Source organism: Leptodactylus fuscus, chromosome 4 (genome assembly GCF_031893055.1).
Source record: "Leptodactylus fuscus isolate aLepFus1 chromosome 4, aLepFus1.hap2, whole genome shotgun sequence".
NCBI classification, from domain to species: domain Eukaryota; kingdom Metazoa; phylum Chordata; class Amphibia; order Anura; family Leptodactylidae; genus Leptodactylus; species Leptodactylus fuscus.
Window position 1 is genome coordinate 20,007,470 of NC_134268.1, and position 72,089 is coordinate 20,079,558.

Genomic DNA, 72,089 nt, shown 5'->3' on the forward strand with positions numbered 1-72,089 from the left:
CTATTCATGACCCTAAGGGCCCGTTCACACGGGAACAGAGGGGGCGGATTATGGCGCATAATCCACCCCCTCACAATGGTGGTCTATGGAGACCGCCAGGCCGCTCAGGGAAAAAAAGAAGCGGGCTGCCCTTTCTTCAGGCAGATTCCCCGCGGCGTCCGCCTGGCAGCAGCAACCTTTGGTGTCGGCCCATTCATTTGAGCCGACTCCGGGGGAAAAAGCCGCAACCGTGACAGTTGTGGCAAATGGGTTTTGACCCGAGAGTGACGCGGCTCCCCGACCGGATTTTGATAAAAAAAATGCCTCCTACAGCTAGCTGCGACTAGATGCCGGTGCAGTGCGGCGGCATTCATTTGCGGCATTCCACTCTGGATTAGGCCCAAATGAGGGGCCAAGTTGGGAGGGAGTCTCGCACTGCAGACACCATGGCGGATTACATGTCAAGATAAGACAGCTCGCTTATTTTTTCCACGATCGGCAAAAAAAAACGCTAATGGAAAAAAAAGAAGTGAATGGCTCCCATTGAAGTCAATGGGAGGCGTTTTTCGGAGCCAGATTCTGAGGCAGATTCCACATCAAAATCCGATCTACAAAACTCTGTGTGAACTCAGCCATACTCTCCAGAAGCACGGCTCAATGTGGATGAGGCCTAGTATGAATTCCCCCCAACACCAGGGTACATAGACCTCCTCCTCCATGGGACGGTTACTGGTTCCAGAGATGGAAGATTTCAAGCCGGTTTTGATGTTTAACATCGACAACAGTCAAATCAGACACAAAAGTATTTTTGATCCAAGCAATAAAAATGCTTTATTTAAATTTTTTCTTTTATATAAAAAAAAATTTTTTTTTTAATCAAACTTCCTAAGATATTTGTGCAGTGCGGTGAAATGAGATTATCTCCATTATTATGTCTTCAAAACACAACTATTCTTTTCTCATCATATACAATATGAAGCAGAAAGAAAAAAAAAAAAAAAAAAATCTCAAAAACTTTTTCTTTCAAAAAGTGCACACACTGGGTAGGCTCAACTACACCTAAAAACTGACAAATAGTCTTTAGTTGTGCTCGCGCGGCTTTCGGATAACTTTATACATATATTTAAAAAAAAAAAACTAAAAAAAAAACAATAAAATTCAGATCTGAATATTTTTGAAAAAAAAAAAAAAAAAATCTATTTCTCGCACACACGCATACATATATATCATTAGCGATCCTCTCCATTTTCAGTATAGTAAAACGCTTGCGTAAACCTAAACACACCAGGAAGCCCTTAAAGTTTGATATCCACCAGGACAATGTCCAATTTTTTTGGAGACCGAACCTCGAAACGCCAAGAAACATCCATTTTGGCAAGATAGTCCGTTCCGGTGGAAATCGTCAGTCATGTCTCGTGTTCTCTTGATGTTGAATTTGATCTGGAATTTGTTTCCTTTCCCTCTCGCTCCGACCCCCCAACCCCCCCATCCTCTCCCTCCACCACTCTCGTTATGACCAGTGGTCCCATCATAAAATGGCGCTACCACTAGGAAGTAACAAATATAGAATTTTTTATAGACACAACAAAAAGAGAACAAAAAAAAATTAGACAACTTAGTGGTTACTAATTCTAAGCAATGCAAAAATTTCTTAAAAAAAAAATAAAAAAAATAAAAAAAAATAAAAGCGAACAATTTTTTTGTTTTTGCCCCCCCCCCCCCCCCCCCAAAAAAAAAAAAAAAAAAAAAAGTAACCAACATGTCCGTCACTCAAAAAGTTTCCAGTAGAGAAGTAATGGGCGGGAAATGTACAAAGTCTTTTAGAATTTTCGTTCTTTGGCAAGGAAAGAACTTTTCTTTTCAGTTTTACAATCCACTACGAGGCTATAGACAGAGAGAGTCCTGGCTGAGCAGAATCCAGCACCGATCCAGTAGGAAAATATATCTGTTATCTCCAATGTGATAGGAGGCCGCGCCCCGACAACACCAACCAATCTAAGAAAGAAAAAGAAGATTGTAAGGGTTTTTTGGGTACTGAAGCGAGTAGTCTGAACAGTTACAAACTTATAGCCGGGCTAACTTGTCTTCACAAGAAAATGCACAAACTGATGCAAATGTGTGGTTCTGACAAGGCCCTACTGATCTACTAACCCTGAAAGCCAGAATATAGAAGAGAAGAGGAGCGGGCAACAGTCTGAGCAATACTATAATAGCTGCCGTATATACTCGAGTATAAGCCGCAATATTAATGTATAGAATCTCCCATAAAATAGTGGGGGGGGGGGGAGAAGCTTTAAAATAAATAAAAGTTCTGAATCCCTCCTTTCCCTAGAATACATACAAAGGAAAATTACTATGAAACTCATACACATTAGGTCTCCCTGTATCTGACAGTGCCCGGTCTACTGAATATAGGGGATCTGCAGTGCTCCTGTTCCATCAGGAAGGAGTTAATAGGAGCACTGCAGATCCCCTATAGTCAGCCAGGCTGAAGTCCAAGTGGGGGAAGAAAAAACAGTGCTCAAGCTCAGGGAAGGGGCAGACAGACAACCAAAACACCCCCTCCCCTTCCCCAGCACCTACTGCACCCAAAACCTCCGACCATTTTAATTTTTGAAATTTTCCAGTAGCTGCTGCATTTCCCCCCCCCTCGGCTTATACTTGAGTCAATAAATTTTCCCAGTTTTTTGTGGTAAAATTAGCGGCCTCGGCTTATATTCAGGTGGGCTTATACTCGAGTATATACGGTATATTCTTGTACATAGGAGTAGTATTATAGTAGTTATATTCTTGTACATAGGAGTAGTATTATAGTAGTTATATTCTTGTACATAGGATGTAGTATTATAGTAGTTATATTCTTGTACATAGGAGCAGTATTATAGTAGTTATATTCTAGTACATAGGAGCAGTATTATAGTAGTTATATTCTTGTACATAGTAGTATTATAGTAGTTATATTCTTGTACATAGGATGTAGTATTATAGTAGTTATATTCTTGTACATAGGATGTAGTATTATAGTAGTTATATTCTTGTACATAGGAGCAGTATTATAGTAGTTATATTCTTGTACATAGGAGTAGTATTATAGTAGTTATATTCTTGTACATAGGATGTAGTATTATAGTAGTTATATTCTTGTACATAGGAGCAGTATTATAGTAGTTATATTCTTGTACATAGTAGTATTATAGTAGTTATATTCTTGTACATAGGAGGTAGTATTATAGTAGTTATATTCTTGTACATAGGAGCAGTATTATAGTAGTTATATTATTGTACATAGGAGCAGTATTATAGTAGTTATATTCTAGTACATAGGAGGTAGTATTATAGTAGTTATATTCTTGTACATAGGAGTTGTATTATAGTAGTTATATTCTTGTACATAGGAGGTAGTATTATAGTAGTTATATTCTTGTACATAGGAGCAGTATTATAGTAGTTATATTCTTGCACATAGGAGCAGTATTATAGTAGTTATATTCTTGTACATAGGAGTAGTATTATAGTAGTTATAGTCTTGTACATAGGAGCAGTATTATAGTAGTTATATCCCTGTACATAGGAGCAGTATTATAGTAGTTATATTCTTGTACATAGGAGTAGTATTATAGTAGTTATATTCTTGTACATAGGAGGTAGTATTATAGTAGTTATATTCTTGTACATAGGAGCAGTATTATAGTAGTTATATTCTTGTACATAGGAGCAGTATTATAGTAGTTATATTCTTGTACATAGGAGTAGTATTATAGTAGTTATATTCTTGTACATAGGAGTAGTATTATAGTAGTTATATTCTTGTATATAGGAGGTAGTATTATAGTAGTTATATTCTTGTACATAGGAGCAGTATTATAGTAGTTATATTCTTGTACATAGGAGGTAGTATTATAGTAGTTATATTCTTGTACATAGGAGTTGTATTATAGTAGTTATATTCTTGTACATAGGAGCAGTATTATAGTAGTTATATTCTTGTACATAGGAGTAGTAGTATAGTAGTTATATTCTTGTACATAGGATTAGTATTATAGTAGTTATATTCTTGTACATAGGAGCAGTATTATAGTAGTTACAGTATATTCTTGTACATAGTAGTAGTATTATAGTAGTTATATTCTTGTACATAGGAGCAGTATTATAGTAGTTATATTCTTGTACATAGGAGCAGTATTATATTAGTTATATTCTTGTACATAGGAGCAGTATTATAGTAGTTATATTCTTGTACATAGGAGTTGTATTATAGTAGTTATATTCTTGTACATAGGAGGTAGTATTATAGTAGTTATATTCTTGTACATAGGAGCAGTATTATAGTAGTTATATTCTTGTACATAAGAGCAGTATTATAGTAGTTATATTCTTGTACATAGGAGCAGTATTATAGTAGTTATATTCTTGTACATAGTGGCAGTATTATAGTAGTTATATTCTTGTACATAGGAGCAGTATTATAGTAGTTATATTCTTGTACATAGGAGTAGTATTATAGTAGTTATATTCTTGTACATAGGAGGTAGTATTATATTAGTTATATTCTTGTACATAGTAGTATTATAGTAGTTATATTCTTGTACATAGGAGCAGTATTATAGTAGTTATATTCTTGTACATAGGAGGTAGTATTATAGTAGTTATATTCTTGTACATAGGAGTAGTATTATAGTAGTTATATTCTTGTACATAGGGGCAGTATTATAGTAGTTATATTCTTGTACATAGGGGCAGTATTATAGTAGTTCTATTCTTGTACATAGGAGTAGTATTATAGTAGTTATATTCTTGTACATAGGAGCAGTATTATAGTAGTTATATTCTTGTACATAGGAGCAGTATTATAGTAGTTATATTCTTGTACATAGGAGCAGTATTATAGTAGTTATATTCTTGTACATAGGAGCAGTATTACGCAGTACATAGGGGCAGTATTTGATTTGGTACTGTTGGTAAACTATATTTAGTTCATCAGGTCATCAAGTCCAAACTTGAAGATAGTAACCATTTTTACAGATCAGAAGTGCTCAGTATGACTCTCTTCACCCCTTTAATTTAAGAGTGCAACGCTTTAGGGAACCTAGAGAAGCTCATTTAATGGCCAGTACTTCTGAGAAAGGACAATTCACATCAGATTAATAATGTAAAAATAAAAACCTAAAACCATGCGTGCCGCCATTCTCACCTGGTTAGACACGAGTCTCTTCTTTAGGCGTACTTTCATATTCATAATCAACCAAGTCATCTTGGGTGTCCTGTCCAGTCTGACTCCAGCTATCTCCACCATCTGATATAACCTCCTCTTCTCCGTGAGATTTCACCTCACTCTCCAAGTCAAGTTTATCATCATCTTGTTCATTGTTTAGCCGATCTAAAGTCGCTTGTTCCTGCATTTCTAAGAAATACGCTCTTAGTTCGTCAACATCCACTTTAGCCTTGAGCATCAGAAGATCGACATCTTCCTCGTGTAACTGGCCGTATTCCTGGAAATACCTGGTGAGAATGTCTTTGCCCGTGTTAGTGGCTGAAACGATCTTAATATACTTTTTCCGCTCTTCCAGAGAGCGTTCGTATATTTTTCGGTATTGCTCCATCCACCTTAAAGTCCCATTCCGGAGGACACATCGGTTATCCTTAAACCATTTTACAATTTCTGTCCTGACCAGTCCAGTTTGGGCCGCCAGCTGATCGTACTCGTGCGGAGTCGGCCACTGAGTTCTTGCGAAGGTACTTTTTAGGAGATGGAGCTGCTCCTGTTTAGATTTGTACTGTGCAGAAGAGTTTGACCAAGAGCTCGATAAGTTACCAGATTGCACCGTTGACCCGTTCATGACTCCATCATTGCTGTCCGAACCCATAGAGTCCAAAACGGCTTGTTCCATGCAATCTCTCACTTTCCTCCTGTCCGAAAACCAGTAATGTATTTGCCGCCTGGACAGTCTCGTCTCAGCCCGTAAACAGTCCAATTCGGCCTGTGTCGGGAAGGAGTTCTTCTGAAAGCTGTTTTCTAGACACTGGACTTGCTCTTCGGAGAGCTTGGCAAGCTTTGTGGGCGTTATGTCTCTGTAATGGTAGGGCCGTCGAGTCCGGGGGGACAATCGATCCCTCAGTAGAGACTCACTGGTGATGTTACAAATACCCCTCTGGCTCCTGTACCGATAGTCACTGAACCATTTCTTAATTTCGCTCCTAGAAAGCCCGGTGATATCGATTAATCTGTAAATTTCCACATCATCTGGAAACTGGCTGTTTACAAAGCTGGCCTTCAAAATGGCAATCTGCTCGTTGGTTTTTTTCCGCTCGTGTCGAGAGGAGGACACCATGTTTAATCGGGGATTAGGAGATGAAGCGTTTCCTTGATTCTGACGCTTCGGCTGGGGAGATTCTTGGGGGTTCTGTAAGGAACGTTTCTGGCTTGGACTCGGTGTTCCAGATGAGTTGCCGGAATACGTAGATACGGTTACGGTAGGGGTGTTTGTCACTTGCGTTAAGACTAGACCTGTCTGCCCAAGAATTTGACAAGGAACTGCCGTCTGGATAATGGGTTGGCCAATCTTAGCAGTAGTTGTTAACGGAGTCGGCACAACGGTAAAGGTCTGCGGAACAGACTGGATAGTCCCATTGAACATTTTCTTTCGTGCCTCTTCCACCTCTTCTGGAGACCAACTTATGCCATGCTTCAGCCTCTGCGTGGCAAACCAAATTCTTATCTGTTCCTCTGGATGTTTCGAGGCCGCCGTTAGCCACGACAGTTCTGCCTGCGTGGGGTACGGAAATTTATTAAAAGAATTGATTAAGGTTGCGTTAGTGTCAAGAGCGGAATTGTATTTGTTGCTATTTAGAGGTACGGGGATTTTCGGAAGAAGGTTGATGTTGGGTGGAAGTTGAACAGACGGCATCACGTGAGTTAAACCATCTCCCGAAAGTCCATTCGTTTCCGAGAGTCCGTACTGGGCATCGTACAACGACTCTTCGGCCTTTCGCTGTTTTTTCATTTCAGCGCGACTTTTTCCGAGCTTGCTGATGGGCAGCTTATTTATGGATACGCCGCCCATGGATAGGTCATCATTGTCCATGCTTTCTTGAGTGCTGGAAACATCAGCACCACCTTCGATGGACTGTTCTAGAATAGTCTGGTTATTGCGTTTCATTAACTTTAACTTGAAATTGCTTTCTCCCGGGTGATGTTTGGAATTGTGGTCAGATAAAGAGTCGTATTTTTTGGTGGTGAAGTTACATTCGGCGCAGACATAGAGGGGGTTAAGAATGACGTTGGGGTGTTGCATGTCCACGTGTTCCGTGAACTCATTGAGATTCTGGGTTACGTAAGGACAATATTTACACTCGTAACCACCTTGCAACTTTTTGGATTGAGTCTCCGCCGGTGGCTTCTCCTCCACCGCGTTGTGTTCCTCAGTTTCCTTCTTCACCGGCCAGTCGTTTTTAGTCTCTGAAGAGGACGCATTGTTCAAAACATCAATGTCGTGGTCTTCCTGGTCTACGAGCTCGGTTGCCCGTACCATGCACGGCGTGGTAGACTTTCTTTTACTGGCCATGTTGATAGCAGGTTGTTATTACAATATGCAAATGAGTTCAAGTAGGTTACACCAAAAATGTAAGGGGTGTAGACGTGTTATACTCCACACACTATCCAGGGTGAGCTTTGGTGGTTCCCTTGAATCTGCATAGGGTTCGGATTCGTGTGACACACCTGAAAGACACAAATAATGGCGGTCGTGAGCATCAGATCAATAACTGGTACCAAGATATTAGTTACAACATGGCTTTAGGCATTTTTTTTCCGGCTGGTTTCAAGAAGCAAAATTTTTTGGGGTGGGGGGTGTTTTTGATTGCCAATGTGCTAGCCCATTATATTCCATGGCCCCATACACAGGTCTGCGTATGGGGCTGAGAGCCCGGGGTAAAACACCTGTCCGTATTGTGGCCCGGGCTCACTAAAGTTAATCAATGGGTATGTACAGGGCATGATTGGCACATGGGCTGCCCAACCACGGTTGTCTAGAACAGGGTGGCTTAAATCAGGTGTGTCGTGGATCCAGTAGGTGGCGCTGCCTTGGCTGCCTTTCACAGCTAACAAACCCGGAGCCTTGGCACTTTTAGAGCAGAGACTGTGAGTCTCCTAAATGTAACCCTAATCCACCTGGTTTGACGTGGATACGGCAGGTGATGCCCCATACTAAGTCACAGAAGGCAGCGCCACCTACTGGATCCACGGCCTACCAGACAGCACCTGATTTTACCTGCTCCATTTACTGCTCAACCTCAGATGAGGCAAATATAAGGGTGCAATATTCTCATACCGGTGGTATTGATACCCCCACCACTTGGGGTGGAGGGGGGTTTGGTTCCGATTTCTACATGTCTGACCTGAATTGGACCCATTCACATTTATCTACAGATCAGACCCCTAGTGGTGGAACGGGGCTACCAAGATTTTTGCAAACGTGTATGTGACCAGAGCGGCCCGACGACGGCAGCTTTAGTCCTAGGTCGTAAATACAGCCGCGTTACAGGATTATATTCTGCAGAGTACGAGGCAGCCGGTACGTGTCATAGCGCAAGATTTAGCGAGCATTTAGCTACCCCCCAAATACTGCAGGTAACCAAGTATGCGTCACCGGGAAAGGCACACTCAAAAAAAAATCAATGAAACCGCAAGGCTTTAATATGGATCAGGATTCACTGCCGCAGAGCGAGCAGACAGCGCCGGCTGCTGCCCAACAGACTGTGATGTCAAATTACAGCTCAACATCCTTAAAGGGGCGCTAAACCTTAGGACGGGAGCTGTGTGTATCGCCCAAGGGCGTCCGCAGGATAGATGGCAGGATTTGTGGAATCCAACTACACCCTGGCCTGACATGGCTGATAACAGAGAGCAATAGATTAGACTCCACTCCTACACACAGCAAGCTTATAGGGTTAATATCTCAAAGGGTATATAAGAGGCGCGGCCCCGTAACTCAAGGCTCTAGAGACCCCCAAATGCAAATAATATATCAAGCACTATAAATGTCCTCAGTTGGTGGAGGGGATGCGACACCGTGCAAGACACAAAATAGCACCCATGGGGGTTGTATAGGTAGATATGGCTGCTTTGTCCCAGAAACAGCGCCAAAGCGGCCCACAGGTTGCATCTGGTACTGCAGCTCAGCACCACTGAAGGGAATGGGATTGAACTGCAATACCACACATAACCTGTGGGCGGGTGTGGCGCTGTTTCTGGAAGAAAGTCGCCGTGTTTGACTATACAATCCCTTCTAACAAAAAATCAGATCTGATAACTAAAGTCTCAAGACATTTCAGTGCTGGAACATCAGAATTCTGGATTACAGGATGGCGGATTACAAGAATCGCACTGAATTACATATGAATAGCTCTGGATCACAGAATGGCAATGACAGGATTTCTAGAAACTCTGGATTATAAAAGCACAAATTACAAGGATTTTATTGAACCATTTATTTTGCTCTGGATTGCAGGATTTCTAGAAATTCTGGATTACAGATTGGAAAATTACGTGAATTTTTTCAAAACGACCTCATTTTTTTTCTAACCATTCTAGATTACAGGATTTCTAGACAGTCTGGATTACAGGATAGTAGATTTATTTTCTACTAGTTCTGCATTTCTTAAAATTCTGAATTACGGGCCGGCGGATTACAAGAAATTTACCAATTTTTTTTTTTTTTTTATCTCTGGATTACAGGATTTCTACAAATTCTGGATTACCAGAATTTCATTGCACTACAAATTTTCTAATAGTTCTAGATGACAGGATTTCTACAAATTCTGGATTACCGGAGAGCGGATTACAAGAATTTTACCGAACTATGTATTTTCTAATGGTTCTAGATGCCAGGATTTCTACAAGTTCTGGATTACCGGATTACAAGAATTTTACCAATTTTTTTTTAGCTCTGGATTACAGGATTTCTACAAATTCTGGATTACCGGATTACAAGAATTTTACCGAATTCTTTATTTCCTAATAGTAATTTAACCCATAACTTCCCGATTCACAAGCAGGGCCGTATCGCCACCCCCTTCCCTCTCGCTCTGCTCCATTGTGCTCGCCCCCAGCCGCTCTCATATTTCACACTGTGAAATCGGCCCCCTCTGATTCCCACAACCCCCACATACCGCCCTCCCCCCAGCCAATTCAAGCCGCATCCTGTCCAGAATAGCCTTCCCAGTAGATGCCCCAACGGAGTCGTGTTTTCGCCAATCACTCAGCTTTCCCAGACTTCTGAACGCTAAACCAACCTCGCTATACAACTAGTAGGTCAACAATGCCTGCGGGGCCACGAGTATATTCATATCTGTGCTTTTACGTAAATCAGCGTCTTAGAAAGCTGGGTGACAACATGGCTTCCATTGCTTTTCTGGACCCCTGACATCTAGTTTCGTAGAGATACTACATAGAACTAAGATGGTCGGTCGTAGAGGCCTGGGAAAGCTGCATGTTCGGCTGTAGTGTGATCACCCAGCTTTCCCAGAATCAGATAACACCATGACATGAGGGAATGATGCGTTTCACATGATTTTGGCGATTCGGCTGCAGCGAAAATCTAGCAGAACAAAGAACCCGCAGCAACAGCGACTGCATCGCTGTCATCCGGGCGGAATCTGATCACGGTGGAGGGGGGTGGGGGGTGCAATGATGGCGCTCTAATGAGGTGCTCTGTGTGGAGTGAATGCTAATCAGGTACTGCGGCTAATGAACTTTCTTTCGGCGCACACGGCTGCACATTCCTGTAACAGGTCAGCAATTTTCATGGAGACCCAGCAGTCGTTTCCAGAGGACGAAACTTACACAGGCAGGTAGACGGCAGAAAGATAGAGAGAGAGAGAGAGACAACTGCGCCGACTAGAAACCAAAATCGTATCTGAACCAGTTAAAAAAAAAATCACCTAAATCCTCTCGTGTTTACGATTTGCTTTCCCGGGATGCAGCCAGCAGTGTAAAGCATGGTGGATGGAGAGGTCGTCATGGCTACATGCACGACCTAATGTATATGTAATGGTGTAATTACAATAAATACATCCTTGGTTGAGGATCACAGTCTGTATTCTACTTCAGGGCTGCATTCACCATTCTGACGGCCTCAGAGCTGAACTCTCTGGCGATTTATATTCTGGCACTGCACACGAATCAGATTTATAAAGAGAAGTATATTCTACAAATGTATTCCTTAAAACCAGATATGAAATTGATCACTTTTTCTAGTCTGTTTTTATTTTCTGATTGTACATTTTTTTAAATTCTATTTTCTGTCCATGATTATGGGGGCGGCCATCTTGCCTGAGCTTCTCTTCTGCTCTGTTAACAGCATTTAGTGGTATGCTTTACTGCACGGTCATGGCCACAGGCAGCAATAGTCTGAACACGACTCACTGAGGTTTATGGGAGAGATTTCTAGACATGGTTTGTGCAGGGCAGGGAAGGAGATAAGCTGTGACATCATCTATTGCCAATAGTGACGTAATGATGGTTCTGTGGTGTTATCTATAGAGGCGTTATCTTCTATTGTAATCCTGCCTATGATGTAAATGAGCTGATTGCAGCAAAGAGTGACAGTCTATTATTAGGTTTAGTGTGCAGAGTTAAAATTGCGGATGTAAAAATATATATTTTTTTACTACATTGCAAACTCCCCAAAAATAAACAAAAACCTGCTGCTTTTGCAGTCCCATCCACATAGCATGTTAAGGTCACCCACAGAAATGCTAAGTTTTTCCCCATGGGGTGGAGTTGGGGAGCAAAAATTAAAAGGCAGCAGAAAAGCAGTGAAAAAGCGTGTTATGCCGAGTTTTATTTTCTGCTGCATTTTTTGTTGTAGAGTATTTTACAACTGTGTTTCACTATGTGAGGTCTCCGAAAGCAGTTTTCACAGATCGCAATATTGATAATTTCATCCGAAACGTTTGCTACTCTCCCCTTTCTAGTCTATGGGAGCGGCTCCGGTGCACCGTAATAACCAGCTGGTAACCAAAGCCTTCTATGTCTGTGCCGGTGACAACGCCCATAGTCACAGGCCAGTGCAGAATTTCACGGGTGACTCTGAAATGTTCCCTTGTGTAAAATTGCAAGAACCTCACAGCTGGGTCAGGAAGCTAAAATTCCAGGGTCCTCTGTTACGCCTCCGGGAAACGTACGAACGAGAAGAGATCATCTTACCAATAGCGTCCATCACTATACTGACCGACAATGCCAGTGATGTTTACAAAGGGCACGGAAAGTTGCAAACATATTCATACACTTCCAGGCGGAATAAATGAGGAACGACACAATGGAGAGTGCCAAGAAAAGATGCTCCAAAATTGTAATGGATTCCAAGGAAAGGGTCCACTTTAAGGGAGGGGGTTATCCCAGGACAAACCACGTCTGCTTTATCCCGGAAACAGCGCCACACCTGTTCATAGGTTATATCTGGCATTGCAGCTCAGTCCCATTCACTTCAATAGAGCTGAGATGCAATAACAGACGCGCCATGAAGTCATGACGGATAGATGTAATGACGATACGTCCTATACGTTCCGTCAGAAATTCAGGAAAGCTGAGTGGCATACATGTGTCTGTATGGTTTAATGGCGGCCATTTTGCTTGTCATCTATATATGACTAAGAGGTCATGGCATAAATTTTTTTGGACTTTTTGTTATAGATTTCACATATGTGGAAATTATATATATATATATATATATATATATATATATATATATATATATATATATATATGTTAACCCCGCGTAGTACACGGAATTGCAAAACCACATGGAGGCCATCTGTGAAAAACAACAGTGAACATTGTGCAAGTTGTGGTCTGGTCAGAGCGTATATAGCACCAATGGCCGTAACAGGGTGAGGACGTATAGCGACATTTCTACCGGCCTTCTAGTCAGAGTCAGGAAACCACAGCAACGCTGAAGAGGTTTGCACAAAAGGTACCAATGCGAGGTGACAAAATAAACCCCCAAAACACTGCACGGTGCCAACAAAGGCCTCCGCTTCTGTACACCAGGGCAGCGCAGGGATAGATGTTAATTAAAGGAAGAGCGCCGCGGTTTTCTGCCGCAGCAGCAATATGTAATGAAGCAGAATTAAGCCGAGAAAGTAGGCCACGGCCTAAGCGAGTGACTTGAGGAGCATTTTATAGGTCCTGACAGGTCCAGAAAACAGTGACGGATATAATCTGCCTCCAGTCCGGTCTGAAGGATGTTCCCAACTACTCCTGTCAGATGTGTACATCACTGATCCGATTGAACCGGTGTAAGGAGACCGCCCGCAGTGACGCCGCCATCGCTGCCGCAGCGTCCAAGCAAGCCAAGACGACCCTAGTGCAGGAATACCAGCAGAATAATTAGAAAGGCCTCGCTAAACCTGACACAAGGGAGCAAGGCCAAAAGAGATCTGATAGAGAGAATGTATAGGGTTAAATAATATACCTGGAAAGTGTCAGATTACCAGATAATCCGGATTATCAGACTGTTAGAGAGAAATTATAGAGGAGCGGAGAGAATAGTCAAGAATAAGCCCCAAAATACTAAAAAAACAAAAACAAGTGCTAGGTAAGTGACCGTTCTGGATGAAGGGATCTATCTATCTATCTATCTATCAATCAATCTCTTATCTATCTATCTATCTCCTATCTATCTATCTATCTATCTATCTATCTATCTCCTATCTATCTATCTAATCTATCTCCTATCTATCTAATCTCCTATCTATCTCCTATCTATCTCTCTATCTATCTCTCTATCTAATCTATCTATCTATCTCCTATTTATCTATCTCCTATCTATCTATCTATCTATCACTATATTTCTATCTCTACGTAGACCATGGTTGGTACACAAATAATACAACAAAAAAGAAGAAAAAAAAAAGTGGTAAAAAAGATATCTAGGAATTAAACCATATGGCTGTTTTCTGCCATAAAGAAGTCGGAGAGGTTTCGTCAACCCTAACAAATTCATATCAAAGCTTGCTGACAATACCAGACATCCCTTGGACAGGTGCGTTGCTATTTTTTTGGAAGAAACTGGCCATAATCCTAATCCCATACAACCCCTTACAATTCCGTATTCATAAGATATCCCATAAAAGACCTAAAAAATGGTGTCCAAGTAGTGCCACAACCAAATTAGTAATTGGGTATTCACTGAGTTTTTCACTTTAAGACCCTGTTCACAAAGTGGAATCTGGCCGATTTTGAGGGAGCCAGGGGAAAATAAAGAGGATTCGGAGCTAGATGTCCGCCTCATATTACTCCCGATTTTCTACCTAGTGTTTTGAGCCTAATTTTTTTCTAACTGGACTATACCAGTCAGGCTACAGCAAGGTAGAAGGTCCATCTTTTGACCTTGGATCCTTCTAGTCTGGAGGAGGGATTAAGACAGTTCCTTTACTCCCCCTGCTAGGAAGTGGAGGTCTCCGCTGGAACGTTCTGGTTAGACTGACCCAGCCCGTCTGCTGGGTCAGTCTAACCGCACAGCCCGTCTTGGTTTCCAGTCAAGACGACCATTTTTGCTCTTCTCACGGTTTACAGCAGTTCTGTGGGACGAGCTATGAAGGGCGTTTTTGGATGGACCTCAAAACTATGACAAGGACCTTCAAGTCTCAGACCAGGTCTAGCAACCCATAGCTCGGACAATAGCACGTTTGTGTGATTTTGTATAAGAGAAAAGAGCACACTTTTTGGAGGAGACTCCCTGAAATAGGGAAACAATGACCCCAAGGAGAACATCTCCAATCCATAGCTCCATATCAGTGGTATCGAAGACTATGCCTCCATTTTATGGAAGATTGCCACATGCCTTTTTCTTTTTTGCATTCTCCATTGTGTCCTGAGTCTTTATTTCTGCATGGGCGTCAAGGGCATCCCAACCACCATCAGGCCTTCTCTTCCACATCAACAACATCCACACTAAAGGTCTCCTCTTCCCTACTTCATCAGTCCCGGGTGTAATATTGGAGGTTTAATGGAGCCACCAACCATGAATGACTACTACTCTCATCCACCTCTGGTCCCTGGGACCTCAGAAGGCGAATCACAGGCCAACCATCACATGTAACTGGAGACGTAGTAGAGGACGGGTTGAGACGTTCTCCTGGCCGAAAGTTGGGGAGTTACTATAACCAGTAAGGAGCGTTGCTACAAGTAGTGCAAAGGTAACAATCAATACCAGGCCCTGGAGCTTCAAGGGGCCCTGAACTCCTCTCTACAACATAAGGCGGCACTAGTATTTTTGATAGGATGTGGTAATTGGGGGCCCAGTTGCATATTTTGCATTGGGGTCCGAGAGCTTCAGGTTAGGCCTCTGCAACGTGTCTATTAAAAACGTAAAAGAAGTTTCTAGTCGTAAAAAAGTCCTTCAAAAGTAAGAAAGAAAAAAAAAAATCTGCTTGTGCGAATAAGCTGTGGAGTCAGCCAGCAAACGACCCCACAAAATCTATCCGGTATAATTTGATCCTGGCTGATGGAACGCAGTTTAGTCAGACTCGTACGCTCAGAAAAGCCTCTCACTAAAAGACAATAGCACTAAATACGCTGAGAAGCGACATATGTAGTCAGGTGCGGGGATGACACATCGGCCCCTGCCTACTGCCAGTCAATGCGTCTGAGTCACACTGCCTGGAAATTTCCGTGACATCATCAAAGTCGGCTTGAATGACATCAGACCGGTGCCATGTCCTCTCATGGAGAGCGGCGACCAGCAAGTCTGTCTTATTCTAGCAGCTGTTTGCAATCACCTACACCGGGAAGGTCAACGGAAGGAGAGTAAAATTGATTTATGGGGTACAAAGTCTCCTCAAATTCCTATCGGAATGGAAAGTTCAAGAAGTTTTAGTGTCGCAACTTATTTAGAGAGAACCAACTGAGGGGTACATACCATGGATCGGACACCTTGGTCACGAGGGACTTCTTTTCTCAGACATGTCCAGTCACATTCTACAACACCATCACAACCTGAAAAGAAAAACAAATGGTCACAAAAATTTACCTACTGCCCCCGTAACAGCCCTTCAATAGAAACCCACTGATCTCCCAAGACTAGATTGTCAAGTCGATCACACTGGATCCATGAAACAGTCCATTGTCCCCAACAGCAGCCCAGGTTAGACTTGGAGGACCCTTCAAAACAAAAAAAGTTCTCCAGGACTAAAACTCGGATGAAATTGGCGTTCAATGCTTGATCATTGAAGGTCGGTCCTCCAACCCTCACCAAATATTGGTCACCGCTTGCCGCCTTCAATATTCATTCATAGGCCGTCAGTGCCATAGCCCCAAAGGCTTGCATATTAACACATGACTATAGAAGAAAAAATTCAGGGGAATTTCCCAAAAATTTCCAATATTTTTTTTTCCGCCTGCTGAGAGTACGATCGAAATGTGACATACATTCTATGCTGCGCTGTGTAACATGCCGAGGCCAAGAATATGAATAATAAATATTTTTCTCAAGGAATATGGGTGGGGAGCCAGGGTGGAGTATCGGACACCTGACACACAGGGGTTACACAAGGTCCAAAATTAAGTTATTCAGCTGGTCAGTTTTCTGCCATTGACTTAATTTTCTCAACATTTACACCTATGAACAAACCTATGAACACGATGCTCGAATAAATATTTTTTAATATAATTTTTTTTAACCTACGGTACATTAAAAAAAATTACAGATTTTTAATGTTTTTATTTGACTTAATTTTTGGTCATACATTAGCACAATTTTTTTTTTTACATTCATGAAAATTATTCTAAAAAACCTTTGGAAATGATATAACAAATACACACTAAACGCTAACAAAGCCTGCACACGTGCAATTTATTTTCGCGTTGAGGGTCAAGAATTTTTTGCACACACCTGCAAAAAAAAAAAAAATGCAAAAACACACAACAGGAAATCCCACATGACTTCACACTCTCTGGAAGACACACCTCATTGAGTTGTCAACCTGCAAAGCGTCTATTCCTATACATCCTGCTCGTCGAGCTCTTGCTGCACAGTAGGAAAACAAAGACGGGGAAAAAACAAAACAAAACAAAAAATTTTCTTCTAGTTATTTATATTTATAGGTGCTTATCAGTAGGTTTTTTGATTTGGGGGATAAAATTGCTGCACCTGGAGAAAATCCATGCAAAAACAGGGACCACATACAAACCGCATACAGAAGTTGTCCCTTGCAAGAGTCAAACTCAGGACCCCAGTGCTGCAAAAGTAAGAGCGCTACCCACCGCCTCACTTTTTTTTGAGAATTTACATAAAATAACGGGCGTTTTACCCCTTGGAACAATTTCAAGGGAGCCAGTCAACCATCTACTATATAATATAGTTAAAGTGGTTAGAAGAAGACATAGGTCCATCATGTCCAACTCGTAATCCTACAGTGTTGATCCAGAAGAAGGCCGAAAAACAAATCTCGAAGCCAATGTAAATTTCCCCACGTTGAGGGTAAAAAAATTCAGGTACGTTGGATTATATCATTAGAACATTCCTGATGTTTTTGTTCTCAAGGAGATAAGGTATCTAAGCAATGCCTAAAGGTGCGGAAGATTGGATGAGATAGGTGTTGGCAGACGTAGCATTGGGCCAGAAAATATCTCATTGGTATTGTAGGCTTACGGAGATACCAAAAACAATTGCACCTCTTAGGCTCCGTCAAAACACCAAAGCAAAACCTAACACACCCTAGTAGACGGCACCGCGTAACATCTGCCGTATCGGTCACACAATGAATTAGAACTATGTAGTCGCCACTTGGGGTACCTGGCCGGGGCGAGAACCACACATGAGGCTCTGCACAATTGGACATAAACAATATGCAACTCGGGAGGGGTCAGAAGACAAATTGCTCACTTGAAGGAGGCCTTAGGCTGAGGCTTCAACCACCAATCTGACTAAACTTCTCAAGGTTACTAAAGTTCCTTGTTGGTATCTACAAAACTTTTTTTTTGAATAGAGGACTGGAATGTTTCTGTAGTTGGTTAGGACAAGGCTCCATCTACACCACGGGCCCCCCACCCTTCACGTCTGGGCCACATTCAGCCATTTGTCCGCCTTCTGATGTGCTAATTAGCCGCATGACTCCTTAACACCATAAAGCTGGGAGTTCCAAGAAGTCTGAGGGCCTCATTTTCTAAAAGAATCCCCCCCCCCCCCCATTGACGTCAATGGCTCATCCATCCAACAACACTTAGAGCATCTCAAAAACATCTCTCCCAGCCCCCAACCCATGTCAAAGAGTCAAAATCACTAAAAACAAAAACAAGGCCCAAATGTCCTCCTCTTCAACTACAATGGAGAAAATTATTTATTTTTGTATCTTTTCAAAATGTTTTCGTAACTTTACAAATTGAAAGACAGAAATAAACAAAATGTACAGATTATAAAAGTTTTTTTTTTGTTTTTTTTGCCTGGTGTTCATTTGCTCTAAAATCAGACTACACAAGATGCAGCAAAGGATGAAATCGGTAGCAACACGATATGTAGCACACGGGGATTTCAAGCCGACTCTGAAAAAGTCATTTTCCGCAGCGTGAGCTGCCAAAAATCTAAAATTTCTAATATTCCGGTTCAGAATTTCTGTGCCAACGTGAAAACCAGTTTACATCTTAAAGGATGGCATTTATCAGAGGCCCAGGTAACGGTAGACTAGTGGGCATCGGGGTAGCTGCTAGGTGACTGCCCCAAATTTTTAATATTAAAAATACTAATGAGATAGAAGTACGGCGAAAACTGCTGCAGCGGTCGATGTAGTCCCGCCTGGCGGTTTCTATAGACCACCATTGTGAGGGGACGGATTATGACGTGGATTACGCGCCATAATCCGTCCCCTCTGTGCCCGTGTGAACGGGCCCTTTAGTGGTCAGAGTGAAAATCATACCAAAAAAAAAAAAAAAAGTTTAAATTGAAAAGTTAAACAAAAAACCTCCGCAAAAACTGCTTGGTGATGTGCGCAGAACAGTATTACGCTCGTATCTGTGTTCGATAAAATACCTTTACGTAGACGCCGCGGGAGCTTTTGCGGGCCGTATACGCTCCCATTGTTTTCAATGGGAGCCGGTACCATATATGTGGCGCTATTTTGCGGCCGTGATTTTGCAGCGGCCGCAAAATAGCGCCGCACATAAGGTACAAGTTCCCATTGAAAACAATGGGAGCGTATACGGCCCGCAAAAGCTCCCGCGGCGTCTACGTACCGCATTACGAGCCAAAACACTCCCGTGTGAACCCGGCCTTAAATTTCCATGACTTTCCAGATTATCGGATGGCGGATTAGGGGAAGTTCGCAGCATCCGATTCTAGCTGAAAACAATGGCTTCCAATGTACAAAAACATCAGCAACACTTAGAAATCTTCTGCCATGTCTCTCATATGGTAGCGAATTAGTCATCCAGCTTAAATATGATCCTGACTAAGCAGCGAGGCCAAATCATCGCCATCACAGAGATATCCGTCCTACGTGGACGCTCGCAGCACGATAAACTGCCGCCATTCCCACCAGCCGCCTCTAATTTAGAATGAAAGCCCAGCGCTTCCCACAAAGACCATAATGCAGAGGCAGCTAACCAGGGGCCGAGAAGGCGACTCCAGAAAATGACTAACCAGGCCCGACTCAGGCAGCAGTACAAAAATAAAAGGCAGAGGAAGGCTGTTTGCACACAGGACCCCCCCCTCCCCCCCAAAAAAAGAAAAACCCACCGCATTTTTAGCTGTTTTTTTATCGTGACGTTCCGTGTAATTCAGTAGGGTGTTAGGAAATGCTGCTACTTTGTCAGCTGCCTTGATATTTTTTGCAAATCACATCAAAGCTTGGGCTAGGGTCACACTAGAAGTGCAAATCCATCGCTGAAGGTCCATCGAGGGACCTAAATAACAGAGAAGCGGACCCCTAAAACAGTGGCTACACGTGGAACCCCACTGACTATAATGGGGTCCGGACAGTATACCGCATGTCTGTAATGGCCATGTTTTTACGGCACGGACTGTCCCATACAAGTCTATGAGTGCGTGCAGTTATGCGGATATACACTGAATATACATCAGTGTATATCCGCAATTGCGGATGTCAACATGTGTGTATTGCGGTTTGTTTTGTTTTTTGTGGATCCGCATAATACTGATACACACGGAACGTTGCGGATGCACTTTGCGGTTGGGCAAATGAATTTTTAGGCTGGTCTTACACGACCGTAGTGGTTTTTGCGGTCCGCAATTTGCGGAATCGCAACACAAATTTCACTTTAAAAATTAATTCCGCAGACATCCGCAAAGTGCATCCGCAACGTTCCGTGTGTATCAGTATTATGCGGATCCGCAAAAAACAAAACACACCACAAAATACACATGTTGATATCCTCAATTGCGGATATACACTGATATATGTTCAGTGTATATCCGCAAAAATGCACGCGCCCATAGACTTCTATTGGACCTTCCGTGCCGTGTCGTAAAAGCACGGCCATTACGGACATGCGGTATACTGTCCGGACCACGGTTGCGGCACGCCACACCACTGACAAAATCTACGATCGTGTAAGAGGCCTCATAGAAAATTATGGGATCGTAAATGGTCCGCAATTTTGAACCCGCAATTGTGGACCATTTGGGGTGCAAAACTACGGTCGTGTAAGACCAGCCTTAATTTTCCGGCCCTCCGGCCTTCACTAAGCGATTCCTCCACAAGAATGGCGCAATCAGATGCCAAGATCGAAGCAGACTCCTAAGGTTGGTTCCGCGAGGCGGACGCCGCGGCTCCATGAGCCGCGAAATCCACCTGAAGAAAGGGCACCCGGCTTCTTTACGCTGCTGCTCACGAAAAAAGTAGCCTGGCGGTCTCCATAGATCCCCATTGTGAGGGGGCAGATTATGATGTGGATTAGGCCTTAGATCGGATTAGTAAATCTGCTCCACTGTAGACAACATGGAGGTACAGCACACTTCTAGTGCAGGTCCTTAAAGGGGTTGTACAAGAGTTAAATATGACCTATTTGATCGTCGGGGCACTATAACCCCCACAGATCAGTTGTTTGAAGAGGCCATAGTGATCGGCTGAGCGCTGTGGCCATTTCACTGACTACCAAGTACAACGCCGTACATTGTCTAGTGGCTGTGCTCGGTATTGCATTCACTTGAATGGGACTGAGCTGCAAACAGGCCACGTGATGAATGAATGTGATGTCACGAAGCAATGCTGCAGCTGATCGGTGGCTGTTCCTAAAACACCACCATGAAAAACTACTACTTTTTGGTAGACATTTCCACCCAAATTCGAAGTTGTATGTACCAAATTCAATTTGATCAACACCCAAGATGCAAAAGTACATGCATTTCAACAAAACAATGCATGTGTTCAAGAGCAGACACGCGAACGGTGCCCAGTAAATCTCAATACTTAGTCATTTCCCAAAAAATAAAAAACTTCCAAAATAAATCAGATTGAAAACACACAAAAAAAATTTGCCTTCTGTTTAGATGCAATTATACACAACGCAGCAAGTGAATGTAAAATTTAACGTAAAAAACAAAAAAAAAATTGAACAAAAAAAACCAAAAAAACAAAAAGACAAGACAAGCAGAAAGTGTAACGTCCAGGAGCCAACCCACGAAACTCAACAAAGAGAAACTCTGAGCTTTGCACAGGAAATCACTTGACCATTGAACTGCGCTTTCATGCGGTGAATGCCAGTAAGGTCCCACATGACAAATCCGTTCGCTGCCAGAGAAGACTGCATGACCATATGCTGCGCCGTTTCATTTAAGACTGTGGAAAAATACTGATTAAACGCCTTTTTTTTTTTTTTTTTTTAAAGGGCCTCATTGACGGCGCACTCATTAATTCCCCACGGCTGCCCCATCTCCGGGGCCCGTCATAAACCATTTTAGAGAACAGGCGGTTTGAAGGGGTTAACAAGAATTTCAGCTGCATCTGCTCTGACCACGACACTTGACGAAAGCAGCAGCCATTTTGTTTCCTAACAGTTTCCCGGCTCACTAAAATTCCCCGGGATTGTCGTCGCTGTATCGTTCCGTCTCCCCCATCTTTTACTTTGCTGACGAAGAGGAAAGTTTTTGTTTGTTTTTTTTCAAATCGTCAGGAAATTTTTTAAAATTTTATTTTGTACAAGGTTCTATCCAGACATTCCGCAAATCTGGAGGGAGGTGGGGAGGGGAGATGGTTCTCCGTCAATAGGGTCACGGCAATGAACAATTAAATCAAGGCTGGAGGAGACAAACTGGTGCCGCCACCTGCTGTCTCGTAGCCACATGCGAGTATGGTCATGTGACGGAGAAGGAGTATCAGTGGTCACAACTCAACAGTTTCGCAGTTGGGGGAGAGGGTTTACATTTGACGCATAAGACTTAGGACTAAGCAATCGTATTGTAGCTCTGGACACATAGATGGGCAAGGCTTCTTTAGGTTGTATGATCAAAGATTGCTGCGTCACCCTGCGACTTCTTCACTAATGTAAGGGAATGGAGTTGCCTGAGGGTGTTCGGAGTTGTAAAAGAAAATAAAAAAAATTTAAAAAAAATCGGACACTAGACATGGTTGTAACGGGACTGCAATCAAGGGTATTAAGGAGTCTCCGATTGGTGCGGCAATCTATGGTCATGCGACAGGAGACGCAGCCAAGGTCACTGTGTAACCCATGTCTAATGCTGCTGTAACGCTTGGACCTCCTAAAACTTAAATTGCTGGAATTTTATGGAGGAGGAACGAATTTGGTTCAAGTGAACCAAAGGTCCAGGTGTTGCGGCTGCAATATGAAGCTGGGCTATCTTAAAGGGAGTGTCACCAGACCTCAGCATATCACCCCAGCCCAGCAGATAGGAGGTTAGGGTCACCTGAACCAAACTCATGTTTTCCCCTTATTGATCGATGTCAACAAATCAATACGCAAATGAGTTTTTTGGAGCAAGAAGGGTGTTGCCGCTTACCCCGTTGGAGCAATGACAACACCATTCTTGCTCCAAAGAAGACCATCGCCTTCCTATCACCACTCTTTGGGCCGGAAACATAGCTGATATCATAACTGTAGACAGCCTTTGAAACGCAAACCAGGAGCGAACATCTGAAAAGAGTTTTCTGACCTATCCACAGGAAGGGATCTGTCGGGCTCTGACCCGGGCCCCACACAGATCAGCTGTTCCCACAGCCTCTGGTTGCTGCAAGTTGCTGATGCATACAGAGCATGTGCAGGGCTGAGCCTATTCGACAAAAGAAGCAACGCAGAAGTCATGTCCAAATGAATATGAGCAGCGCTGTATGGATACGTGGTCACTAGCAGTTGGCAGAACCCGGCAGCTGCTAGAACAGCTGATCTGTGCGGGGCCAGGGTGTCAGACCCCCATGGATCACATGCTGATAACTTATCTTGTGAAAGAATCAACTTGGAGCCAAAACACCCCTTTAAGTCATTACAGTACAAGTGTACCAGCCGAACCTGACGGGACCTACCAGCGACCACCTAATGTGTACAGGGGTCTCCTGCCTCTCCCCTAACTGCAGAGGTCAGCAGATTGGACTTCAACTACCCGATCCTTCAGTTCTGGTGGGGTAAGAGTAAGCGTAAGTAATAAATGCAGCGTGAACTTTTGGCTACATTCCCTTTTCGCGACAAAATGCAAACGTGGCAAGGACAGCAAAGCATGCACCGAAGCATTTGCGCCTTTTCTGATCAAGTGCAGGGTTGCACCAAAAAAAGGCGCAAGTAGCTTAACAACTGTGCATGAGGCCTTTGCACACGACCCTATTACGCCTCCATGTAGGTTCCGCAGCTTTATAGGACGGTAATTCTATCCTATGATGTTTCGGCCCAATATGTGAACACAAAAGTATCCACGTACCGCCATATCATTCCACTAGCGTCAGTTTTCCCTGATAGAAGTCAATGGAGATTGAAAAATCGGCGGACCTCTTTCTGCACCAAAACCAAAACCTATAGCCAAGAACAATTTCCCACAACCCCCTGCAAGTCGGCGACATCAATACGCTGCTTACTGCAGACAACACTACATGTCGCGCTACCGGTAACCCATAACAAGCAAACTATATATAGCTAATACTACTAAGCCGCCCCATAGACAACTCCCGTGTTTCTGCAAATCCGGGGAAAACTTGCCAGTCAGGATTCCAAGAAAGCAGGGTTTCAACCCCAGAGGAAGCTGTAGCGGCAGCCATGTTTGTTAGCAGCCATGTTTCCTTAGTGTGCTGAGGTTGAAGCTGAGCTGATGACTCATGGAGATCTTGTGATGTCACTCCTGGCAGGGGATCGGCACATCCCACAAAGTCGAGCAAAGCCAGGCTTGTTCTATATCGAGCAAAAAAAAAACTGTCCTCGCAACACAGATGCAGCCCAGAGATCCGGCCAAGAATTCCAGCAAAGAAATCTACCATATAAACCAGCGGCTGCATTCCCTGCGCAACCCTGATCCGCAGAGCGTCCTGCCAGAGCCGCAACCAGCTGCCCCAGTCACTGCTATAGGGCCTCCATTAAAGGGGCACTCCGCTTTATACAGCCTGACATGGCAAAGACACACCAGTAAAGGTCCCGCAGGTCTAAGACCAACTGCATTAGGGTGCAATGTATACAACTGTATCCAGAATTACAGTACTGTGCAAAAGTTTTAGGCAAAGTAAGATTGCTTTCAGAAATAGATATTAGTTCATGATTTTTCAACAAAGAAAAGAGAAATGGAAATTCCATCAATATTCGGGGTGACCTTTGCCCTCCAGCAGTTCTTCTCGGTACTTACAGACAGTTTTTGGCAGAACTGGGCAGGGAGGTTGTTCCTGCCGCCATCTTGGAGAACTAAGCCCAGATCTTCTGTGGATGTTGCTTGCTCCAATCCGTCTGTCTCTTCATGTCATCCCAGACAGACTGGATGATGTGGAGATCAGGGCTATATCATCACTTTCGGAACTCCTCCTCCAAAGGGCAAAGGTCACATCAAATATTGGAGGGATTTACGTCTCCATTTAGATTACTTGCTTCAAAAATAAACTATTTACCCTTCTAATTCTGAAAGCGGTCTCATGTTACAGCATTTTAGCACACCTGCCTAAAACATTTGCACTGTTCCCTATATAAGATTTACAGGTACACAGCAGATTCACACGGTCATTCTATTGGCTTTTTCACGTAGAATACATAGCTGGCTACTATACTGCAGCGACTGAATATAGTCCCTGTGGTGCGGCCAAAAATTAGCACATAAATATTTTATTGTCTGTGAATGGGATTGCTGAAACCTAGTGGCGTAGCTAGGAATGGCGGGGCCCCATGACGAACCTTTGTATTATGCCCCACAGTCTCCCCCCCCCCCATCACCCAGTATTATGCCCCATAGTGGCCCCTGCACACAGTATAATGTCACATAGTGGCCCCTGCACACAGTATTATCCCCCATAGTGGCCCCTGCACACAGTATTATGCCCCATAGTGGCCCCTGCACACAGTATTATCCCCCATAGTGGCCCCTGCACACAGTATTATGTCCCATAGTGGCCCCTGCACACAGTATTATGCCCCATAGTGGCCCCTGCACACAGTATTATGCCCCATAGTGGCCCCTGCACACAGTATTATGCCCCATAGTGGCCCCTGCACACAGTATTATGCCCCATAGTGGCCCCTGCACACAGTATTATGCCCCATAGTGGCCCCTGCACACAGTATTATGCCCCATAGTGGCCCCTGCACACAGTATTATGCCCCATAGTGGCCCCTGCACACAGTATTATGCCCCATAGTGGCCCCTGCACACAGTATTATGCCCCATAGTGGCCCCTGCACACAGTATTATGCCCCATAGTGGCCCCTGCACACAGTATTATGCCCCATAGTGGCCCCTGCACACAGTATTATGCCCCATAGTGGCCCCTGCACACAGTATTATGCCCCATAGTGGCCCCATCACCCAGTATTATGCTCCATTGTGGACACCCATTAACAATTATTATACTCTGGGGGGATACAAACATAAACACTGTTACTTACCTATCCCTGCGCTCCCCGCTGTCGGCTATCTTCAATGACGTCAGGGACGTCATGTGACTGGGGGCCTGCGTTGCGAAGCCTTCGCAGAGCGTGGAGAGGTAAGTAACACTGTTTGTTATGTTCGCTTACCTCTCCCGCGCCTCCGATCATTATACTCGGGGGTCTGAAAAGACGCCTGAGTATAATAATGATGTTTGCAGGGCCCGCGGTGTCACTTACCGATCCCGGCCCCTACCAGGATCGGTAAGTAAGTAGGGCCCGTTACCGGCTGGTAACTCCAGCCGGTAAAGGTCTATTAAAAAAAAAACCCACAGAGGTAGCAGCTGTCGCCGGGCCCCCTAATGTCCCAGGCCTCTGCTGCTTCCCCGGTAGTTACGCCACTGCTGAAACCCCTTTCACATACAAAGGCTGCAGACAGACGCTGAGAAACCATGCTGGGATCGGTCATACCCAACAAGGCACATTTTTGCCACAACATGCTGATCTCCAGCGGTTCTATTAGGTGGTCCGAGTGCTCCAGCTTCAAAGAGAATCTATCACCACCACAAAAATCATTGAGACCCCTTGTAGGGGCAGTTACTGACAATGGAATCCTTTTTTGGGTCAAAGTGCAATGAAGTGCTCTGTGCATTAGGGGCATGGCTACATCAGCCAAAGCACCCGTTTACGCTTATGGTCACTGCAGATCTGGACGCGCCAATCTTTTTGTTAGGAGGTAGGTCTGGGGCATGACCATAGGTGGGTACACTGGATGTCGCAGCACTGGGTGCACCAAACAACTAATTTGCATATGCATTAAAAATCGGCCTAAAAAATAACATTCACAAGGTCACTCACCGACCCTACAGAAGCATAGAAGTGGTCCAAGAGATTTTAATATGACCGCAAAAAAGGGCCCCTATTACAGATGTGAGGAAGCGGGTTTACCCAATACAAAGGACGCTCTGGGGCAATGGATATCTGTGTCCTGTATCTCTGCCCACCCACCGAGGTCTAAAGAGATGCATATGGCCTGACCAACCAGTTTTTAATGGGACTCGCTCAGGAATGGGACTTCAAAAGAGAAGGAGCGCATATGCGCAATTCAATGTAAATGATCTTCTGGGCAGATTGGATTGAAGTGTGTCCATTGATGTTGACAATGCAAAGACATTCCTACCAACAGCATCAGACCTCATGAAGGGTGACCCCATGGACCCAGTGACTTATAATGGGCTTTCTGACACCAACGTAACATAGCAGGTGGGAAGAAGACACCGGTCCATCAAGTCCAACCTATAACCCTACAGTGATCATCCAGAAGAAGGCAAAGACCCCCATTAGTTCGGTGCCAACTGCTCCAAATTGGAAGAAAAAAAAATCTAACACATCTAAAACCTATAATTTGTATTTTTCTTTTTAATAAATGCATCCAGGTATTATTGAAGGGCACAGCGTCAATGAGATCAGATTTACGTAGCGATCTTTACAAGGTTTTTAGGAACGTTTCTCTTCCCAGGCTCGTGTACGCAGAGTCATCATAATGGCAGAGAATCTACAAAACACTCCGCCGCACATCAGGAGACGGCTACGTCTCCCAAGGCCTTCGCTTGCTCCAGGCCAGTTTTTCCCGGACGGCGCTGCAGAGACATGCAAGACTGAGCATACCTCGAAGGAGCGCTCAACCGAGCCTCTTCCAAGACAGGAAGTCCTCCCACCTAGGAGAATGGCTGAGCACGCTTTATAGGTAGGCTCAGTCCCTGCAGCTTCCCCCACATCTATGCCATTCCGTAAAAATATTCCAGTACGAAAAAAACACGGCGTATTAATCCGATACGGTGCGGTCTGGGAAGTCGTAACCTAATCCCAGCGTCACACTCGCCGCTGTCTACCCCTGGACTCCTTAGAAGAGACTTATTAAAACGGATGCCCATAGCAAACCCATCACAACACAGTTTTATTTTGGTATTCTGCTCCTAAAAAATGAAAGCTGCGCTGTGATTGGCTGCTATGGGCAACCAAACGATTCCTTCATGAATAAATCCGCCCCCTTGAATGAGCCGAATCCCCGTCTTTTGGTTAGTGCATGTATACATAGGGCCTATATACCCAAGCGAACTCCCAATGGTTCCTATGGCTCTATAAGGTGATATCTTGAAGGCCCCGACCATGGCAGATTATCGGTACGATCACGCCCATCCTTGTTTACCGACCATAGTCTATCAAACCGATGCACCAAACGGGGTAGAGCAAAATTGGGGCCTAGTAGAGGCTTATAGAAGAGATACAAAATGGTGGACTGGAGGTAAACCGGATTGTAGACTAGGATTTCAGAGTCCTTTCCTAAAAAAAGGATCGGCAACGATTACAAGAGGCTGCTTTAATGGAGAAATGGTGACACTCCGGCTCAAAGGCCATGTTAGGTATTACAGCGGTGTCCCATAGACATGAATGGGTATATGCTGCAATACCATACACACCGCATTGACCGCATGACCTGGTGTCAAATTTAAAGGGTTTGTACAACATCGGAAAAACGCGGCTGCTTTCTTCCTAAAACAGCACCACACCTGTTTTCTGGTGGTGTCCGGTATTGCAGCTCTGCCCTATTGATTGAAATGGGGTAGACTTACCAAATTCTACAGAGACTTAGGCTGGGTTCACATCTGAGCTGGGATAGCAGTTGCAACAGATCACTAACACAGCAGTTACCTGCGGACACATTGACTATAATGGGGTGCGCCGTTTTTATACTGAATGCGGCGCACAGGTTTCTGGGACTCCAGCAAAGATGCGAACATAGCCTTAAGTGCTTGAAATGCATTGAAAAAAAATGTCCCCTTTCGGTAAAGTCCTGCCCCTTTGGGGGTATGACGCGTTTTTTCTTTTGCGCGTCATGTCCCCTTTTTCGTGACACAAAACGTGCCTTTACGCTGTGACGCTATGACTGAGGGCCCGGCTACACTCTTTCGGGACTCCAAAAAGTTAGCCTTTGTGCAGGACCCTCCAGGACCTTTTGGGAGAGTTGTCAAATATACAATAGGGTCAAGCTGCAATTCCACACCCAACCTGTGAACAGGTGAGGCGCTGTTTTTATAATTAGGTAGCCATGTTCCAATCCAGCACATCCCTTTAACGTTCAGCATCTCTTACACCATTGCAGATACCACATTTACTACATAACCCATTTGCGGGTTTCCAGGACCTTTCATCACCTGCATTATAAGCAACACAAATCTACATTGCCGAGTCACAATCGAAATCTATTTCGCAGGTGGAATCTGCGACCCCCCCCCCCCCATCCAGCTGAGAAGGGGTTAATATAATTTGTATTTTGCAATAATTCCTCCCGGCCCTCCACTTTACCCTCTAATCATCGCTCTGGTACAAACGCCTTACAAAAGCGCGGAAGGACCAATCAGCGGGCGCAGCATCTCCTCTAAAATGTTACGGTGCAAATTGCTTTTCATAAAGCCACTCACAGCGAGCGACGGGGGGAATTGTTTAACAGATTACAGGATCGAGTCTCCGGCAATACCCAGTTTACATAGGAATAAATAGAGACGTCTGATACAATCAACGTATCAACAATCATAACAACTGCTGCTTTCCATTCACACTTTCTACAGAAAAGCGGCCGCAGATAATAGCTTAACTAGGTTCAGTAGTGTCAGGGACTCGAGGCGCGTTCACTACAATAACGCGGAATTCGGAAATCTCATTTATATAATAACTGGACCATAATACCAAGTTATTTCGGGACCGAGATGTTCTAAGGCCAATATAATCAGGATAAAAGAAGCAAAAATACAAAAAAAAAATTTAATTTTTGTTCTTAAACCTGAGGAAGGCAAAAACTCTCTGAAAAATAATAAAAAAGCTATTCTTCAGGATTAGGGTTGAGCCGATCTTGAGATTTCAGGATCGATTTTAAAATCCGATTGCCGATCCCGATCGTTAGATTTGCTCGATCGCCGATCAGGATCCGATCTTTCCGATCCCGATCGCTCAACCCTAGTCAATGCTTCTCGATGGGAAAAGTCACTTTTAGGGTTGAGCCAATCTTGAGATTTCAATATCCGATTTCCAATCATTTTCCAGCCGATCCTGATCGGCGATCGAGCAAATTTCACGATCGGGATTCGATCCCGATCCCTCAACCCTATTCAGGATGTTACTTTCTAGAGGATTCGTCTAGGTTCCTACTGGTCCTATAAGCATAGTCAACCATTTGGGAGCCTTTGAGGAGTCACCGGATCACAAACCTGTATAAAAGGACATACAGGCTTGCTTATTCCTCTGGCTTCTGTTCTCTTGACCTGCCAAAAAATTAGACACCCCCCCCCCTCAGCGGTGGCTTATCTCTTGAAAGCTAACACTCTCGGTACGTCTTCCAGAGTCGGTGGCCCACACTGTTGCACAATTTCCCTAAAACGAGTTTGGCCGGGTTTCATCCAATATGAATGGGCACCTTGACATAACCCTTAAATTGGTATACAAATGGAAGACGCCCCTACTCCGGCCCATGACAACCCACATGGAGCCAGGAATGTACATTTTTCGGAGGGTTTCTACATCACTAGGGCATCTAAGACAATACTTCAAATTCCAGAGGACAAAGAAACCTAGAACTGGCACCTAAGTTTTGCCTTTAACCCCTATACAGAAGGTTCTACAAGTCGTGACGAGTGTATGATGTGAACATCCGGCCAAATACTACCGGAATTCAATGGCTTCTCTTCATTAGCAGTTGACATTCATTGGTCGAAGATTTCATCCAACCTTGATGGAAAAAATTTCCACACCCAAAGATTTCTTAAGGAGCAATTTTTTCAACAATGCTACTAAATGTGGCCAAGTCTAAAGGCCAACGTCGCAGTCAGTGGTGGACCTACGACAACCTGAGATCTCAAAAAGTTGAGGAATATTCGGCCTACGGTCACCAGTCTTTCATAGACCTTTGATATTTGTAGTCTGGACCTTCTAATATGACAACGTTCACGTCCAGCCTGACCACCCTCATGACCAACGTGAACCTGATCTTGTCACTTGAGCACAGCATGCGATAAGCCGGCCCTACAGTAGACAGCTGCACGCCATAATAGTATCATCAATAAATAGCTGATGCCATTGTCTATAGATTGATTTTTGCGTGTGCCCGGATCCGCGATCTCATAGACAGCTGCCTTATGCAGGTTTCAGACATAGACGTTACCTTCAGTAACAGTACTGCGGAGCATCTGCTTGTCTATCCATATGGACGTGCCCAAAAAAAAAATCCAAAACTTTTTAAAACACTTAACGATAGTGTCTTGTCTTTAATTACGTTGCGCCAACTTACCTAGATTTAATCATATAATACTCGGCTTCTAGGCCTTATGGGAAAGCGGAACGCGCTACAAAGAGTCTTTTTAATATCCCTTTAAATCCCCAGCCTCCCTGTTGCCCGTAATGTCTATTCGCTGACATACACTGCAGCATCAACTTCCCACGGCTCAATCTCTGCAATGTGCCCAGAATCTAATAAGTCACTGCAGTGCCGGAGCCCCGTAATTCAAAGCACGAGGAGAATGGCAGCCGAACAGGTGTTCTTGGGTCTAAACGCAGTACTCAAAGAGTTAAAGCACCCCATTAAATCCTACAGAGGCTTTTCGTCGGTGAAAGGCGAAGTTGACCAAACATAAGAGGCCCCAAAACACAATTTATCAACCATTGTAAGGTTTACCATGAGCGCAACCATTGACGCATTTTCCAAAAATTGCCTAAAGTTCAATAAAGACCAGCAAGATGAGTTTGACCTTTGAATTTAAGATACTTTAACATTTTGACCTTTACATCAAAGGAGAATAAACTACCACTGGTGGCATCTCAATTTGTGATGGTGCAAGACTAAGTTGACCTCTTTTGCACTCTATTGTGTGTGTAATAGTCATGAGGCACCAGCCGGGATTTTCTTGGGTTGATGACTTTTTCAGGAGGTCTTCAACATAAGTCACACAGAACCACAAAAAATATCAACAGTCTTTGGTCCTACAGGGTGCTCAAACTTTTTCAACTTGCCACAAATAGTTCCCCTCCACTGAATTTTGTTGACAGTACCATCTAGAGCAGTGATGGCGACCCTTTTAAGAGACCGAGTGCCCAAACTGCAACCCAAAACCCACTAATTTATCACAAAGTGCCAACACGGCAATTTAACCTTAATAATGCGCGGATCCACAATTGCACACAATTACAGACTGGCAAAGTATGGTCATACAAATGGGGCTTTATAGAGCTTTCTGCTCCATTGTGACCCTCACAAAGTCCAATCTGCTGCACAGTGGTCCCCACACAGTATAATCTGCTGCACAGTGGTCCCCACACAGTATAATCTGCTGCACAGTGGTCCCCACACAGTATAATCTGCTGCACAATGGCCCCCACACAGTACAATCTGCTGCACAGTGGCTCCCACACAGTCCAAACTGCTGCACAGTGGCCCACACACAGTATAATCTGCTGCACAGTGGTCCCCACACAATATAATCTGCTGCGCAGTGGTCCCCACACAGTATAATCTGCTGCACATTGGCCCCCACACAGTATAATCTGCTGCACAGTGGTCCCCACACAGTACAATCTGCTGCACATTGGCCCCCACACAGTATAATCTGCTGCACAGTGGTCCCCACACAGTACAATTTGCTCCACGGCAGCCCCCACACAATATAATCTGTTCCAGGGATGGGTGCCCAAAGAGTGAGCTCCGGGTGCCACCTCTGGCACCCGTGCCATAGGTTTGCCATCATGGATCTAGAGCATCTTATGGGTCAGAAAGACAAGGTATAGTTCAAGTGATGCTCATTATGGTGGACATAGATGAAGAGAGTATTCCGATGGATAACCAATAGCTCGTTCTTTCGTTACAACAATACAGCCATACAAAATCCATATAGGTCATTACTGTCCACAAATTTTTAATGAGACCAGGTGAAGGACAAACCATTTTTCCAAAAACATTCATCATGGTTGAAACCATTATTTTTCACATATCTATGGCCACCTTTAGATGGGAGTTGGAACGACGCACCACCACAAAACAAGACATCACTAGGTATGAAAACCCTCCATCAACCAAGTATGCAGGACCTAACTTTTTGAATTATTGTAATTTTTTGAGCAAGTCCGGGCCATAACACCCGCTAGCAGACCGCGGTGACGTCACTGTAGTCAACACTCTACAGTCAACATTAACTTTGAAGGTCAACCATGTCAACTTTAAACTGACCCCCGTTCACGTGGCTGGTAAAACCTCTTCTTGCAAAAATCAGATACTTAGAGGAAGTTTACATGTGCCAGATTTCTATTTCGTGATCTTTCCTTCTTAAGAGATGGGAACACAAGACAGAATAAAGTAAGGACATTTTTTCAAAAAGTTTTGTCATCAGAAGAACCTACTTGGAAAAGACGACTTTCATGGATTCCACAACGCCTTTAACAAATATTTTCCAAACCTGTAGTGGACCATTTTGGCCACTTACCACCATCTACAGTCCAAAAAATGGAGCTCCAGACTACAAGCTTCCACACAATGGTCAAGACTGTTGACGCAATAGACAGGAAACCACATGGAATCTGAAGTGTCCCAACAAAAATCTATTTCCCACTGTTCAAGTAAGGAATTTTTTTTTTATGATACCAGGCAGGCTGAGGCACAAGCAGGAAGACTTTCACATGAGGTAGAGTCTGTCTGCCAGATTCTCCGTACTAGGCACCCAAACCTTACTTCACTAACCACAAAAATAGTTTTACGATGAGCAAGTGACTAACCGAGCTCTATCTATACTATAATCTGGTTGTCTGGTTTCTCATACGTGTAAGTAGACAATCCACCATAGCGAAACGGGACAGGTACGGAAAGGAGTTTGGCCGCCTTTGTAGTCACCGTCACCCAGGGGGACAAAATCTTAATAGGGTCTACTTTTTAGCAGAAGACACTCAAAAAAGTCCTGCTTAACAAAATCACAGGAGGCCTCGGTGTGCGGCCTTGTTAGGCCAAGAGGGAACATGGGCAAGTGGCATGGACACTAAAGGGGGAAAGGATTCTCCATATCCATTAGGGTAAGGCCACACCTTGAAGAATTTTTGGATTTGTGGCAATGCCACAGCAAACTTCAAATCTATTTCATTCAGATTCGACTTAATCTTTACCTCTACAAATCGAAGGGGTGAAAATCTAAAGCTGCCCGTACACGCAAGATAAAAGTTGGATGAAATTGACCAACCACCCCCTACAAAAAAAAAAACCCAACAAACCGCCCTTCATCTGTCGTGTAGGAAATTTTTGACCAAAAAGGGTATGGCATGATTGGCTGATCATTCGCCATTTGGCGCCACACAAAGCATACTTTCAACACAACCACCCTTGATTATTAAGTATAGGTTACGTGGACGGTGCGATTGCTCAAATGAACGCCCCCCACCATCCATGGGTAGTAACATCGTCCACTTTTAGGCTGAGTTCAGACAGAGTTTTTTGGTCCGGAATTTGAATTGGAGGACCGAAAATAAAAAACGTAGCCGCTCCGGATTAGGCCCAAATGAATGGGCCTAGTCGGGAGGGAGGCGACTTCAGGTGGACGTCCGGTCGCGGCATCCGCCTGAAGAACGAGCATGTCGCTTCTATTTTTTCCAGGAGCCGGAACAAACTGCTCACGGAAAAAAAAAAACTGACCGACCTATTGATTTCAATGGGAGACGATTTTTTTGGTCAGGATTTTGAGGCGGATTCCACCTCAAAATCCTGACCTAAAAACCCAGTATGAACTCAGCCTCAGGTAAAGCACTTCCACAGGAGAATGCAGATTCTCCCACAAATCTGCAATGTCTGAACTTATTTTTGTTTTGTTTATTGAGGTTTTAAATTGGAAGAATTTTTAACACTTTTTTTTTATCAATAGTAAAACACACCTTTCAAAGGTTCTATTTCCAATGTGGCGTCATTTACGTGTGTAACAAAAACCATCACTGGAGCAAGCCCCATTTTTGGAAAAATAAAAAAATCCTGAATGCAACACAGTTCAGTATGTGATAACAGACCCACCATTGGGATGAAATTGCCACAAATTTGGTTTGGCCAAGTTCTAGGCTTTACAAGGAACGTGGTCATCAAAGGGATCACGTTCCCATGCGCAACGGTGACAAAGTTGCGAGCAGATCACAGATCACTATGGAAAAAAAAAAGCTGCAACGACCATCACAAAAACTTTTTCCATTGTGCTCAAGAGTGTTAATTTTTGGGAATGATTGAATATACATTCATGTAGCGTACGTTCAGATGAGACGGAATTGTCGGATATCGTAGCAAAACACGGAGACAATTTACAGCACAATATAGGCGGTTAATGCTTCCACGACCGAAACCACATGGGGGAGGGGAAATCAGAGTAGGTTATTAAATCTGCAGCAAAGCTGCGAAATTGTGGCAAATTTTTAGGTGGAAAAAAACAAAAAATATATCTGTCCCCTCTGGTCTCGGCCTAGGTGCTCAATACATCCGAGCCCTCCATTTAGCATAGAGGGCAGGAATCGTTTCTGGTGTACACCATACTTACACATAACTATAGGGCCCCAGTGACTACATGGACCCCACCAATTTAGGGGTCAACAAACTTTTTTTTTCGGTATGAGGCTTCCTGCGCACAACTGTAGTCAAGTTCGGGTCCGTGGAAAACGATGTCATGCAGAGGGCATGTGCGTGCCGTCACGGCCCCAAAATTAGAACTGACAGACCTGCTTGACCCTTCGACCCTCACGTGGGTCTGTGTAGAGTCCATAGAAATTATTGGGTTCATGAGACACGCAATAGCGGATAACACGTAGACCAAAACTATGGATGTGTATACAGGGCCTACAAAAAACTACGCTGCGAATTTTTATTTTTGGGGCCCTATGGGTAATGTAAGCCTACACGATGGAACACAGAAAATTTTCCCACCGCTAATGGTGCCTTAGCTGGTCCCAGTTATATCTGTCACTAGGAAAACTAGATAACCCATCTGTCCACCCAGCTTTCCAGAGTCGTGAACGCTAAGCCCCCACCTGGGCAATGATACATCCAGAACTATAAAAATTTGTGACAATTTTTAACAGCGGACATATTATTAGCAACAATACATTTCTAATATTTTAAAGGGACAGAACTTATATCACAAAATGACTATTGCTAGATTTAAAGGGGCCCTCCGCTTACAATATATATCCAGTGAACTGACCTGATCCGTGACCAGTCGGAGGCGCAGAGACCCACAGCTCGGCCGTCAGCAAACAAAAGCCACCAGGAAACACTTGACTACAACAACCCCCTCGTCTTCTTCTTAACAACTTTGAAGTAAAGTAAGAAGGTGTCGCAGCATTACAGCAAAGCACAACTGCACTTCCTAAACACAACTCCACTCACAACTCATTCATCCATCATGGGGGGGAAAGGGGGGGGATAAATCTAAATACATTAACCCCTGTGCTCCCAGCATGGGTCCAACTGCTGATCAAACAGGTCAGGGAGGGGTAACAATAGATCTGCCAGTGGGCTGGGTGCAAGAGAGAGGAAGAGCACACAATGTCATGTATATGAGATTAGGGGAGGGGGGGCACTCAAGGAACAAGTTACAAGATGCTACAGCCTCAAAGTTTTCTCAAGCACCTCGTGTTGTCTGCCAAGTACAGATACAGGATTATAGCGGCGAAGGGGAGGGGGGCGCAGGTTATTATTAGGGAGAGGAAGGAGGGGGCAACATGGGAAACGGGGGTCACATACAAAAAGTTAGAGCAAACGCGATCGTGTGATCACAACCAGGTGTCACTTGTGCCGCCATTTTGAAAAATTCAAGACGCTATTACACCGTACTAGAGACGACTTTAAGGATTTGTTCACACCGTCAGGTTTTCTGATGCAGTTTAGGGACCTTGGAGAATTTATTCCTGTTTTGGCTTTTAAAACGGCATCAAAAACCTGCATGTGTGAATACGCCCTTAAATTTAGATCAGCGCTGAGCGCTTCAGATCAGCAGAATCAGGGGGTGCTATAGTACTTAGGCCGTCACCTACTACAAGATATACGGAACGTGTTTGCGTAAGGTCAGCGCCTCCGGCCGCCATTTTGAATACCGAAGTCGCTATCACGCCGTAATACAGATACATTTAGGGTTGTGTTCACACGTATGTTTCCTGATGCAGTATTTCAAGCCAAAATTAGGAGTAGATATTAAAAGTAGAGGATACATTTATTTTTTATTTAAAAAAAAATTTTAATTTTTTTTTTTTTTTTTTTTAACATTGATTTCCAATTTTGGCTACCAAAACTACATCAAAAAACCCCTTTGTGCTCGTACTTAAGTGGGATCAGAAGAAATTGGTGGGTTCATATCGTAGACCTCGGTGGTCCCGTACTAAAAGTCATATCAAGTGGGTTTAGGCGATGTTGACGGCGATTACGTCTGCCACCATTTTGAAAAATTTCACCCATAATAGAGATGTATTTAAGGGCACGTTCACACATACATGTCTTTCTCTTGAGTGTGCATCATCACCAAGTGCAAAAGACGCACGATTTTTCCGCTTTGGGTTTCAAAAACTGCATCGGAAATCTGCACGTGAAAAGGCCCTTCTGCTGAATTAAATTTAGATCACAAGAGAGCAGTGGAAATAGGGGAAGGGTACGGGGGGGGGGGGCGCGAACAGGTGCTGTGAGGCTAATCCTGACGAAAATATGCGGCCACATGTGAATGACGCCATCGCTGACACTTTTTACGCCTAAACCCCAATAAAGTTCCCAAAGTCCTATGGAAGACATGAGTTGCGTCAACTCGCCTCTGCTCCATCTCCCCAACTCCAGAGCACCCTGTGCCAGTTGGGACTGTACTTGCATGAACTTTAAGGTGATCCTGTCCCCCCCCCCCTCCCTATATGAGATCTGGTAGCCCTGCTGGTGTGTGCTCAGCCCCCGGCTCCCTCCCTGCAGTCGGGGAGGAGGGGGCTGCAACGCGTCACGTTTTCTGCAACCACATCATAACCAAACAATCCTAAAATCGGGGGTCCCTTTAACCCCCTCGATCCTGCCAACTTTCCTAGTCTTCCCCCCTCCCTCCCTGTGACTATTCCCGGCGCAGCAGTGATGAGGCAGGAGCGGAGCTCTCGGCAGCCTCTACGTAACGCCCTATCGAAAGCGGACGCCATATTTTCTGTTGCTTATGTCGACATAGGGAAACGTAGATCGGCTTTTACTACCCTCGCCCGAGCCCCCCCACACCTCCGATCACATCGGAGGCAAAGTTGTAGGCGATCACCGTAACACCCACCAACGTTCCCATTTACCCCCAGCGGCGCGCGGCTCCTGCCCCCTCCCCTCCGACTCCCCCCCCCCCCTAAACACACGGGAGCTGCTAAAGTTGATCGCTAATGGGTGACCTCGTCCGATCTGCCCCCTCACGTGTCAGGGAAGTAGTGTCGGGCGCCGCCGGGGCTGCTGGACTCTGCCAGGAAGTTTCTTACCTGCGGCTTGTGGCGTGCGGTGACGCGATGGAACGCTGGCAGCAACAATGTATCAATGCGATAGAACGTTGGCGGCAACAATGTATCGGTGCGGGGAGCGCAACGTTCTAAGGACCCCCCCACCCCCAGCACAACAGCGGCGGAAAAAAATCCTCGATCAGTGGGGAATCTACGCCAAAACCCACATGATCTGTAACGTCAGCACACGTATTTGCATACGATACCACCCGCACTTCACCCTGGATCGTAGCTCAGTTCTTGCGCAAAGTTGCGCACTGGTGATTTGCATTGAGCTCCCATTGTGAGGAGGGGAAGGAAGGGAGGAGGGGGGAGCTGGGCGTAACCTGCCCCATAAACAGGGTGTTATTGTCACCGATCTGATGGCCTGACTACTGCCCTCATCATCGCCTACGAAGTGCCACATCTGCCCTCCAAGGCACTACAGGAATATCCTACAAGGAGAGAAAAAAAAAGTTCAAGGTGTCAAGATGAGAGCAGCAAACTGTTGATCCTGACCACGTGTGTGTATGAGCAGCAAGGGAGAGGGGTGGGGGGAACACATGGCACACAATGCCCATCTGCTTAGCAGAGCGAGAAAGCTCAGCCCCCCTGCCTGGTCGTCAAGGGGTTAAAGAAAACTCACATGTCAAAAGGGGATGGGGTAAAGCATGCTTGGGGGCATGCACGATGGGTCACGTGATCTGGCTGGCTTGTTTACTGAAGCTGCTGCATGGCTAGCAGGGGGTTAATCCACAGCCCAAAGGAGTCTGCTGTATAATCAGGAAGGGGTTAAATAGAAATAGTTATCTTTTATCTGTCTGTATAGATTTAAATATGTACGTGTGTATACTGTATGTATACACACAAAACTAAATATCTGTCTATCTCTGTCTGGTCCCATATCTATCCCATATCTATCTATCTGTCATCTCTATGTAACATCTATCTATCTCCTATAGATCTATCTATCTGTCTTTCATATCTATCTCCTATCTATCTATCATCTTATCTATCATATCTCTCATATCTATCTATCTATCTCCTATCTATCTATCTATCTATCTATCTATCTATCTATCTATCTATCTATCTATCTATCTATCTACCTACCTACCTACCTACCTACCTATCTATCTACCTACCTACCTACCTACCTACCTATCTATCTATCTATCTATCTACCTACCTACCTACCTACCTATCTATCTACCTACCTATCTATCTATCTATCTCCTATCTATCTATCTACCTATCTATCTATCTATCTTTCTATCTCTGCTTGGTCCCATATCTATGTAATCTCTCTCATATCTTTCTATACCATATCTATTTATCTCTTATCCTTTGAGACTAATATTCCTGGTCCTCAAGAGTTAAATAATTGCACACTACAAGTTGCTATTGAAGCAAGGAGGATTATTGGTTAAAATGTAAACTTCTGGGGGTGAAGAGGTAAAACGATGTTCGTATCATGTAAATGAGATGCTTTTCGGCGCTCCTGTGTCTATAGATTCTAATTACTGGTCATCAAGGGGTTAAACAACTTTACAGGTCAAGTTGATGAATATCAAAGTGTTGAAAGCCTACTAAGCCCCCTGTGGGTAAAATTTCAAAAGTTCGTGCTTAAAGGGTTAACTATATTTGTAGAGTTTCAGAAGATGCAGTTTCTAATATATTGATTTTGCTTCTTGGTTATTAAAAGGTTAAGTATAATCTTCGATGTAGAGGGGATGATACATGACAACATTGTGGTCTCTCCTGAGCCCTAGCGGGTTCATTTTTCCACAACTGGTGCTTATGGGGTTAACCATATAGTATTTGGAACTTTGTTGGTCATCACATTGTTAAATAATGTTACAGTTCTGGATGGATTTGTATTTCATGGGTTTTATCTTATTCCTGCTGAAATCACAGAGAAGATGGCGAATAACGTTCTGGAGGCTTCCTGGGCACTTAGGGGTTAACGTTTACTCCCTTAGCACCTTCTTGTTAATTGGCTCCACTTCATGACTTCTTTGGTGTAAAGGGGGTTAATTACATTCACATTTCAGAATGAGGATTGCAGGCTAGGTCACATGATGTAGTCTAATGACATTACTTCATGGTCATCAGGGGGTTAATAGGCATGGAGGTCAGGATGCCTTGATGTTGAATATAAGAATTTGAAGATCAGGACACTACACGCCTTCCGTGAATCGCATTGCGCAATGTAAATCTTTGGGGTCTCTTGATATTGTGCATGTGATCTCCCATATCTGTAATTTTGCAATAACAAAAATCCCACAGTATTTTAAAAAATCTTGCAAAAATACAATGATTATCGATGGCCTTATATCATACCAGATCACATCACAGCACCCCGTATACGTTGTTTGTTACTGTGGAGCTAAATCGCACACGACACCCATAGACTAATACTGAAAATATCACAACGTGATCCGACGCCATGACTATTATCCCTTAAGAAACTGCCCTGAAGCCCGGACACTGCGGGATGGTCTGGACACAATAATACCATTACAGGCCTGCTTTTCTGGGGCGACAATTGCGTATATGTAAGAAAAGATCGCCGCTAAAATGGTCCTTGATCTCTCTTTATCATGTCATTGAACAAAAACCTGAATATATCCCATGAGCTTTAATAGGGTGATCTAGTGTGCCGGTAATCAGGGGGTTAAATGATCAAAGTCAAAATTCTCGACAGCTCCTGGGTTCTCATGGGTTAAAATTTACCCAGCCAGGCGCTATGGAGAAGACATCGTCTTATCCTTCTGATTGTTTCTGTGGCCATTAAAGGGTTAAATGAGCTTAGCTGCCGAGTAGGAAAAATTGCCCTGACCCCCTGAAAAATGTATGTGGCACAGTTAGTGCTTAAGGGGTTAACCACATGTATTTGGGATCTTTCAGGTAATACAGTCTGTGGGTTGTCCTGGGGGTTAAAGGGTTAAACGATATTCCAGGCTTGTACGAGATGGCTTTATTGCGTATGGATTCTAATTCCTGGCCATCAGGGGGTTAAATAAGTCGTAGCAAATTTTGGTTAAATCTCACATAGTGCTTAAGGGGGGTCATTATATTTGGAACCTACAGAGTACATAGGTCCTGGTGTACTGATCCAGCTCTGCGGTTATCGCAGGGTTAAATCATCTCACAGGGGTCAAGGCACAGACAGAAAATTCTGTGTGGATATTAATAAAGGGGGGGGGGGTTATGTTTGTATTGTAAGGGGTTAAATTATCTTGCAGGTCAAGTGGCAGAGAAGATGGTGACTATCAACATTCAAGAGGTTTCCTGGTTCTTGAGGGTTAAGATGTACTCCCCCCTCCCCCCCATCCTTACACCTTCTTGTTTATTGACCCCACTTCATGACTTCCTTGGTATAAAGGGATTCAATAAATTCACACTCCTTGAACTCCTGTAGCTTAAATTTGACACCATTGGTGCTTAAGGGGTTAATCTTTTTTTTTTACAGCTTATGGTTTACTGGTTTTCCCTTCTGTTCAGTAAGAGGTTAATTAATCTTAGATGTGGCCATGACAGGGTTAAATAATCCTGCAGGTAGGTGCAGGCAGGGAAGGGTATTCAAAAGAATAAGGGGTTAAATATGTATTTCATGGGTTAAATCATCATTGAGGTCAAGATGGTGACTACCAAGATTGTGATGGTCTCCTGGGCTCTTGAGGGTTAAAGTGTCCCCCCCCCCTCCTTACACTTTCTTGTTTATTGACACCATGTCTTGACTTCCTTGGTATAAATAAATTCACACTTCCTAAAACCTCTGCGGGGATAAATGTCACACTGTTGGTGCTTAAGGGGTTAACCCTATTTTCGGACTTTCACATGATTTATTGGTTTTGCTTTGCAGTCACTAAGAGGTTAAATATCCCGAGAAGATGAGATGCTGAATAGACATTCTGATCTTCTCCTGCACCATAGGGGGTTAATGTTTTACACAGCTGGTGCTTAAGGGGTTAACTACATTTGGCGCTGTCCTATAATACGGCTCCCAGTTGACTGGTTTTGCTTTGCGGGCATTAAGAGGTTAAATAATCTTACCTACAGAGGGGATGATGGCTAGCAAACATTCTGGTCAACCTCCTGATCCTCAGGGGGTTAATTTGGTGCTTAAGGGGTTAACTCTATTTTTTTGTTTCTCAGGAGATACACTGGTTTTGCACCGTGATTGTTAAGGGGTTAAATAATGTTAGATATAAAGGGGGTGACGAATAGCACGAGCCTCAATGGGTTAATTTTTATAGCGTTGGTGTTTAAGGGGTTAACTCTGGTTAGCCTTTTGGGAGGGTACAGGCTCAGGTGTACTGATTTGGCCATCGCAGGGTTAAATCCCACAGGTCAGAAAATTCTGGATGGATCCTTAAAAAAAAAAGAAGGGGTTAATTATCTTTGTACTTCATGGGTTAAGTCGTCTTTCGGGTCAAGGTGCAGAGAGGACGGGCAAGGGGGGGGGGTGTTGAAATTTGGAAAGGCTTTTCTCTCTCGGTGGTGAAGAGGTTAACTAGATTTGGGGCATGCAGATGGATCACATGATCTCTGGGGAGGCCAGTGGGTTGGAGTCAGAGGAGGGGGTCAGTTGCTGTAAATAAAGCTGCTGGTACGGCGTGATGATGTCATCCAGCCGATCGCTGCTGCTACAACTTCAGGGGAGTGAATCATCCGCCAGTGCTGGGGGTGGATGCTGGAAATGTTCAGGCATGGCATCGCCTCAGCTGCCAGGGAAATGCGGTTCTACCTGGCACTCCCTTTGTGTGGTGAAAGACGATGAGGCAAAAGGACGAAATTAGACGCAGCAGATGTCAGTGCGAAGAGCGCTGGCGAATACCGCAGCTGCACCCAAGTGACACCGCCATGGAGTAGGTGCCAGGGTGGCATCGTCTTACCACCTGGGTGGACGGTGATCGTAGACACTCACTCCGAGCTGTGTTATGTGTGACATTTTACAGAATGGCCAGCGAGAATTCCCTGCGCCCACCCTTGCCATAACGTCACCCTCTAAGGTGCCCTTCCATGGCTCATCCTCCCAACCGCCCATACAGATACAGGAGGGAAGTCCGCAGCTGGTGGCGGCATATCTCCCGTGAGAACATAGGATCCGGCATGTCGAAATTCAGGGGGAGAGTTATGTGGTCCCCATACACCACAATGTAACCCTGGGCGGACCCCATTATAAGGCAAAGGGGTCTGTAGAGGAAAGTGGTGTCGGGGGGCATGGAACCTACTAAATGATGTCCATTGTGTGTCAGGCCCGGTACACATCTGCATTTCGGAAGTCCACTTGGGGACCTCCCAAACGTAAATCTATCCACATAAAAAAGTGGTTACCTAAAGGAAACCCGCGGACCCCATAGACTATAATGGAGTCCGTGTGGTTTCCGCTCAGTTTCTACACAAAACACGCATATTTCATGTGGATAGGGGAACGGAATGGTCTGAATGTAGATGTGAACCGGGCCATAGCTCCTACTTCAATGTGAAGAGGGAAGTAATCATTTTTGGAAAGACTGCTCCCTCTTTTGACAAAGCTGAACCCCTTTTTGTGCTTGTTGCGTATGTTGGCCATGCTACATTTTTCGAGACTTGACTGGCACATGGTGACAGTATAATGGATTTAGGGGCATGAAACCAAGCCTGGGAGATTTGCCCAATCGTCTGGGGCTCCAGGAGGTCACCCCTTTTTCTGGGACCCTCCTAAAAGTTCTGGGAATGTTAGCAAGTATAAGCGATGCCCCCTTAGTGCCCCCTCAGTATAATGCTCTCTTCTTACTCCCGCAAAGTTTCCAACACAGTATAATGCCCCCTCAGTAACCCCACACACAGTATAATGCCCCCTCAGTAACCACACACACAGTATAATGCCCCTCAGTAACTCCACACATACGGTAGTATAATGCCCCCACAGTAACCCCCCCACACACAGCATAATACCCCCTTAGTAACCCCCCACACAGTATAATGCCCCCTCAGTAACCCCATACATAGTATAATGCCCCCTCAGTAACCCCATACATAGTATAATGCCCCCTCAGTAACTCTACACATAGTATAATGCCCCCTCAGTAACTCCACACACAGTATAATGCCCCCTCAGTAACCCCACACACAGCATAATGCCCCCTCAGTAACCCCACACACAGCATAATACCCCCTTAGTAACCCCACACACAGTATAATGCCCCTCAGTAACCCCACACAGTATAATGCACCCTCAGTAACCCCACACATAATATAATGCCCCTCAGTAACCCCACACATAATATAATGCCCCTCAGTAACCACACACATAGTATAATGCCCCCTCAGTAACCCCACACACAGTATAATGCCTCCTTAGTAACCCCACACACAGTATAATGCCCCCTCAGTAACCACACACACAGTATAATGCCCCCTCAGTAACTCTACACATAGTATAATGCCCCCTCAGTAACGCCACACATAGTATAATGCCCCTCAGTAACCCCACACACAGTATAATGCCCCCTCAGTAACCCCACACAGTATAATGCCCCCTCAGTAACCCCACACACAGTATAATGCCCCCTCAGTAACGCCACACACAGTATAATGCCCCCTCAGTAACTCCACACATAGTATAATGCCCCCTCAGTAACCCCACACACAGTATAATGCCCCCTCAGTAACCCCACACACAGTATAATGCCCCCTCAGTAACCACACACACAGTATAATGCCCCCTCAGTAACTCTACACATAGTATAATGCCCCCTCAGTAACGCCACACATAGTATAATGCCCCTCAGTAACCCCACACACAGTATAATGCCCCCTCAGTAACCCCACACAGTATAATGCCCCCTCAGTAACCCCACACACAGTATAATGCCCCCTCAGTAACGCCACACACAGTATAATGCCCCCTCAGTAACTCCACACATAGTATAATGCCCCCTCAGTAACCCCACACACAGTATAATGCCTCCTTAGTAACCCCACACACAGTATAATGCCCCCTCAGTAACGCCACACACAGTATAATGCCCCCTCAGTAACTCCACACATAGTATAATGCCCCCTCAGTAACCCCACACACAGTATAATGCCCCCTCAGTAACCCCACACACAGTATAATGCCCCCTCAGGTGTTCATTGTAACTTGGTTGGGGAGACCGTGTTCTCACTTGCAGCATGTACCCCCGGGGACTATGGGGGCGACATAAAGCAGGTTAAGGCATTGCCCTAGAAAGCTCGGCGGCTACTCTTCCATATCTTGCATGTCTTCCCAGTGGCGACAGAGGACTAAGCTGCTGCCAGGTGCCTACGCTGGTGGCTTATATAGGGCATGATAAAATTCAGGGGGGAGCAGGGAGGCCCCCCATTCACATACAATAGTCTAGGGGATACTTGTCTGATCAGTGGGGTCTCGTGTACATTATATGAAGGGAGCAGCAGTCCACCCATATGTGGTGTTGCACCTTTTATCTCTAAGAGGGTGCCAAGGGGACGCAGAATACAATGCTCCGAAATACCTTAGGAATGAACGATGCAGTGGGGCACATGAACAGTGGGGCAAATGTGACCCCTGTTGTCATGGAGGCGCCAGAAACCAGCGATCAGACGGTTTTCCTTTATACCCCTTAAAATTCAGAGAGGACCTGGCTTGTAACTCCTGTAGGCTTCATAGGCGTCCTCACTACACTGAACTGTAGCGGCGTGGGCCAGCGGTTGTGTGCAAGGAGTGAAAAGGAGGTGAACGTGGCACTATAGTGCCCAGATAATAGCGCTATAGAAAGAAAAAATACCATCATAGACTGTACACATCGCCTAATACTCCTAAACACTTTACACTGCACCTATTACCACTGTACACTGTACACATCGCCTAATACCACCATACACTTTACACATCACCTAATATACCGTACACTGTACACATCACCTAATACCACCATACACTGTACACAGCACCTAATATACCGTACACTGTACACATCACCTAATACCACCATACACTGTATACATCACCTAATACACCGTACACTGTACACAGCACCTAATACACCGTACACTGTACACATCACCTAATACACCATACACTGTATACATCACCTAATACACCGTACACTGTACACAGCACCTAATACACCGTACACTGTACACATCACCTAATACCACCATACACTGTATACATCACCTAATACACCGTACACTGTACACATCACCTAATACACCGTACACTGTACACAGCACCTAATACACCGTACACTGTACACAGCACCTAATACCACCATACACTGTACACAGCACCTAATACCACCGTACACTGTACACATCACCTAATACACCGTACACTGTACACATCACCTAATACACCGTACACTGTACACATCACCTAATACCACCATACACTGTACACAGCACCTAATACACCGTACACTGTACACATCACCTAATACACCATACACTGTATACATCACCTAATACACCGTACACTGTACACAGCACCTAATACCACCGTACACTGTACACAGCACCTAATACCACCATACACTGTACACAGCACCTAATACCACCGTACACTGTACACAGCACCTAATACACCGTACACTGTACACAGCACCTAATACCACCGTACACTGTACACAGCACCTAATACCACCATACACTGTATACATCACCTAATACACCGTACACTGTACACAGCACCTAATACACCATACACTGTACACAGCACCTAATACCACCATACACTGTACACATCACCTAATACCACCATACACTGTATACATCACCTAATACACCGTACACTGTACACAGCACCTAATACACCGTACACTGTACACATCACCTAATACCACCATACACTGTATACATCACCTAATACACCGTACACTGTACACAGCACCTAATACACCGTACACTGTACACAGCACCTAATACACCGTACACTGTACACAGCACCTAATACCACCATACACTGTACACAGCACCTAATACCACCGTACACTGTACACAGCACCTAATACACCGTACACTGTACACAGCACCTAATACCACCGTACACTGTACACAGCACCTAATACTCCTAAACACTTTACACTGCACCTATTACCACTGTACACTGTACACATCGCCTAATACCACCATACACTTTACACATCACCTAATATACCGTACACTGTACACATCACCTAATACCACCATACACTGTACACAGCACCTAATATACCGTACACTGTACACATCACCTAATACCACCGTACACTGTACACATCACCTAATACACCGTACACTGTACACAGCACCTAATACCACCATACACTGTACACAGCACCTAATACCACCATACACTGTACACAGCACCTAATATACCGTACACTGTACACATCACCTAATACCACCATACACTGTACACAGCACCTAATATACCGTACACTGTACACATCACCTAATACCACCATACACTGTACACATCACCTAATACACCGTACACTGTACACAGCACCTAATACACCGTACACTGTACACAGCACCTAATACCACCATACACTGTACACATCACCTAATACACCGTACACTGTACACAGCACCTAATACACCGTACACTGTACACAGCACCTAATACCACCATACACTGTACACAGCACCTAATACCACCGTACACTGTACACAGCACCTAATACACCATACACTGTACACAGCACCTAATACCACCGTACACTGTACACAGCACCTAATACACCGTACACTGTACACAGCACCTAATACACCGTACACTGTACACATCACCTAATACACCGTACACTGTACACAGCACCTAATACCACCGTACACTGTACACAGCACCTAATACACCGTACACTGTACACAGCACCTAATACCACCGTACACTGTACACAGCACCTAATACCACCGTACACTGTACACAGCACCTAATACCACCGTACACTGTATACAGCACCTAATACACCGTACACTGTACACAGCACCTAATACCACCGTACACTGTACACAGCACCTAATACACCGTACACTGTACACAGCACCTAATACACCGTACACTGTACACATCACCTAATACACCGTACACTGTACACAGCACCTAATACCACCGTACACTGTACACAGCACCTAATACACCGTACACTGTACACAGCACCTAATACCACCATACACTGTACACAGCACCTAATACCACCGTACACTGTACACAGCACCTAATACCACCGTACACTGTATACAGCACCTAATACACCGTACACTGTACACAGCACCTAATACCACCATAGACTGTACACATCACCTAATACCACCATACACTGTACACAGCACCTAATACCACCGTACACTGTACACAGCACCTAATACACCGTACACTGTACACAGCACCTAATACACCGTACACTGTACACATCACCTAATACCACCATACACTGTATACATCACCTAATACACCGTACACTGTACACAGCACCTAATATACCGTACACTGTACACATCACCTAATACCACCATACACTGTACACATCACCTAATACACCGTACACTGTACACAGCACCTAATACACCGTACACTGTACACAGCACCTAATACCACCATACACTGTACACAGCACCTAATACCACCATACACTGTACACAGCACCTAATACCACCGTACACTGTACACATTGTCTAACTAATAAAACTCCTGGTGCCATGTAAGGTCACAGAGATGCCAGGCTGTGAGTTCAGAGCAGGCCCCATGTCTTATTGGGGAACACTTTAGGGTCAGGGGCGATTGCCTCACCCTGTCTTGATAAAGTAGGGCATATATGAACCCGCTGTTACCCACTGCAGGGCCATCTCATGTACACAACTGCCATCATCAACTAATATATGGTGTCCACAGGGTGTATGCGAGTTTTATCCAAGTGGAAGTGGGGCACAGACATGTATGCGTAGTCACAGCTGTGCACATATTGGCACCTGCCAGTTTACAGCCCGTGTCCATAAAAGTGTCAGCTGCTGTGCCCACAAATCAGTGCCAACCAAATATCCCCTAACAGTCCCAGTCACATGGCCAATAAGAGAGTCAGCTGCATGCTCCCTGTGCCACTAAAGTCACATCTCCATGCAAATAACCCTAAAGTGACAATTCTACCCCAGTGCCCCTAACAGTATCAGCCAGACACGCAGTGACAGCAGCAGGCACATACCGCCTAACAGTGCCAACCATATCATACTTACCTAAAGTGCCATCCACATGCCCATTGTAGGTACCTATCACAGATTCCTCTAACTGTGCCATCCACATGTCCCCTACAAGAGCCAGTCCTCAGGTCCTAATGTGGTAATACCAGCTCTCTGGGTACGTGTGAATGTAGTGACTGCTGTCATGGCTCTGGGCACACACCCCGCTATCTGGCACAGGGTGCCCTCACTTCATGCCCAGCCTGGCCTATACCCACTCTGCATGCACCATTCTTCTATTCCTGTATATTGGTCATACGCACACGCTGGTAATAAATCCTGGGGCTGAGTGCTGCTCCTGTACGGTGTAGTTTCATTGTGTATGCAGTATGAGCATCTAGGGGCACTTAGCGTCAAGTACTAGCAGTGAGGGGTTTCCGGGAAGAGACGCTCATTGGGGGGAAGGGGAATTTTCACATGACCGCAACTCCAATAAAGATGGAGATGTCCTTGAACACATCACATCCCTCTCTCTCCACTACTAGCCTGCGGTCATGTTCATTTACACAGCAGATTCCCTTCCGTGTAAAGAAGGAATTTTATAGGATTTTTTTAGGATCAGTCACAGTGTTGGAACGTCCTCGACCATCATCCGACCAAACATCGGTATGAAGTCTTGTCCAACTGTAGATGAATGTTGACTCGACATACTCGCAAGAACCAAATATCTAATGTGAGGTCGGGGCCCATCGGAGGATCTTCTGGTTCTCTGGTGGGCTAGTCCGACACTTGGAGGAAGATTCCTTCACAATCTACACAATTCACTTTCAAGCAAGGGTGTAATTTGAGGGGGTGCAGAGGGTGCAGCCGCACCAGGGGCCTAGAAACCTTAGGGGGCCCATTAGCACTGGCATGAGATTGCAGCTTCCATCTGGCCCTTAAGCCAAGGAGACCCACAGATTACCCAAACCATACTAAGGTAGATTAAACCCCTTAGCACCCGTAACCATCATTATAAAGAATTCGCTGTAAGGATGAGGTAGGGGGCCCCGGACAAAAGATTGCACTAGGGCCCACATGACTTTAGTTACGCCACTGCTCATAAGGTCCCAAACTGTCCCTAATCCAGCCCACCCAACAAGAGCCCATGCACAGGCCCATAAATAGGAAGCATGTAACATAGTGCAAACACCTCACAGCTAGAGATGGGCGAACCTCGGGAGATCCGATTTGTGAATATTAGTGAAATTCGTCCGCCTGTCTCTGACGGAAGTTGTTTCGTCCAAACTGGGAGTGCTGGGGCCCAGGAGAGGAGTAGTAACACAATAAACACTCATACTCCCTTTCCTTCACCTCTTCTGGTGCCAAGTTCTCTTTGGGATCTTCTTCTCCTGGGTGACATCATTGACCTCCGGGGGACTGCTGAGGCCGATGATTGGGTCTCAATGGTCACGTGGAGCTTGCCTACATCATTGCACTTTAATACACGCATCATGACGTTGGCGCACTCTACCTGATCGCTGGCGCTCAAGCACAGGACTCAGCAGTCCCCTGGAGTCCGTGATGTCACCCAGGAGGCCAGAAGATGACTAAAGAGGACCATGAGGAGACGTGAGGGAAAGTGAGTATGACTGCTTACTGTTTCTGCACCTTGTCTAGGCCTGCACTTATTACACTCCAGGGTCTGAAGAAACCTTGGAGTATAACGGTAATTTTTGGGTAGAAAACCCCAAATTTGGGGTTGAAATTTTTGGAAAACGCATAACAAATCCATCTCATTACAAACGTGTTTGTTCCTGTTTCATCACAACATATAACACCACATAAGAAGTTGTGGTGTGCCCTATACTAAGGCCTCAGTCACGTCTGCATTTGGGTTTCCATTCGGAGCGTCCACTTGGGGCTCCCCCGGAATGGAAACCTAAACGCATTGAAAAGCGGATACCTGGGAAACCCGCGGACTCCATAGACTATAACGGGGTCCATGTGGTTTCCGCACGAAACATGCAGAAGCAGTTTTCTCTCCGCATGTTTCGTGCGGAAACCACACGGATCTCATTATAGTCTATGGGGTCTGTGTGCTTTCCTTTGGTTACCGCTTTTTAATGCGTATAGGTTTCGGTTTAGAGGGTCTCCAAAGGGACTCTCCAAATGGAAACCCGAACATAGATGTGAACTTGGCCTAAGACTTCGCTTCTTATCAGCTCTATTGGTGCAGTCAGGACTTGGGTTTAACCCTTCCCATGCAACGAGCCGAAATGTGTCTGCACCACCTTACACCCCTATGAGATGGGTGCCCATTCTATATCATGGGTTTAGCCTATAATATAACTGACATGGCGGTAGGATATGTACGCCATGATATTGTGGCTCCCACGTGTTTATGGCCACCTTGGTTTAGGGTCTGTATGATTGACACATGAATATCTAGGTTTTTAGGGGGTTACATATGTGCTAAGTACAGTTGCAGCGGGGAGCAGACCCTATTTTTGGGGAGCCCTGGAGCTCAGGGAAGCAGTTTCCGTCTCTGCAGGATGAGATAGGAGCAGATGTGTTCTGTGCATAGGTCCAAGGAAAACCTGCAGAAGTGTGAGCTAAGCAAAGACAACATATGGAGAGGCTGAAATAAAATGCTGCTGAACTATTTTTAATATTCCTGTAGCAGAGTGACCTGGAAAATGGCAGAACTCATTAATCAGCGCCAACACCAAACCGTGGGATGTCCCTTATTAAGATGCAGGCGGGCGCCAGGTGAGGGGCGCGGGGGATTAGCATTCTGCTCCAGAGTAACGTACACATGTCCAATTAATTACACTGAAGATCTCAGACACTTACATAATACATGAGCAAACTGCAGAAGTAGCCGTCCCCGAGGCCTACCTGCCTGCTGCAAGGGTTAACGCAGGGAGAAGTGCAGGGCAGTGCAGCACATGGCGCCAGGGATTGTTCTCCTCCTATGTATGCCATGTCCACAGGTCGCTACCCCATAACTGCAGCTATAGTGGCTGTTACCAGCGGAGTGCCCCTCTAAGGAAATGCCAACAGCCTGATCCTCCATACATCATACAGCTAGGAGAGATCTCAACGTAACACTGCCCCTAGACTGCCCCTTTAAACAATGCCAGTAGAATGCCCCCATAAACAATGACAGCAGAGTACCCTCTATAAGCAATACCAACAGGGTACCCCCATAAACAATATCAACAGACTGCCCTATAAACAATGTCAGCAGAGTCCCCCATAAACAATGGCAGCAGAGCCCCCATAAACAATGGCAGCAGAGTGCCCCCATAAACAATGTCAGTAGAGTGTCGTCTATAAGCAATACCAACAGATTACCGCATAAACAATGGCGGCAGAGTCCCCCATAAACAATGGCAGCAGAGTCCCCCATAAACAATGGCAGCAGAGTACCCTCATAAACAATACCAGCAGAGTACCCTCATAAATAATACCAGCAGAGTACCCTCATAAATAATACCAGCAGAGTGCCCTCTATAAGCAATACCAACAGATTACCCCATAAACAATATTAGCAGAGTGCCCTCATAAGCAATACCAAAAGATTACCCCTATAAACAATGCCAGCAGAGTGCCCTCTATAAGCAATATCAACAGACTGCCCCCATAAAAATACCAGAAGAGTACCCCTTAAAACAATGCCTAGCATACTAACCTCATAAACAATTCCAGGAGAGTGCCTTTATAAACAATGCCAGCAGACTGTCCCATAAGAAATTACTACAAGTGTAGTGCCCCTATAAACAATGCCAGCAAACTGTCCCATAAATAATGCCAGCAGAGTCCCCCTATAATGCATGCCAGTCAACAGCGGCCCCAGGGAAGTCTCCCAATTGCATCACTACCAGCAGAGTCCCTCTATAAACAACACTGGTAGTAGAGTACCTTCCTTTGCATGATCATGCAATTCACACAATATTGGCTTTCTCCAGCCACCACTAGTGGGAGCTCAATACACACATGTAGACAGCAATGTAAACATCTGTAATCTGATACATCGGTGAGCTGCCAGTTTGTCTTGGGAGACCAGTACATAGTTCTCAAAGGAGATGTCAATTTAGGAGGATGGGAAAAAAGTCTGATAAGTGGAGAAAGAAGATTTGTTTTGTATATTTGTCAGTGCCATTTATCTAAGTTTGATGAAACGTTAGTGCCCATTTAGAATCTGCTGCTGAACCAACAGGAACACCCATAACCAGCTGTAGCTGTTGTTGGCTTTCGATACTATGAGGCAGCACTGGCACTGTCATAGTATTACTGCCACCTGGCACCAGGACACAATATCACTGCCACCTGGCTCAGAAACATGTAACAGGCCCTTGACACTACCGCCAGCACTGCAATACTGGACTTTGCCATTTGGCATCTTTCACCCTGACGCTTCCTGACGTGTCTTTACATTTGTTTGTGTTAGTTATTGGTTGTAACTTTGTGGTAAATGTAACAAGGTGACCACCAGTTCAATGTTTGCCATTCAATGTATTGTGGTGGTCAACATGTTCAGTGATGAAGTGCATCCTATTGCCAACACAATGATTTAGGCACAGATAGTGCTACCTCTCCTTGTGCATATTCTAGTTACAGATAGTACTGACTCCCTGTTTCTGTGTGGAGATGATGCAGGTGTAAATAATTCTGCCTTTCTGTCTGTCCTGGTACATCATCTAGGCACAAACAGTACTGCTCCTCGCCTCTTCTTGTAAAGTAACTTGGCATAGCCCCTTAAGTAGGCACATACAATACTGCTTTTTATCTCTTCTTCTAACTTAAGGAGATCAAGTACTGTTCCTTGTCTTTCCTTGTAAATTAAATAGGCACAGATAGTGCTATCTACTCATCTTTTTCTGTAAATTACATAGGCACAGCCCCCCATGTAGTCACATATAGTGTTACTCCTTGTCTCTCCCTGTAAATTGAGGAGGCACATATGGTACTGCCTCCCTGTAATTATGTAGGCAAATACAGTACTGCTCCTTGTTTCCCACTGTAAATGAAGTAGGCACAGCTAGTGCTTTTTCCGTAAAGTACATAAGCACAGCCCCCTATGTAGGCACATATAGTACTGGTCCTTGTTTCTCCTTCTATGTTAAGTGGGTGGGTATAGTACTGCCCCCTGTAATTGTGTAGGCACATACAGTACTACTGCTTGTGCTCCGTGTAAATGAAGTAGGCACAGATAGTGCTTTTATAGTTTTCTATACACTACACAGGACAGTTTCCTATGTAGGATAGTCCTGTTCTGCATTAGCATAAAAATCTCTAATAGTCCGACACTGCTCTCAACAACAGAATTATTCATGATTAGAAAGAATGAAACTTTAACCCTTAATTGGCCGATCTATAATTTATTGCAACCACTAAACCAGAATGTTCTCTCTGCTGTGCCAGAAAGACTGGAAATGATTTACCGGAAAGTGCAAGGGCCACTTCTCTAATAAGTATATGGATGTTTGTCAATGGTTTAGCCCAGGTGATACATTTCTGTGATGAAAGACAAAATTGTCAAAAATACAGTTATAAATGAATATGTATGGCTAATAAAAAGTAATGTCACAGTACAGAGATAATACACACAGTGATGTCACAGTACAGGGATAATACACACAGTGATGTCACAGTACAGGATAATACACACAGTGATGTCACAGTACAGGGATAATACACACAGTGATGTCACAGTACAGGATAATACACACAGTGATGTCACAGTACAGGGATAATACACACAGTGATGTCACAGTACAGGATAATACACACAGTGATGTCACAGTACAGGGATAATACACACAGTGATGTCACAGTACAGGGATAATACACACAGTGATGTCACAGTACAGGGATAATACACACAGTGATGTCACAGTACAGGGATAATACACACAGTGATGTCACAGTACAGAGATAATACACACAGTGATGTCACAGTACAGGATAATACACACCGTGATGTCACAGTACAGAGATAATACACACAGTGATGTCACAGTACAGGGATAATACACACAGTGATGTCACAGTACAGGATAATACACACAGTGATGTCACAGTACAGGGATAATACACACAGTGATGTCACAGTACATGGATAATACACACAGTGATGTCACAGTACATGGATAATACACACAGTGATGTCACAGTACAGGGATAATACACACAGTGATGTCACAGTACAGGGATAATACACACAGTGATGTCACAGTACAGGATAATACACACAGTGATGTCACAGTACAGGGATAATACACACAGTGATGTCACAGTACAGGGATAATACACACAGTGATGTCACAGTACAGGGATAATACACACAGTGATGTCACAGTACATGGATAATACACACAGTGATGTCACAGTACATGGATAATACATACAGTGATGTCACAGTACAGGGATAATACACACAGTGATGTCACAGTACAGGGATAATACACACAGTGATGTCACAGTACAGGGATAATACACACAGTGATGTCACAGTACAGGGATAATACACACAGTGATGTCACAGTACAGAGATAATACACACAGTGATGTCACAGTACAGAGATAATACACACAGTGATGTCACAGTACAGAGATAATACACACAGTGATGTCACAGTACAGGGATAATACACACAGTGATGTCACAGTACAGGATAATACACACAGTGATGTCACACTACAGGATAATACACACAGTGATGTCACAGTACAGGATAATACACACAGTGATGTCACAGTACAGAGATAATACACACAGTGATGTCGCAGTACAGGATAATACACACAGTGATGTCACAGTACATGGATAATACACACAGTGATGTCACAGTACAGGGATAATACACACAGTGATGTCACAGTACAGGGATAATACACACAGTGATGTCACAGTACAGGGATAATACACACAGTGATGTCACAGTACAGGATAATACATACAGTGATGTCACAGTACAGGGATAATACACACAGTGATGTCACAGTACAGGGATAATACACACAGTGATGTCACAGTACAGGGATAATACACACAGTGATGTCACAGTACAGGGATAATACACACAGTGATGTCACAGTACAGAGATAATACACACAGTGATGTCACAGTACAGAGATAATACACACAGTGATGTCACAGTACAGGGATAATACACACAGTGATGTCACAGTACACAGATAATACACACAGTGATGTCACAGTACAGGGATAATACACACAGTGATGTCACAGTACAGAGATAATATACACAGTGATGTCGCAGTGCAGGGATAATACACACAGTGATGTCACAGTACAGGGATAATACACACAGTGATGTCACAGTACAGGGATAATACACACAGTGATGTCACAGTACAGGGATGATAGGTACAGTGATGTCACAGTACAGAGATAATACACACAGTGATGTCACAGTACATGGATAATACACACAGTGATGTCACAGTACATGGATAATACACACAGTGATGTCACAGTACAGGGATAATACACACAGTGATGTCACAGTACAGGGATGATAGGTACAGTGATGTCACAGTACAGAGATAATACACACAGTGATGTCACAGTACAGGATAATACACACAGTGATGTCACAGTACAGGGATAATACACACAGTGATGTCACAGTACAGGGATAATACACACAGTGATGTCACAGTACAGGGATAATACACACAGTGATGTCACAGTACAGAGATAATACACACAGTGATGTCACAGTACAGAGATAATACACACAGTGATGTCACAGTACAGAGATAATACACACAGTGATGTCACAGTACAGGATAATACACACAGTGATGTCACAGTACATGGATAATACACACAGTGATGTCACAGTACATGGATAATACACACAGTGATGTCACAGTACATGGATAATACACACAGTGATGTCACAGTACATGGATAATACACACAGTGATGTCACAGTACAGGGATAATACACACAGTGATGTCACAGTACATGGATAATACATACAGTGATGTCACAGTACAGGATAATACACACAGTGATGTCACAGTACAGAGATAATACACACAGTGATGTCACAGTACAGGGATAATACACACAGTGATGTCACAGTACAGAGATAATACACACAGTGATGTCACAGTACAGAGATAATACACACAGTGATGTCACAGTACATGGATAATACACACAGTGATGTCACAGTACAGAGATAATACACACAGTGATGTCACAGTACAGAGATAATACACACAGTGATGTCACAGTACAGGGATAATACACACAGTGATGTCACAGTACAGGATAATACACACAGTGATGTCACAGTACATGGATAATACACACAGTGATGTCACAGTACAGGGATAATACACACAGTGATGTCACAGTACATGGATAATACACACAGTGATGTCACAGTACAGGGATAATACACACAGTGATGTCACAGTACATGGATAATACACACAGTGATGTCATAGTACAGGATAATACACACAGTGATGTCACAGTACAGGATAATACACACAGTGATGTCACAGTACAGGGATAATACACACAGTGATGTCACAGTACAGGGATAATACACACAGTGATGTCACAGTACAGGGATAATACACACAGTGATGTCACAGTACAGGATAATACACACAGTGATGTCACAGTACAGGATAATACACACAGTGATGTCACAGTACAGGATAATACACACAGTGATGTCACAGTACAGAGATAATACACACAGTGATGTCACAGTACAGAGACAATACACACAGTGATGTCACAGTACAGGATAATACACACAGTGATGTCACAGTACATGGATAATACACACAGTGATGTCACAGTACAGGGATAATACACACAGTGATGTCACAGTACAGGGATAATACACACAGTGATGTCACAGTACAGGGATAATACACACAGTGATGTCACAGTACATGGATAATACATACAGTGATGTCACAGTACAGGATAATACACACAGTGATGTCACAGTACAGAGATAATACACACAGTGATGTCACAGTACAGGGATAATACACACAGTGATGTCACAGTACAGGGATAATACACACAGTGATGTCACAGTACAGAGATAATACACACAGTGATGTCACAGTACAGAGATAATACACACAGTGATGTCACAGTACATGGATAATACACACAGTGATGTCACAGTACAGAGATAATACACACAGTGATGTCACAGTACAGAGATAATACACACAGTGATGTCACAGTACAGGGATAATACACACAGTGATGTCACAGTACAGGATAATACACACAGTGATGTCACAGTACATGGATAATACACACAGTGATGTCACAGTACAGGGATAATACACACAGTGATGTCACAGTACATGGATAATACACACAGTGATGTCACAGTACAGGGATAATACACACAGTGATGTCATAGTACAGGATAATACACACAGTGATGTCACAGTACAGGATAATACACACAGTGATGTCACAGTACAGGGATAATACACACAGTGATGTCACAGTACATGGATAATACACACAGTGATGTCACAGTACAGGGATAATACACACAGTGATGTCACAGTACATGGATAATACACACAGTGATGTCACAGTACAGGGATAATACACACAGTGATGTCACAGTACAGGGATAATACACACAGTGATGTCACAGTACATGGATAATACATACAGTGATGTCACAGTACAGGATAATACACACAGTGATGTCACAGTACAGAGATAATACACACAGTGATGTCACAGTACAGGGATAATACACACAGTGATGTCACAGTACAGGGATAATACACACAGTGATGTCACAGTACAGAGATAATACACACAGTGATGTCACAGTACAGAGATAATACACACAGTGATGTCACAGTACATGGATAATACACACAGTGATGTCACAGTACAGAGATAATACACACAGTGATGTCACAGTACAGAGATAATACACACAGTGATGTCACAGTACAGGATAATACACACAGTGATGTCACAGTACATGGATAATACACACAGTGATGTCACAGTACAGGGATAATACACACAGTGATGTCACAGTACATGGATAATACACACAGTGATGTCACAGTACAGGGATAATACACACAGTGATGTCATAGTACAGGATAATACACACAGTGATGTCACAGTACAGGATAATACACACAGTGATGTCACAGTACAGGGATAATACACACAGTGATGTCACAGTACATGGATAATACACACAGTGATGTCACAGTACAGGGATAATACACACAGTGATGTCACAGTACATGGATAATACACACAGTGATGTCACAGTACAGGGATAATACACACAGTGATGTCATAGTACAGGATAATACACACAGTGATGTCACAGTACAGGATAATACACACAGTGATGTCACAGTACAGGGATAATACACACAGTGATGTCACAGTACAGGGATAATACACACAGTGATGTCACAGTACAGGATAATACACACAGTGATGTCACAGTACAGAGATAATACACACAGTGATGTCACAGTACAGGGATAATACACACAGTGATGTCACAGTACAGGGATAATACACACAGTGATGTCACAGTACAGGATAATACACACAGTGATGTCACAGTACAGAGATAATACACACAGTGATGTCACAGTACATGGATAATACACACAGTGATGTCATAGTACAGGATAATACACACAGTGATGTCACAGTACAGGATAATACACACAGTGATGTCACAGTACAGGGATAATACACACAGTGATGTCACAGTACAGGGATAATACACACAGTGATGTCACAGTACAGGGATAATACACACAGTGATGTCACAGTACAGGATAATACACACAGTGATGTCACAGTACAGGATAATACACACAGTGATGTCACAGTACAGGATAATACACACAGTGATGTCACAGTACAGAGATAATACACACAGTGATGTCACAGTACAGAGATAATACACACAGTGATGTCACAGTACAGGATAATACACACAGTGATGTCACAGTACATGGATAATACACACAGTGATGTCACAGTACAGGGATAATACACACAGTGATGTCACAGTACAGGGATAATACACACAGTGATGTCACAGTACAGGGATAATACACACAGTGATGTCACAGTACATGGATAATACATACAGTGATGTCACAGTACAGGATAATACACACAGTGATGTCACAGTACAGAGATAATACACACAGTGATGTCACAGTACAGGGATAATACACACAGTGATGTCACAGTACAGAGATAATACACACAGTGATGTCACAGTACAGAGATAATACACACAGTGATGTCACAGTACATGGATAATACACACAGTGATGTCACAGTACAGAGATAATACACACAGTGATGTCACAGTACAGAGATAATACACACAGTGATGTCACAGTACATGGATAATACACACAGTGATGTCACAGTACATGGATAATACACACAGTGATGTCACAGTACAGGGATAATACACACAGTGATGTCACAGTACATGGATAATACATACAGTGATGTCACAGTACAGGATAATACACACAGTGATGTCACAGTACAGAGATAATACACACAGTGATGTCACAGTACAGGGATAATACACACAGTGATGTCACAGTACAGAGATAATACACACAGTGATGTCACAGTACAGAGATAATACACACAGTGATGTCACAGTACATGGATAATACACACAGTGATGTCACAGTACAGAGATAATACACACAGTGATGTCACAGTACAGAGATAATACACACAGTGATGTCACAGTACAGGGATAATACACACAGTGATGTCACAGTACAGGATAATACACACAGTGATGTCACAGTACATGGATAATACACACAGTGATGTCACAGTACAGGGATAATACACACAGTGATGTCACAGTACATGGATAATACACACAGTGATGTCACAGTACAGGGATAATACACACAGTGATGTCACAGTACATGGATAATACACACAGTGATGTCACAGTACAGGATAATACACACAGTGATGTCACAGTACAGGATAATACACACAGTGATGTCACAGTACAGGAATAATACACACAGTGATGTCACAGTACAGGGATAATACACACAGTGATGTCACAGTACAGGGATAATACACACAGTGATGTCACAGTACAGGATAATACACACAGTGATGTCACAGTACAGGATAATACACACAGTGATGTCACAGTACAGGATAATACACACAGTGATGTCACAGTACAGAGATAATACACACAGTGATGTCACAGTACAGAGACAATACACACAGTGATGTCACAGTACAGGATAATACACACAGTGATGTCACAGTACATGGATAATACACACAGTGATGTCACAGTACAGGGATAATACACACAGTGATGTCACAGTACAGGGATAATACACACAGTGATGTCACAGTACAGGGATAATACACACAGTGATGTCACAGTACAGGGATAATACACACAGTGATGTCACAGTACATGGATAATACATACAGTGATGTCACAGTACAGGATAATACACACAGTGATGTCACAGTACAGAGATAATACACACAGTGATGTCACAGTACAGGGATAATACACACAGTGATGTCACAGTACAGGGATAATACACACAGTGATGTCACAGTACAGAGATAATACACACAGTGATGTCACAGTACAGAGATAATACACACAGTGATGTCACAGTACATGGATAATACACACAGTGATGTCACAGTACAGAGATAATACACACAGTGATGTCACAGTACAGAGATAATACACACAGTGATGTCACAGTACAGGGATAATACACACAGTGATGTCACAGTACAGGATAATACACACAGTGATGTCACAGTACATGGATAATACACACAGTGATGTCACAGTACAGGGATAATACACACAGTGATGTCACAGTACAGGGATAATACACACAGTGATGTCACAGTACAGGGATAATACACACAGTGATGTCATAGTACAGGATAATACACACAGTGATGTCACAGTACAGGATAATACACACAGTGATGTCACAGTACAGGGATAATACACACAGTGATGTCACAGTACATGGATAATACACACAGTGATGTCACAGTACAGGGATAATACACACAGTGATGTCACAGTACATGGATAATACACACAGTGATGTCACAGTACAGGGATAATACACACAGTGATGTCACAGTACAGGGATAATACACACAGTGATGTCACAGTACATGGATAATACATACAGTGATGTCACAGTACAGGATAATACACACAGTGATGTCACAGTACAGAGATAATACACACAGTGATGTCACAGTACAGGGATAATACACACAGTGATGTCACAGTACAGGGATAATACACACAGTGATGTCACAGTACAGAGATAATACACACAGTGATGTCACAGTACAGAGATAATACACACAGTGATGTCACAGTACATGGATAATACACACAGTGATGTCACAGTACAGAGATAATACACACAGTGATGTCACAGTACAGAGATAATACACACAGTGATGTCACAGTACAGGGATAATACACACAGTGATGTCACAGTACAGGATAATACACACAGTGATGTCACAGTACATGGATAATACACACAGTGATGTCACAGTACAGGGATAATACACACAGTGATGTCACAGTACATGGATAATACACACAGTGATGTCACAGTACAGGGATAATACACACAGTGATGTCACAGTACAGGATAATACACACAGTGATGTCACAGTACAGGATAATACACACAGTGATGTCACAGTACAGGGATAATACACACAGTGATGTCACAGTACATGGATAATACACACAGTGATGTCACAGTACAGGGATAATACACACAGTGATGTCACAGTACATGGATAATACACACAGTGATGTCACAGTACAGGGATAATACACACAGTGATGTCACAGTACATGGATAATACACACAGTGATGTCATAGTACAGGATAATACACACAGTGATGTCACAGTACAGGATAATACACACAGTGATGTCACAGTACAGGGATAATACACACAGTGATGTCACAGTACAGGGATAATACACACAGTGATGTCACAGTACAGGGATAATACACACAGTGATGTCACAGTACAGGATAATACACACAGTGATGTCACAGTACAGGATAATACACACAGTGATGTCACAGTACAGGATAATACACACAGTGATGTCACAGTACAGAGATAATACACACAGTGATGTCACAGTACAGAGATAATACACACAGTGATGTCACAGTACAGGATAATACACACAGTGATGTCACAGTACATGGATAATACACACAGTGATGTCACAGTACAGGGATAATACACACAGTGATGTCACAGTACAGGGATAATACACACAGTGATGTCACAGTACAGGGATAATACACACAGTGATGTCACAGTACAGGGATAATACACACAGTGATGTCACAGTACATGGATAATACATACAGTGATGTCACAGTACAGGATAATACACACAGTGATGTCACAGTACAGAGATAATACACACAGTGATGTCACAGTACAGGGATAATACACACAGTGATGTCACAGTACAGAGATAATACACACAGTGATGTCACAGTACAGAGATAATACACACAGTGATGTCACAGTACATGGATAATACACACAGTGATGTCACAGTACAGAGATAATACACACAGTGATGTCACAGTACAGAGATAATACACACAGTGATGTCACAGTACAGGGATAATACACACAGTGATGTCACAGTACAGGATAATACACACAGTGATGTCACAGTACAGGGATAATACACACAGTGATGTCACAGTACATGGATAATACACACAGTGATGTCACAGTACAGGATAATACACACAGTGATGTCACATTACATGGATAATACACACAGTGATGTCATAGTACAGGATAATACACACAGTGATGTCACAGTACAGGATAATACACACAGTGATGTCACAGTACAGGGATAATACACACAGTGATGTCACAGTACAGGGATAATACACACAGTGATGTCACAGTACAGGGATAATACACACAGTGATGTCACAGTACAGGATAATACACACAGTGATGTCACAGTACAGGATAATACACACAGTGATGTCACAGTACAGGATAATACACACAGTGATGTCACAGTACAGAGATAATACACACAGTGATGTCACAGTACAGAGATAATACACACAGTGATGTCACAGTACAGAGATAATACACACAGTGATGTCACAGTACAGGGATAATACACACAGTGATGTCACAGTACAGGGATAATACACACAGTGATGTCACAGTACAGAGATAATACACACAGTGATGTCACAGTACAGGATAATACACACAGTGATGTCACAGTACAGAGATAATACACACAGTGATGTCACAGTACAGAGATAATACACACAGTGATGTCACAGTACAGGGATAATACACACAGTGATGTCACAGTACAGGGATAATACACACAGTGATGTCACAGTACAGAGATAATACACACAGTGATGTCACAGTACAGGATAATACACACAGTGATGTCACAGTACAGGGATAATACACACAGTGATGTCACAGTACAGAGATAATACACACAGTGATGTCACAGTACAGAGATAATACACACAGTGATGTCACAGTACAGGATAATACACACAGTGATGTCACAGTACATGGATAATACACACAGTGATGTCACAGTACAGGGATAATACACACAGTGATGTCACAGTACATGGATAATACACACAGTGATGTCACAGTACAGGGATAATACACACAGTGATGTCACAGTACATGGATAATACACACAGTGATGTCATAGTACAGGATAATACACACAGTGATGTCACAGTACAGGATAATACACACAGTGATGTCACAGTACAGGGATAATACACACAGTGATGTCACAGTACAGGGATAATACACACAGTGATGTCACAGTACAGGGATAATACACACAGTGATGTCACAGTACAGGATAATACACACAGTGATGTCACAGTACAGGATAATACACACAGTGATGTCACAGTACAGGATAATACACACAGTGATGTCACAGTACAGAGATAATACACACAGTGATGTCACAGTACAGAGATAATACACACAGTGATGTCACAGTACAGGATAATACACACAGTGATGTCACAGTACATGGATAATACACACAGTGATGTCACAGTACAGGGATAATACACACAGTGATGTCACAGTACAGGGATAATACACACAGTGATGTCACAGTACAGGGATAATACACACAGTGATGTCACAGTACAGGGATAATACACACAGTGATGTCACAGTACATGGATAATACATACAGTGATGTCACAGTACAGGATAATACACACAGTGATGTCACAGTACAGAGATAATACACACAGTGATGTCACAGTACAGGGATAATACACACAGTGATGTCACAGTACAGAGATAATACACACAGTGATGTCACAGTACAGAGATAATACACACAGTGATGTCACAGTACATGGATAATACACACAGTGATGTCACAGTACAGAGATAATACACACAGTGATGTCACAGTACAGAGATAATACACACAGTGATGTCACAGTACAGGGATAATACACACAGTGATGTCACAGTACAGGATAATACACACAGTGATGTCACAGTACAGGGATAATACACACAGTGATGTCACAGTACATGGATAATACACACAGTGATGTCACAGTACAGGATAATACACACAGTGATGTCACATTACATGGATAATACACACAGTGATGTCATAGTACAGGATAATACACACAGTGATGTCACAGTACAGGATAATACACACAGTGATGTCACAGTACAGGGATAATACACACAGTGATGTCACAGTACAGGGATAATACACACAGTGATGTCACAGTACAGGGATAATACACACAGTGATGTCACAGTACAGGATAATACACACAGTGATGTCACAGTACAGGATAATACACACAGTGATGTCACAGTACAGGATAATACACACAGTGATGTCACAGTACAGAGATAATACACACAGTGATGTCACAGTACAGAGATAATACACACAGTGATGTCACAGTACAGAGATAATACACACAGTGATGTCACAGTACAGGGATAATACACACAGTGATGTCACAGTACAGGGATAATACACACAGTGATGTCACAGTACAGAGATAATACACACAGTGATGTCACAGTACAGGATAATACACACAGTGATGTCACAGTACAGAGATAATACACACAGTGATGTCACAGTACAGAGATAATACACACAGTGATGTCACAGTACAGGGATAATACACACAGTGATGTCACAGTACAGGGATAATACACACAGTGATGTCACAGTACAGAGATAATACACACAGTGATGTCACAGTACAGGATAATACACACAGTGATGTCACAGTACAGGGATAATACACACAGTGATGTCACAGTACAGAGATAATACACACAGTGATGTCACAGTACAGAGATAATACACACAGTGATGTCACAGTACAGGATAATACACACAGTGATGTCACAGTACAGAGATAATACACACAGTGATGTCACAGTACAGGGATAATACACACAGTGATGTCACAGTACAGAGATAATACACACAGTGATGTCACAGTACAGGGATAATACACACAGTGATGTCACAGTACAGGATAATACACACAGTGATGTCACAGTACATGGATAATACACACAGTGATGTCACAGTACAGGATAATACACACAGTGATGTCACAGTACATGGATAATACACACAGTGATGTCACAGTACAGGATAATACACACAGTGATGTCACAGTACATGGATGATAGGTACAGTGGCCTGGATTTACTAAAAGACAGTGTAAACGATCTCGTTGTTTCTTGGTTGCCAGGTGACATATACGTTTATGCCTTTTAAGCCTTTTTAAGAATCCATACTCCATACCTCCCAACTTCTGAAGTATTGAAGGAGGGACAAAATGTGCGGAGCGCCGTGGCAAATTTAGCCCCGCCCGCTTTTGTGTTGACTCCGCCCACTCGTTAATTTTTCATGTGCCCGCACACAGTATAATCCTCCTACAGTCACCCGTAAATTATTATATGTCCCCCCTCTATCTCTCCCACAGTTTCATATACACCCTTCATCTGCCCCCAGTTTCATGTCCCCCATCTCTGTCCCCAGATTCATGTCCCCTCCATCTCTGCCCCCAGATTCATGTCCCCCATCTCTGCCCCCAGATTCATGTCCCCTCCATCTCTGCCCCCAGATTCATGTCCCCCCATCTCTGCCCCCAGATTCATGTCCCTCCATCTTTGCCCCCAGATTCATGTTCCCCCATCTCTGCCCCAGATTCATGTCCCCTCCATCTCTGCCCCCAGATTCATGTCCCCCCATCTCTGCCCCCAGATTCATGTCCCTCCATCTTTGCCCCCAGATTCATGTCCTCTCCATCTCTGCCCCCAGATTCATGTTCCCCCATCTCTGCCCCAGATTCATGTCCCCCATCTCTGCCCCCAGATTCATGTCCCCCATCTCTGCCCCCAGATTCATGTCCTCTCCATCTCTGCCCCCAGATTCATGTTCCCCCATCTCTGCCCCAGATTCATGTCCCCCATCTCTGCCCCCAGATTCATGTCCCTCCATCTTTGCCTCCAGATTCATGTCCCTCCATCTTTGCCCCCAAATTCATGTCCCTCCATCTCTGCCCCCAGATTCATGTCCTCTCCATCTCTGCCCCCAGATTCATGTCCTCTCCATCTCTGCCCCCAGATTCATGTCCCCCATCTCTGCCCCCAGATTCATGTCCCCCATCTCTGCCCCAGATTCATGTCCCTCCATCTCTGCCCCCAGATTCATGTCCCCCATCTCTGCCCTCAGATTCATGTCCCCTCCATCTCTGCCCCCAGATTCATGTCCCTCCATCTTTGCCCCCAGATTCATGTCCCCCCATCTCTGCCCCCAGATTCATGTCCCCACATCTCTGCCCCCAGTGTCATGTCGTCCTCTCCATCTCTGCCCCCAGTGTCATGCCGTCTTCTCCATCTCTGCCCCCAGTGTCATGCCGTCCTCTCCATCTCTGCCCCCAGTGTCATGCCGTCCTCTCCATCTCTGCCCCCAGTGTCATGCCGTCCTCTCCATCTCTGCCCCCAGTGTCATGCCGTCCTCTCCATCTCTGCCCCCAGTGTCATGCCGTCCTCTCCCCCAGATTCACGTTCCACCTCCACATTAAACTTACCTTCTCCTCTGCTCCCTCGCTGCTCTCTGCGCGCCTCTCTCGCTGACACATATGCGGCTGAAGCGAGGAGCTGACCTGTGTCAGGTCCTCACTTCGCCGCTGCCGCCGCCTACTGGCTTGTAGACGCGATGTATCACGTGGCGGCAGCGGCATATGTGTCAGCGAGAGAGGCGCACAGCCACATCACGTCTACAAGCCAGGAGCCGGCGGCAGCGGCGAAGCGAGGTGCTGACACAGGTCAGCTCCTTGCTTCAGCCGCATATGTGTTCAACTCAGATCTGCGTCCTCGCAGATCTGAGTTGAAATCGGGACATACCTCCCTCCAACCGGGACCGCGGGACATGTCACCCAAATCGTGAATGTCCCGCGGAAATCGGGAAGGTTGGGAGGTATGATACTCACATGTCTAGGAAGTGGAAATATTTTAGCACAAACTATATGCAGCACATTGTACCAAAGATGTGCCAAGTTTACGCCAGTGTCTAGTTATAACCACAATAGCAAATCCGGGCCAATGATGTCATAGTATAAGGCTAACCGCCACAGTCACGTGATAGTGTCAGAACATAGACGCAATACACATAGTGACATCACGGTGTAAAGTAACCCAATCGGAAAATAACTATACACGCCTCACCATTCGTGATAATATACGCTGTCAATGACAATTAGGTATATACTCTGACTCAATATATATATATAGAGAGAGGGGGGTGCGGCGCCATGTCTCATAGATCACAGATACTCCATTGTAGAGGTCAGTAAAATATAGGCCTCAGAGTGACTGGGGACTTTAGTGTGCCAGGGCGCCAAATAGTGGAAATATCACACAGGCACCCTATGGGGTTTTGATATTTGGGAGTCAGTGAGGGGGTCTGGCTGTCAGGGCGGGAGGTATAAAATCTACAGATTTCTCACTGTTCCCTGTAGCAGCCAGTCTTATTCCAGCTCTCATCTGTCCATTGTTGAGGCGATTTGCTTGGTTGCTACGTTTCGTCACATCTGGTAGCTGGGCTTGTGGCTAGGCAGCCTCGTGATCTCATCAGCTTCATAGATTATTCATTATGGCCACCGAAGGACTTAATGACCATGTACAATGGCAAACGCTGGATTTTCCCCGTCATTTAACCCCATGAGAACTCAGCGATTTTCTATTTTGACAAATTTTTTTTACTGTCATCTTCCAAAAATCACAACTTTTTTTCCATTCTTCTGTCCATTCTTCCATTCATGTTCCATTACATCGTATGAGGACTTGTTTTTTGCAGGACATGTTGTACTTCCTAATGACGCCATTTAACATTCCCTGCAATATCCTGGGAAGCGTGAAACATATCAGATTTGTGTGGACTAGGACAAAAACATGGAATTGGGCCGTTTTCTTGCAGGTTTACAATATTCGGCAGGTCAGAATGGTTATGGCAGTGCCTGATTTTTATAGTTTTTGTTAAGTTTTGATATATTTAGGGGTCATTCACACGGGCACAGAGGGGACGGATTATGGCGCGTAATCCACGTCATAATCCGCCCCCCTCACAATGGCGGTCTATGGAGACCGCCAGGCTACTTTTTTCCGTGAGCGGCAAAAGAAGCGGGCTGCCCTTCCTTCAGCAGGACTCCGAGGCTCGGTGAGCCGCGAAGTCCGCCTGGCGGCAGCAACCTCTGGAGTCGGCCCATTCATTTGAGCCTACTCCGGAGGGGGAAGCTGCGACTGTCGGAAGCCGCGACAGGTGGGTTTTGACCCAAGAGTGACACAGCATTCCACGTCACTCTCGGTGCCAAAATCCGCCATTATGCCCCCTTGAGAACTAAGCCTTAAAAAAAAAAAAAAATCTGAAAAAAAAGTTTGAAAAAAATATTTGAAATTTGTTTGCACTGCCAAATTTCTGCGCACAGAGCTGTGTGATGGGTATTTTTTTGTTGGTCAAGTTATAGATTTCCCCATTTTGATAAAAACCTCAATTTTCATCACTTTTTATCCATTTTTTTTTTAGGGTCTAGTAGCATATGCAGGGAGAAGCCACAGTGTTACCGCCCACTTGGCTAATAGACCAACACTGACAGGGCTTATAACTTTGGAATGGCGGAACGGATTTGGATAAACAAAACGCCAAAATGCTCAGGGCGACAGCGCCGATCAGATGGTGGATGCCATTGGACGTTTCACACCTGGTGACAGGATTTGGGATATCTTCAATCTTGGAGGGTTGTATGACACCCATTGCCATTCAATGAGCTGGGGCCATGTCCATACTGTACATATATGCCATGATGTATGAAGGGGTTAAGAATTTAGGAGTTCTTTCTAGTCTCAATCTGTCCAGATTGGTGATGATGCCAACAGGATTGAGAAATGGACTGGTTCTTTGACATAGCAGAGGGCCCTAATACAATAGATCCCAAAGGTCTAGTGGAAGATTGCCCCATTTGACGGTGACGTTGGCGCTAATTCCTCAGCACCAGGGTCTCTTTCTTATGGGATAGTTCACGAATAATCTATTAGATCTTGTTGAGAATACCAATGTGAACCTGTTCCGTGTAGACAGAGGGTCCGAATCTCTGTCTGTCACCTCATACCTGTAAACTGTATCCCAGGATTCCATCGCAACCAGTACGAACACGCACCTGGGACAACCCGTCTATCAACTTGCTGCGTCCCTGCCCAGTTCACTGCGTCTCAGACATACAAGCAGGCTGCGGCTACTGCCACGGTGAATTAATTATGCAACAAGATTCAGTCCTATCACTAGTCAGGAGATACTGCAGAGAGTCATGGAGGAAGACGGGGTGTAACTAGAAGCTCCTGGACCCAATGCAATGTCTGGGGGGCCACAGCTATCATGTGCCATATATACTATTCTTACGGGGCAGATTGGCCTTTGGTCCAATCTCCATAGACTGCACTGACCTTAATGGGGTAGTCCAGTTTCTGATATGAATTATCTTTAGGATCCTCAGACATCTAAGTATTATAACCCCATTAATGGGTCCATCTAATTTCGGTATTCATTAGAATATTCCAGTTCCCTTGATGTTACCTCGTTATATTCTTAGTGAAAGGGTTAAGTGGCCATTATTTTGCAGAATTCCCCTGTTTTTCTGTGATTTTTTTGAGCTTAGTCCCGCACTCTTCACCGGATGAAGGGC

General features: G+C 44.1%; 1 protein-coding gene across 1 annotated transcript; it reads right to left on the bottom strand.

The window, feature by feature from the left end:
• Nucleotides 1-1,730: 1,730 nt before the first annotated feature.
• ZHX2 (zinc fingers and homeoboxes 2) lies at nt 1,731-39,022 on the bottom strand. Its single transcript, XM_075270129.1, has 4 exons — nt 38,522-39,022; nt 15,900-15,976; nt 5,171-7,696; nt 1,731-1,974 (listed from the first exon to the last, which is right to left on the bottom strand). The coding sequence occupies exon 3, from the start codon at nt 7,539-7,541 to the stop codon at nt 5,175-5,177; it is 2,367 nt and encodes a 788-aa protein (XP_075126230.1). The 5' UTR covers nt 7,542-7,696; nt 15,900-15,976; nt 38,522-39,022; the 3' UTR covers nt 1,731-1,974; nt 5,171-5,174.
• Nucleotides 39,023-72,089: the final 33,067 nt, after the last annotated feature.

Bases quoted from the DNA above. Each gene is read 5' to 3' on its own strand.
- ZHX2 (XM_075270129.1), bottom strand. From the start codon at position 7,541: ATGGCCAGTAAAAGAAAGTCTACCACGCCGTGCATGGTACGGGCAACC.